The sequence below is a fragment of the Serinus canaria genome, chromosome 11 (genome assembly GCF_022539315.1).
Source record: "Serinus canaria isolate serCan28SL12 chromosome 11, serCan2020, whole genome shotgun sequence".
Taxonomy (NCBI): domain Eukaryota; kingdom Metazoa; phylum Chordata; class Aves; order Passeriformes; family Fringillidae; genus Serinus; species Serinus canaria.
The window spans coordinates 10,557,995-10,630,083 of NC_066325.1; the positions used below are offsets into that span (position 1 = coordinate 10,557,995).

Below are 72,089 nucleotides of genomic sequence, written 5' to 3' on the forward strand. Positions count from 1 at the left end.
CCACTATTCTTTTTTACAAATACTATGATTACATGTCCTGTGACGTTCCTCTTGGCTGTTCTGGGAAATTATCATTCTCAGCTCTCCCAACCCCAGGTCACTTATTCCCCTTTTTTCCTTGACATGAAGGATAATTGCTCTATACTTTGGGTGTTTGCATGCAGCCTTCAGTACACATTTATCAATTAGATGGCAGCCTTCTTTTCCTAGCTGGGCTGTGGACTTTTAGCTCCTGTCATAGAGTATGTTCTTCATTCCCCTGAACTTCCTACTTTTCTTTTTTCTAGTCCTGTTTCAGTCTGTATTTGCATTAATTCTGATGCCCTGGGTGGAGAGATCCATACCCAATTCTCCAGGCCACGTGGTACAGAGACTTGGTCCATTTTTCCAGGTCTGACATGCCTTGACTCATATTCTAGGGTTTTGTTTTGCTTTTTATGGCCACATCAGCAAGCTTGCCCAGGTTGCTGTCAGCTGAAATGTTTGCACTTCACTGCAAAGTTTTTACTTGTCCCTAAAAGCATTCACTTTTTACGCTGTTGGGTTTTTTACCACTATTTCTACATCTCTAGTTCATCCCTTTGTTTTTGTGGAAGTTGTCTGGCCTTCCCTGGGTGCTGATAAAGCCTCCCTTGGGCTGAAGCAGAGTTCCACTCTCACCTTTGCAGTCTGCATTTTGAAGAATTGATTCATTACCTCCAGTGACTGTGGTCTGCAGTGGGACAGCAAATGTGTAGCCAGAGGATGTTCCAAGATCTCTGTAACTGGTCATGGGCATGAAGACTGGTGCTTCCATCTCCTTGTGGCCATTTCCCAGCAGCAGGTTGTAGCTAATACACTCTCACAGTGGCTGTAAAAGACTCCTGTGCCCTGGACTAAGCTATCTGATGGAACAGGATGAGTTTCAACTGCTAAACCCTCCCTCCTGAGGCCAAATGCTTTAAAGATCTGATGCAGATCCTTATCCTAGGACTGTCAATTATGTTTTCAGAGCACATCACCTCTTTTTCCTTTCAAATGTAGTTTATTAATTTACTGATCTTTCTGAGTCAGATAGCAGTTAATATATACCATTGTGTGAATTGGGTGGAGTTGATTTAATTAATAAATAGTACCATGTTTAGTTTAAAATTTATATTAGTATTGCCAGTAACAGCATGCAAGTCATAACTAGGATCCCTCCTCTCCATACAAACACACTAAAATGAAGAATTTAGTTACAAACATCCCAAAAATTAAAGCTGCAATTCTTTTCTGTGTGTCTTCCAGCTCTGAAGATTTAATGTTTCAGGCTTTTCTCCACTACTGTGATGCCTAACAGCAACTCCCTTTATGGAAATGTTTTTATTTAAGATCACTTAGCTCCAGGTCTTGAAACATTTCAACAAAGTTGAACCAACAAAATCCAAGATGTAGTGAAAACCATTAAATATTTCTTCTCCCTCCACCAAAAAAAAAAAAAAAAAATTAAAAAAAAAAGGTCTTTGCATAGGCAGATCCAGAAATATTTATCTCTTTGGTCATAGCAAGAAATAAAGCTATTTCCCCAGGTGGTGATGCCTCTGAGAAATATGTGGAGTGCTGCTCAGTAAGAAGTTGACCTGCTTGGCTCCAAACCTTTGAAAGGAGGGTTCAGTGTGCAAAGGGAGCCATGCACATGGGCACTACCACGAGCACTCAGCTGAGACTCCAGGGCTGGCTTCAATAAAGAAGATGTGGCCTGCCTTGTGGCAGGACTGTGGTTTCCATCTTTCAGAATCACAGGCTTTTTCATTCCTTATTGTATTTATGAAAATTATTTGATGCTGTGAATAATTCAGGAAATTTCAAGATTATTGTGCTGCCTTTTTAATCTTGTGTTTTGTTTTGCTTTTAAACACATTCGTTTTCAAACTTGTGGTTTCCAAATGGCTACAACTGTCATTTCTCTCAGGCATAACTCAATTAAGGAAAATCTCATGACACTTCATATTTTTTGGTTTATAAGTAGAAATTCCCTGTCAAGAATAATAACATTTTCTAGTTGTGAGTTCTTGGGTTTGCAATCTTGGAATGTGTTTTCTATGGGTCCTCATAATTTTTCATGTTAGGGTGAACATTCCTGGTTTGCACTTTGAATATTTGATAAAACAAATATACAAAAAAAATGTGAAAAGTTAATAAGCATAAAAATGGGAATTAATTTTACAAGGAATTTCTGAGTATTTGTGCAGCCCTGGCTCTTGCACATCTTTTGCCTGAAGAATTGGACTTCCTTTAAACATTCACATTTAAGCAGCTGGATTCATTATTGAACCAACTATCAACAGCCAAGGGATATGGCCTTTATCAAATTTAATAAACCTTTGAGGACTGCAGAAAGAATACACTTGTCTTTAAAGATCAGCCTGTCCAAATGAAAACTAAACAGAAACTCAGATCAAATTCTTGCTCATGGATGCATTGTGAAAGCCAGCTGTTCAGTGTTTTGCAATAGAAATTAGTAATTTTAACTAAGCATTATACTTCTTTTGATGGCTTATAATGTTTATTCTCTGTCTTGTTTTTTATTTTTCTCTTTTTTTTTTTTTATTCTGCTTTGACATGGAGATCAGAATCTGGCCTATGTGTTGTAATGTGCTAAAAGAAGTATACAAACATAAGCGTGTCTAAATATGTGAATACAAGTTAGGCTATTAATTCAAAGTGCCTTGCCATGTTTATTAATGTTCTGTGTTATGAGATTAAAGCTATAATTTAGAGTTACAGGAATTATAAACAACTCTTTAGCAAGTCATATACTAACCATAATAACTTTTAAAGGGTGGAGTGTAATTTATTCAACATTGTAAGGAAAAATAAGGTAAATGAGTTAGCTTAGGGGTGGGGCAGCAGCAAACTGCTTGTGGAGACTCTTACTCCCTGAGGTGATAGAGGTTAAATGCATTACAGAGCTTATAGGCTGGCTCCCTAGAGAGAAAGGGGCCAGACGTTTCTAGCTGACATGTCAAGGACACCACACATTTGCCCTTCTGACTAATGGCACGATACTGAGCTGATAGCAAGGCTGCAGCAGCAATTTTCAGAGAGAAAAATGGAACACAATAGGTGGCTCCTAATTAGAGAGGAGGGCAAGATGCTGGCACAATCTTAGTGTTTAAGAGGTCCACTAACTGAAGGCACAGTGAGCCTGAGACCACTAATACAAATTTGGAATATTATTAAAGTTTTATTGGCTGGGAAGGCAGTTTAGGTGAAGTGTCCACAAAGAAGCTTTCTCCAGTATAACTTTTGTAAGGAAAGTCTGGGCATTAAACTTAGGCCAGGTCCTAAAAATAGTCTTCTGCTTCAACTGGTTGTTTAAATGGGTTGTCTCTCAAGTTTCCACTCTAATTCACTAATTTTACTTCAGAGCAGCAGGACAGATACATAGAAACAGGAGGGAGGGATGCACTACAGTGATGGAGGGGGGATGTGTCAGTGGATATGCACATGAAAGAAGATGCCTGGGGAGTGGCAGGATTACTGTGTGAAGGAGAGAAAGTTGTAAGGAGATTATAGAAGAGAGTAAAGGGAAGACTTGGAGTAGGCAGGTGGAAGTGCAAGGAGGGAAGGAAAATGAGAAAGGAGGAGCCCTAGTTGATTTCTGTGTCACAACTCAAACCAAAAGCTATTTCACATTAAATTTGGGAGCTCCTGACTCTTTAAAAAAACACCCAAACCACCCAACAACACCACTGGTGTTGCAGAGATCTTTTAGCTAGCAGATGGTGTATAGTAACATATTAATAAGGCTTGGACCTGGAGAAACACAGCAAGCCAAAGCTGTGATTCCTACTTGCAAAGTTACTTTACTGCAGCTTTAAATCTCTAAATCTTTAACTTTAAATGGTTTAAATCTCATCAGAAAGTTATTTGTTTCTTTTAATGTCCTTTTAACATCACTTTTCATGAAAGACCCAAATACAGAGGGGACTACATAGGTAAGCAGATAGTCTTGAATGTGGAACCATGTGTTAGAAGTGCTAAATGAAAAATCTAGATTTTTGCTGCTAGGTGAAAAATCTCTTCAGAAGTCTTAGACATTGTCCTAAAGAGGTTGATGAGAAAATGAGAGCAACCTGAGAAAAAGGACTTAAAGAAGACCATAAACATTCCAGTATTTTCTGCTGCAGAGTCAGACCTTTTGACAGAGGAAATGAGAAACTGAAGGTGTAGGTTTTACATGTTGGTTAGAGTGGGTTTTGAGCTTAGCTTCTTGGTAGCAGAGATGTGCAAATGTTGCAATAGATCACATGGAAAGGTAGGTGGAAGGAAATGTTCCATTGATTAAGGTACATGGCATACAGAGAGCAACAAAAAGCACATATCTACTGCTCCTCTGCCAGGCTCTTGCCTTTCCAGCAACCTCTCTTGCCCAACAAGCCTCAAGAATGCACACTCCCTTAATCCTCTGCTGGGAGTTTTGGGGCTTGGTGGAAGAAAGGACCTTCAGCAGCAGGAGGGAGGGTTGTTTGGAGAATGAAATTCAATAAACTCCAACCTCCAAGTGAACCTGCTGGGGCTGATTTGCTGCCAGCCCCTGGGAACAAAACTGCAGCACTCAGTTCCTGAATCCCATCAGCTCCCACAGCCCGGAGGGTTCACACTGCTCTATCTGGCATCTCTTCCCATGTCAGAACAAGGCATTGTGTGTGTGATTTCAACATGCTTCTGGTTTTGTTCTAACTGCCAAGAAACACTAGTTGCATTATTATGAAATGATTGAGGAGTATTTGCTCATACAAATTATTTGTTTTAAGAGTTTAGTAATTAAATGTCAACACAAAGTGTTGGTGTCTGAAAAGCTCTTGTGTGAAAGCCCTGCTCTAACTTGAAACTACAATACACTGTTTCTCTTCTCTCAAAACAGATTTGTTTGAAACACACTATTTGGTAGAGTGCATCTTGCTGTAACACGCATGGTCTTTGGCCTTCAAAGACACCCTTGTGCAAAGGGCGTGTTGCATTAATTTGTTCAGCCAATTTAGGGTGTGTGGCATTAATTTGTTTGGCCAATTTGTTTAGAATCTGGCAGGGCATAGGCACCCAGTGCAATGTCTGTGCATAATGCCTGTGTCATCTCTACAGCAGATCTCAGGAGCAGGAGATTTACTGCGTGATGCCGGCCACACCTTGAGCTGCTGCCCAGGGGAACAAAGGCAGAAGCGAAGCAACACGGCGCTTGCTGGGGGCGAGTATGGAAATGCATTTCATACTTTGAACAGCTGGTTTCCACACACAGTGCCTGAGCTGCAGGAGTAAGTGCTGGTATGATTTCACTGCCAGCACTGGCTATGCTCACCTGGGGCACAGAGGGTGATAATCACACCCACAGTAAGCCCCACTTCACCTCACGTACAATTCAGTATGAAATGAGTACACTTTGGTGCAGTAGTGTGTAGCTCACTGTAGAATGCTAATGCTAAAGCCCATCAAGCTTTTGACTTGCATAGAAATAATGTATTTTAATCCTTTATAATTTTATAAGATACTTTTCTCTCATTCCTATTTTCTGCCATGGTCAAGATGAATGATAATTTGCTTTCCAAAATATTTCTTTATAAGGACCAGCTAGTAATAACTAAAAATTGCAAAAGTGACCAAAGTCAAATTTAAAAGTAAACAGCTGTTGTTCAAAATGTGAACTCTAATTAACTTCAAAAGCATTAGGCTTTACATTGAATTGTTGATAAAAATTCTTGTCTTGTTTTTTTTTTTTTTTTTTTTTTTTTTTGTCTTACCAGGCAGCAAGATCTGGGATTAGAGCTGATGGAAAAGACTGTAACACTTTCTATTTTCCACATCTATATTCTGAGAAAGGCATTGAGGTTGGTGACATCATGGAAGAGCTTTTGCTTCACTTAAGTCAGATTTTTTCACCCTAGGTGCCAACACTATTGAATTTAACAGAGTAGATAAATGCAAGAAAGGGTACCAGGCCTTGTGTATATATAGACATATACACACACACACATCTATATATATATATATTTAGACGTGTATACATCTAGAATTTCTTATACACATTTATATTGTGAACGGCTGTCAAAGGATAGAGTAGGCTGAGAATTTTGTGCCATTTATAAAAGTGTCCTTACAAAGTGGTTTAAAAACACATGTACAAAGTAACCAGGCTCATTCACTGGGCACCTGGGAGTGAGGTGTCACTGAGATGCTGAAGGCTGGAACTTGTGCTTTCCACATCACGTATGAAATGCCAAAAAAATCAGGAGTGCAGAAATGCTCCCATTTCCCAGAATAAGACTGTACATTTCAGAGTGTGTTAAGGATACTAATGGATGACCTACAGTGAGCTAAACACTGTGCAATCTAAAGCCAGGGGCTTTATGTCAGGCTTAGAGATTTTTGAATGGTAACACACTTTTCAAAGAGCCTAAAAGTAATTAGCCTTTCACTCCAAGTTGACACACTTATACTTTTAATATCAGGAATAAGGAAAAAGACTAAGGCTTCTAACCTGAAATCTATAGCAGCTTAGGCACTTTCACCTCGCTGGTTTTGTTATGACAGCTCTTTGTTTGGCTGATAGTGAGTGGTGTTTTGAATAGAAGTGCTTTTGCTGTTGCTTTGCCACTTTCCGGTAATAAGGGAGGACTTGGAGGTTATGCAGCAAGGTGCTAATTGACATTAACACTCAAGACAGGAAATGCTGACACAATTTAAAATTAACATCCTGTCAATATACTGCTGACCTGTGTTAAACATGCACTTTGTCAAACTTTCAGAATTAGATTTTAATACAGAAACAGTGTAATGATGGGAGTATTGCTGGTCTTGAGAAAAGTGAATTTAATACAGTGAGAAATCACTCAACTGTTTCCCATTTTAGCTTACCTTTTCTCAAACAAGGAAAGGTAAATTTTGCCCCAAGGGGTCAAATATATGTATAAAGCCATCTAAGCTAAAAATTGTACCATATTTGTTCATTTTCAATTACTAAAATAAACTATTCTTCTGTTCGTAGTTTATTTTAGATGTTCCATTATCAATGACAATAATTCCCAGATATGAATTTTGCAAAATACTGTGACATATATGGCATAATGTACCAAACCAAGCTAGTTGAGTAACTTACCTATAAGTTAAAACAAAAAAAGAATGTTGACAGAAAAAAAATATACAGCAACAGATCACAGAAGTGACTTACTTGCCAGTGTGTTATTCATTCCTTAACTACAGAGCAATGAGGATATTTCCACTTATAAGTGACTCCGGGTGTAATGGGAGGAGAAAAAATGGTATCATGGCACTAGTTCTCAAAGAAATAGTATTTGGTATTTATGATGGTATTTATCAGTAGTTATGAAAAGGTACCCAAAACCCTTAAAGGACAGTGCAGCTCTGGGTTGATGCTGTACTTTTCCTTTGGTTTAGAGATGGCAGTAGCTAATTTTGTGTAAAACTGTCCCATTGGCTGCTGGCATGCAAAGCCCTGGTGGCACTTGCACAGTGGCAGACTCACAAACTGTTATGCAGCTTTGAAGAAACAAAGGGTGCTGTTCACTGTTGAGTAAGTCAGAGCCTCCTCTTTGGAAAGGTGGAAGGCACGAGACAGGATGATGCCCATAAGAGAAGCAGAGCCTGCTGGGAGGCAGGAGGCTGGTCTGGTCTGTGGAGGAGGCTGTTTGCTGAACATTAATCAGAGGTTGTCCCAGGCGTAGGAACAGTGCAAGGAGAGGCACGGAGCCAGGAAAAGGTGATGGGGAAAAAGGAAGCAATTGGAGGAGAAGATTGGGCAGTGTGGAAGGAGGAGGAGCAGGGCAGTTTGAAATGGGAGGTGCTGGTAGGAGCAGACCTGTGCAGGCTCAGGGAGTGTGGAAACGTTTCAGGAAGGTGGTGCAAGCTGCATATCACTCCTGGCAAACTTTCTCTAAGAAAACAGTAAGTGGGTGGCCTGTTGCTGTATGCTGCTTCCCACTGACAGTTCCTGGGAGTGGGCCAATATTGTGTGTTGCAGTTAAGGTTACAGTGAGACTGGAAAAATATTGGCTGTAGCCCTGGTTCTGCAAATTATTTGCGCAGGGCACCTATTTCCATTAATGACAGAGTGCTCTGAAAGGCGACCATCTCAGTTTGAGTGTGTGAAAGGGGGGAAGGTGCTCCCACAGGGAGACACTGGTTTAGTGGAAAGTGATTCCTTAGAGCAGCTGCCACATTGTGGAAAATCTCTAAAGCAACATCTACTGGGTGATCTTATCCTCTGTTACAAGGTACTAGTCAAGCATGTAGGAAAGCTGCTCTGATCTGGGGAGAAAAAAAATGAAAATTGTAAATGGAACACACATTGGAGACTTGGACATTTTTCTCTGAAATTATTTGGCAAACGACTCTCAGAGCAAAATAGTCGCCATCAAATGGTCTGTTTTACTCTGTTTTAGTTCATTCCCCAAAAAATTCTTATTTGCCATTTTTCTGTTTCTGGCTTTCTGTACAAAAGCCAGAGCAATTTCTCTGTAAGGAGCTCAACTATCATGGCCACACTGTGCTCTTGAGGAGAAAAAAAATTGCCTTCCACTACAAAATGTTTACATTGGCTGCCGAGGTTTCTCCTGGTTTCCTCTGTTGGGAATGAATAATTAGGAAGTGAACTGGGAGGTGAAAAAGGCCTCTATGTGTTTAAGTCTAATGTCACAGCTTTCCAAGGACAAAGCTTTTAATACATAGAAAGGTTTCTCTGTCAAGCAGATGAATTCAATAGCTAAGCAAGACAGCAAGAAGAGGAGTCAAACAAAGCAGAGAATTCCCAGTAGGCAGCTTTGAGTATGCACTTATGACAGGTTCTGCATGAAATGGATGCAGAGCACACATATGTGGGACACACAGGCAACACACATAAGGTGTTAATAGTCTTAGCTGATGCCAAGGAAGAAAAAGAGCAGACAGGGTCAGCTACTGTTTCCTGAGCTAAATGTTCTTTTTCTTATGGTGGTCAGAGCCAGGGGTAGTTTTACAATGTGCAAAACATGCACTTGTAATTAAAGTGAAACTCACACTGACAGAGAAAGGGGATGGTGAATGTTGACCTCACATGCTGCATCTGTAGAGCATTTGGGGACACATTCTTTCAGCAGAAGTGATGTTGGCTTCTGAAATTCTTTTTTAATAAAAGGTGAACAGGAATAAAGTTCTATGTTAATTTGTATGCATGGCAAGAAGCCATTTCTCAGGAGAAGTCAGTGCTGATGGTACTTTAGAATAGAGAGCTACTCCTTTATATTTTTTTAATTCTCCATTCTTCTATTTGAAAACAGGGTTTTCACCATTGCTTATAAGCAGTGAAAGTTAAAATAGTAAATAGGAGAAAGGATAAGTAAACCCTATTTTTCCTTCTGTTTTCTGCTGTTAAGATGTTCACTGCTATGTTCACATAGCTATTTAGGCAGGTAAATCTCCAGTGTACCTTAGTAACACATCTACCCAAGCCTGGTTTGTAAATTTCTTTGGACATCTACCGTTTTAGAAGAGGCTTGGAATAGGAGCCACTGAAAACTTTTGTCCATTTTCAGACACATTTTGGCTGATATAGGTGGGCCTACAGAGAGAAAAGTATGGAATTTCTGTCAGAACCAGTATGCTGCTGACCCTGAGGTGGAAAGACAATCCATATGGAAACAGAGGCTCAGATCGTCAACTGTTGAGTCATGGCTTGAGCTGCTCTTTTCTGCTTGCCTGGGGGAAGATCTCTCCCCTGGTGTTTTGAATTGGAGATTGCTGGGGTAGACATGAAAATCTGCCCCCTGCTCTAGCCCTCCTAGACTTTTTAATCTCATGCACTAACCAAAGAATCAACAAGTATATCATCTTCCTTCCAGAGAGATAAGAGCCTCTAAGAAGCAGAGCACTCTGCCTTCCAACAAACTCATGCATAAAAGGTTAATTTAGAGGGTGAGATATCTGTGTATGTTGGACAAATGGGGAGCTGAAGGGATTCTTTTTATTCCTCCCATTCTCCTAGCCTTGGCCAGTGAGTGCAGATTGAATGTATGACTTTACATTATGGAGCACCTCTCCATCACCCAAGCCTTTGTCAATGCACCAAATGTGACAATTATAGCATTTCAGAGATGAGACTTTCTAATCCTATTACTCATTCATCAACCTGCGGATGATAGCAGGAGCCAGATCGAACAGTGCCAAAAGAGCAGTGAGGAGCCTTCTCCAGTGCTGTGAAACTAGGCTTAGCTCAGGCACAATAGGTGTGTAATTTAAGGTTTTGTTGAGCTGAAATCCAATCACATACTTGACTGGTAGATCACAGAAAGACACAGACAAAAAGAATGAGATAATTCTACCTCACACAAACACTTGAAACAGGCTTTGACTTAATAACAAGTGTGTGATCAACCTTACACTGTTTCTTTCTTTTTAATTTTTTTAATTTTTATTTGAGCCTAGAAATGGGATGTCGCTGAAATACTTTGCCTACTTGGGTGTCAGCCAATAATATGAAGAAAAAAGTCTACCAGAAGGAAATAGAGGTACTTGTTTAGATAGATAAATCTAAAAAGTACAGATGCTCATTATATGAAACATAAACAGAAAATTTAGCTTCCAGGCTTTGCTCAGTGCTATCTTCTCAGCATCTGGTACCTGTTGCTTTTCAAAGATGGGGAGGATGTAACAGAAATACGAGGACTACAAAGCTAAAAAAACACACCCAACCTTGACTATAGGAAGAAAAACTGTACTGTGAACATAATGGCCCTCTCTCTCTTGCTACTAAAATACTCTTTTGCATTGTCCTGTTTCAGACATGGGAGCTCCTGTGTGTGGGCAGGTGCTGCAGCCCTGTGTCACTGCTGGTCACGTAAGCACACACGGGACTGGGAGTGTGGAGGAGAGAACCACTGCCTTTCATGGAAACACAAAAGTGAGTTCATTCTCTTCTGTGGTTAAAGGTGTAGCTTCTCATCAGATAGTGTGTTATTCATACTGGGTTTTGTAAAGGATAGTCTTCAATACAGGTTACTCTAGGAGTGGCCTTAAATAGTCACAAAATTAAGTGTAAGGCATGTCAGTTAAAAGCTTTGGGAAGGAAGCTTCTTGGAATAGGAACCTCCACGTTTACGTCCATCATCAGTGCTTCCATACAGTGTAGCAGTCAGCTTCTCTGGCCAAGTCTTCTTTCAAAACCAAACTTAAAAAAACACATTTCCATAGTTTTTTTGGGGGCATCTCAAGGTCTTTGAACAAATTCAGTGGGATTAACTGTACATGGAATTTTGTGCTAGCTTGCAGGTGTCATGACACTCAGACATGTATAAACCCCAAACTAGAGGAGACATTAAAAACCTGAGAACAAGCCCACAGCTAGAAAAAAGGCAAAGTGTTTTAGCAACTCTGGCCTGGCAGGGGAACAAGCCCTTTAGTGTAGTGGTGGAGAAAATATGGGGTTTTAAAGTCTGCAAATCAAGAAATTCTTTCAGGCCACATTACTTGAGTGGATATGTAAGACTCCAAATGCCTTAGACCAAATTACATGGCCAGGGGATCTCTGAGGTGCAACCAGCTCATGAACATGGGCAGGGTGAAACTCCCATGGAGGGCAGCTGACAGAGCTCCTCTGCAGCCACAGGTAACACCTGCACTGAGCCTGTGCCAAAGCTAAACAGCCAGTCCCTGGTGTCAGTAATGCAATGGGTAGGGCAAAAGCCCAAGAAGCTCAGAGACACAAAAAGAAAGGGAAATCTTGGGTGTTAAAGGGTTAAATTAAAGTATGAATGTTGGCATTAGTTATGAAATACCAAAATTTAAGCAATGTTTTGCTAATGAAAAAGTAAATAAATTACCAGTTTGCAGGATATCACACTCAGAAGCATGCAGAAATAGCATCAATTGAAAGATTTTTTCATTTTTAATAAGTGAATTAGTGGAGAAAAACCCTACAGTGATGAAGCTCATATTTAAACATGACAGAGGGAGATATTTTCAATGGCTCATAGGAATACAAGGAGATTGAGATATGTTCCAAACACAGGGAAAACATAGATATCCACAACACAGTATAATCTGAGAAACTCAAATGGGGTTTAATGTGGTTCCCAAACTGCAGAGATCTCATAAACATAGTGATTTCCTTTAGCAGTATAAAACTCTGACATTTGACCAGACAATTGCCTTGGGGACATTAGCTAAAATAGCCTCAGCTTTAAAATTGAAATATGAACTTCTAAAGGCTTTGGTAGTTGCTTTCCAGTGACACTGAGACAGCTAACATGACTAGTGGCTGCTGCTGGATATATCACCATCCCTAATTTAGAAATAGGCTGGAGATTTTGGCTGTTGAGCTGCAGACACCCTCTGATCTGGAAATGTTCTTTCCCTTTGCTTTGCACATGTGGGTAGCTCAGCTGCCTTTCACCAACAAGAAGACAGGTATAGTTTTCACCATCCTTTTTGCCTGTCAGGAAGCCAAACATGATTGTCAGTGGTGTGTAGCAGAGTTGGTGTGCTGGAGTGGTGCTGCAGCTCCTCGGGTGTGTGTTCACAAGGATCCCACAGAGGATGGACCCTTACATGGCCTGGGGAGAGCCCCTGCAGGGCACTACAGAGGCTGCTGTTGCCCTCCATGTTTTGGGGAGGAGCATCAAGCATTGATGCTCTTAGCTGGCAGGTTTATTATTCCTTTTGCTGGTAGGACACAGTTTGGGCTCCTTTGTGCTGCAGCCTCAGCTCCTGAGGGGCAGCCCACTGGGGAGCATACCCTGAGGGGGAGCAGCAGTTGCCAGGACAAATGCAATTGTTGGTGGTCTCAGGGGGCTGCAAGTGCTCTCTGTGGGAGCTGTTTGATGTTGTTGACCCCAAACTGAATCAGGAGGGGAAGGAGGAAACTGCATTCAGCATTCTCTGTATAAGTACATCTGCTAATGACCTGTGCCTGGTAAGGTGTAAATGTATGCACACAGTCAGCACTTTGGCTGTGCCCTCTCCTTACAGACATGCTTGCACACTGTACTGTATTTTCATTCAGCATACTCATTTATTGTGTTATATTGCTGCAAAATGTTACCCAGATTAACAAAGAGAAAATAAATGCTTTTTGTTGCTGCTGGCTTTTCAATATCCAGGAGCAACTAGAATGCTTTAGGCTGTGCAGGTGAGCATTTGCTCACCTGTGTGGGTCCCTGACCCATCTCTCCTTTAGCAACCAAATCAGCTGTGGGGATAACTATGTGATTTTCCTGCTTTTATCTAATTTAACAAAGACAACAAGGTAAACCAGCTTATGGGCCGTGCTGTCTTCCAGCCACTGAGTATTTTGTATTGTGTGCTCTCAGTAGAAAAAGTAAGGAAGGACTTCTTTGGTGGTATGGTCCCTTCAGCTCCATGGGTTCATTCTCTGCACACCAGCCCTGAATACACCTGGGTGTCTGTGGTCTTCTTCAGGACAGCATGTGGTAAGGAGAGTTAGGGACAAATTTGATCTTCTAACTTCTCAAATCGAAACGACCAGGACAAACATCACTTCTTCCCCCTTGCTCTCTTCCACCCAGCCTTTGTCTTGCCCCCTATGGCTTTGCAAACCTGTGGGAGCTGTGGGAGCCCTGGCTGCCTCACTAAAATCCTGCTCTCTGCTGTAGCCTTTAAAAGGTCAACCTCCATGGGCCAGTGGTGGGTGTGTTCACATCTCTCTTTTCTTTTTGCCTTCATACTCTTTCCCTTGGTTCCTTGTCAAACCCTAAGAAAAGCTCTCAAGAGCCACAGAACAGGGGCAGCTTTGGCCCCAAAGAAATTTAAGTAGCATGTTTCTGTCTGTGCAGACCCCAGACTGTTGCTGTCTGCTGCTGTAAAGTGTCAGACTCCATTGCTTGGTGACTAACAGCAGCAACACTTAACAAAGTTGAGTGAGGATGATGGTTAAGCATTTCTCATCCTAAGGAGCTGCTATGGCAGCTGCAGAAGGCTCCTACAGTCTGGCTGTGCTCTGAATAACCTCTCTCACTATGGTTCACATTAAAAATTTTGATTATCTGTCAGGCTGCTGCTCCCCTTCTCTTCAGCTATCAGAGTTGCAACACTCTGTAGAAGTCATTTACTTGCCAGTGGTACCGTTAGCCCTTTGTGAACAATTAAGCCCAGGTCGGAGGTTGTAATATATCAAATTTGCCGACCATATTAAATTTTATTTTTACTGAAAGGAACTTTTTGTCTCTTTTATCAGGAGGAAAATTAAGCTGTGAACTGGAATTCCATCAGGCTGTCTACTGTAAAGCTCCGTGGCTTTAGAAAAGGGGCAGTAGTGGTCAGAAATGACACTCAAAAGGTAAATTTATTTCTTTTTTATTAAAAAGGATAAGTTATGACCTGTACAGTATATCTTAAAGAAGTAGGGATGTTAACACGATGAACTGCATTTTTCCATTTCTTTTAAAAATCTGATTTTGCCAGGCCAGAGAAGTTCTGGATGGGAGGGAAGAGGATGCTGAGCCACCACTGAAGCTGCAATGTATGCACTGCTCAGCCTCTATGTCTACCCCACCACAGAAATTTCTACTTTTGGTTTTTGGAAGAAATGTAGAAGGTTCTCTTCTGCTCTGAAAACAGCATGGAATTGTGAGCTAAATATTCTACCTATCCAATTATAAATGAACAAGCAGCTCAGGATAGGTTTTTGGAAAAGTTTTCCTGTTTGATTCTGGACCTGGAAGTTTCTTGAGGTAAAGTTTTTAAAACCTTTGCAAACACCCTCAGTCTGGGCCTTTTCTCTCACCAAACCCACCAGAAGTTTTGCCCCTTAGAGATTACTTTCCAAAGTTTTGTTCAAACTTACTGTCTGTGAATTTTTGCCATTCTAAATAATTATCATTCAATAAATGGAAACAGTCTAGTTATAAAACCAAAGTACAGTCAAACCCTGTGTGATTCACTTGTTTCCAGAGAACAGATATTTTGGGATACCTGGTCATCACCCAGCCAGGCTGATGCTGCTTTTCACCTCTCTGGGGCTGTACTCTATAAATTAGATTGTTTAGATTTTCTTCTGAACCTACACATGCAAGTGTGTGCTTGTTCTCTTCCTACAAGATAACCCTTCCTGTCCTGCACATAAATCAAAGCCCATGTGTGAGGCTGAGGAGCCTGAGCTGATCTTGTCACTCCTTACACAACTGGCTCCCTCTGCACAGTTTTGGCACCTCTGGGTTACACACAGACATGGTTGATTTTGTGCACAGTGCCTGATGATATCAAATTAGGCAGCAAACACCCAAGAACCTTCTGTTTTTCTGTGGGATGAAAGGATTGCCCTGCTATATTTGCCCTGGGTTTCTCCTCCCCTCTGTGCTGCACAGTGTTGTGTTCCACTCATCCATATCTCCTGTGTTTCTACTCTGAAGAAGGCAGAATTTCAACAGCAAGAAAATGGATTCTATTGTGCTCTGCATAATTTGAAAAACACCCTGTGGGATGAATTGTGCAATTTTAATATTCATTATCTCAAATGCAGACAATAGAATAGAACTTAGTAGGAAAGACTGATTAGCAGATCAACTTGGCACATTATGTGATGATAAGTGGCTAAAACAGTTTCTCAGGACCTGAGTTTTTTGTATGAAAAAATTAAATGTAATGGCTGTGTGGGAACCATTCTTCAGTAAAGATACATGGGAGCTCACAAGCCATGCACAGGTAGAACTGTCTTTGTAACTCTTGAGCCTTACTGGTTCAGCAGCTGAGACCAAGGGATTTCTGTTGCTCCCTCCAACTCTAAATAAAAGACTGGAGAAGGGGAGCATGAAATCAGTCCATAAACTAAATGGTAATGTTTTAATTACAATTCTATTGTTATTCTTCTTATTTGTCTATTTGTAATTGTATGGTTTGCATATTCATTCCTTTCTTTCTCGAAAAGGTTTTGTTGTTGTGGTGTGGTTTGTTTTGTTTGGCAAAAGTTTGAGTCCAAAAATAGGGTAAACTTGTCATTAAAAGGCTATAAGGGAAAGAAGTAAATAAAAGAGGGCTGGTTTTCCTACATTCAAAGATTTCTGTAGGATAAGGATACAAGGTGGATTTAGTTTTGTAAAAATGGAGACACTAAGACTTTTGTAGACAAGAGCAAATGAAATTATGTTTGGCAGCATGATGAAGGAGTGTGATAAAATTTAGCCAAACAAAGAACTCTTGTAACCATCACCCACATGCATTTAAAGCAACCTGCTAATTTTTATAAAGGTTGTAGTACTTGACAGTTCCTTTCTTCAAGTGACGCCTTCTGGGGTATTCATTCTGTTAAAAACTTCAGTGAAATGCAGCACTACATGCTGGCTTAGGTCCTTTCCCATAGAAGACAATATTCAACAACATTTTTTTGTTTCTTTCTTTTTAGCAAATGACATGTAATTAATAGAATTCTGTGAAAGAGAGAAGATGCTTTTACTTCACCCAGCCATCTGAGGAAGTAAGTTCATCTCCTTGTAGAAACACTGTCACAGCTACAACCTTCTGGACCAATTCTTTACATTCTTCTGTCAAACATTATTCTTACTACATGGACACTTGTCAAGGTTTTGTGTCAGAATGCCTCAGACTCGTAAGAGCCTGCTGAGACAGTGCACAAAGCTGTAATTTCCATGGCTGCTTTGACAGGAACTGGGGCTCTGCCTCTTGTTCTGAGGTCAGGATGGACAGTGCTAGAGAGTTTCTTCAAGCCTAAGCCAACCTCAGGTGTGGAGGTGCACAGGAGCTGAGCAGACTGGGGTGATGCCTGAGTAGAGACCAGGCCTTGGGAAAGATTGACTGAGGAACGTTTTCTTTCATGGTAAAGTTAAAGTAGCAGTCAGTTCAAGCAGCAGCCTCTGATGCCTGCCTACAGTTGCAGTGTTCTGTGCACCTACCACACAAGACCAGGGAGCAGGGGGACTCCAGTGCAGCCTTCACCCATGTAAGCTGTCTGCAGCTGTCCCTGGAAATGCTGGAAAGCAAGTCCCCATCACAGGTATTTCCTGGTGCCGTCAGATGATGAGTAGTGACTGCCAAGGCTGAGAAAAGAACAGGCTACAACAGACAATATTTAATAAGTGCATCCTGAGATTTTTCAGTTGTTTCCATACTTACACATAATATATTTTAAAATAGCTGTGCTTGCCTATCTACTTTTTTTTCCTAGTTTAAGCTGTCTCTGGGCCTGAGAACTTTGTCTTTCCATTGCGTGCTGTCTCACAGACATAGCATAATGAAAAACCAATCCCCTTGCTTCTAGTTAATGAACAGTCTCTAGTTTTTTGGGCTTTTTTTTCAGGCAAGAATGTTAAATAAAGCCTAGCTTTCAGCTATTAAAAATATTCAATGACATTTATGACAGATTTTCCACTTCTTCTTTCCTGCTGCACATAATCTTCAAGATCATTAAAGGGAAATTCTGAGATTTTCCATGCTCTGTGCTAATGTAGCACTTGTTTCATAATGAAGCTTGAAATGGTGGGTTTTTTCTGCACATGATTAATGCTAAAGTCCACATCCCTATCTGATAGAAAACACCAAGAACTCCACTGGAGTAAATGAAGTTAGGATAATTTGCATCAGTTGAGAATGTCTGGCTGACATTATCCTGCCTGCTACCATACAGACACCAGCTGGGGTGCTGTTGTTTCACTCCTGCGTGGCATAGGAAGGGTCTCAGTGGGGGACCATGAAAGTGGAGAATGGTCGTTGCTAGCACAAGTTAGGAATAAGCTGTCTGAAGTATGGGACCATTGAAATAAAAAGGGAAACTCACCACGACACAGTGAGGCACAACTGAAATGACCTGAACCTTGTGAGGTTGCTCTGCTTTGTGTTGCTCCAGAGGGATCAGCGCTCAGAGGAATTCCCCCAGCCCAGCTCTGTGATGAGGGATGGGCAATTTCTCCCAGGCCCTGGGGTTTTCAGGTTAAACTAAACTGCTTAGGGGCTGTACTCAAAGCCATCTGGAGGCTCTAACTACTACTGTGCAAAATGCCCTGTTCCTCAGGTGGAGCTGGCAGGAACCAGTTCTTCAGCTGCAACGTTGGCTTTCTATTTGCATTTGGATGGAAACCAAGAGGTTGTTTTTTTTTCTCTCTGACTTTGAATAGAACTCTCTCTCCTCCTTTAAGCTGCCCTACTTCTTGAGCAGTGATGCTGCCTGCAGTGCTGTAGCTACCTGGGCTTTTGTTTCAGAACACTTGTGCCATAACATTCCCCTCTGGAGTTGTCTTGCTAGAGGCACTGTCTCCCCTCCAGTCCTGAGGAGAACATGTCATGTCTCTGAGGCACAATGGAAACTTCTGGGGTTGTCATTCTGTCCAGCATGACTGAAATAGCTGTAAAATATGATGTGCATTTTTAGTAGGTTACAACCGAGTTCCATGAGCTGAAGGAAGAGAGCGTATGTGGCAAAATAGGTGAAGTTTTTTCACTCAGTTTTTTACCCCAAATCAATTTTTGCAGTAGTTTTTCACAAGTAATCTTCAATTAAACAAAACTCTATAAATATTCGATCCAGGCATTGTTTAAATCAGAACAGCTCTCCTGTTGAATTGAAGGAAGTCAGACTGGGGCTCCAAGTGAAAGCCAATACAGTTTTTAGTTCCTTTCTCCTTCTTGCCCGATGCAGCACTTACACATAAGAAAGCTGGCCAGCTGTGAGCTGGTGATTCAAGAAGGATGGGTATGCCTCAGAAACCATTGCTCCAGCTGTCTCAGGCTGTTCTGGTGAGCCAGAGGTTTGAGCTCTTCAGCCCAGGGATTGAGAATTACAAATGTGTGCTGAAATAGAAGCCAGAGTTCAGGGTGAGGACACAGTGGAACAAAGACCATTGCTGTGGGAGAATTATAATAAATGGCATGAAACAATGCATGATCATTTCAAATTCTTGCCAAATGTGACTTGTGATTGTCACTTTTCTTGGGAATATGGTCTGCTACAAAAACCAAAACAAACCAAAACAGACTCCAAAAAAGAACCCAAACAAAAAATCCAAACCAAACAGCAGAAACAAAGCCCACCCCAAAAAAAAAACCACCAAGCCAAAAAATTCCGAAAAACAAAGATTAAAAAAGAGAGAAGCTGGTGATTCTTTGGAATTAAAGGTTTAGGATATGACATGGGGAATTAGACATGGGCCTCCTGTTAGCAAGAATGTTGACCTCCATGCATAGTTCTTAAAATAAACCCAATCTCCAGCTCAGCTGGATTTTTTTCTTCCACTGAAGAACAAGCATAGATGTCACCAGGGAAGAGAGCAGATCTCATGATTGGAAACTTCGATGTCATTTTCAAATGCAGTTGTAAACTCGAGTGTTGACACGTAGATGTCCGCACCCATGATATTTACAAACCAAGATGTGTGTGTGCCTAGTTTTTATGGTGGCAATAAAATATTGCCAAACTTACCATTTTTGCAAAATTTACCATTATTGCAAAATTTACCATTCATGGGAAATTTTTAGGTCTTATCAATTATTGCTAAAAAGAGGGGTAAAAAGGCAACTTTAGGAGAATTTAGACTGTAATGCATTAAAAAAGCCTGGTTTTTACCATGGATTTAGAGTCAAAAAACTGTTCTGTAAAATTCTGGACCCTCTAACAATCTTTATCATAAGCATGTACTTTTGGCAAGTGGCTTCACTGAAGTCTGGGCAAGTGATGATGACACTCTGAGGTCCATAGGAGGGTAAGGTGGCAGTAAAACCTAGTGTGCAGAATACTAAACTGGGACACTCAAGTCCCACTGCAGCAACTGGCTGTGATTTGGATTCTCTCAGCCTCAGTTTCCTCCTGTGTGAACAGCAATGATCTCTTTTGTGAAGTTCTTTGAGGTCTGCAGAAGAGAAGTACTGTAAAAAGCCTTGCTTGCTATTATGCATATCTTCAAAACAAAGCTTAATGCTTCAGCTCTTTGCTGGGCTGGGTGAGTGTGCTTAGCACTTTGTGTGATCAAGCTGTAGATTACATAGGCAGTGGTTTGTAATAAGAGCCTTATCAGTAACAAAAACCCTTCTGTCATTATCAGACAAGCAACAACCGCATTTTAAAATGGTTGCCAAATGTGTTTATTTGAAGAGGGTTGTTTCTACCGTGGCTCAAACCATTGTGTGGCAAGTGTTCAATTGCTTCCCACTAAAGCCAACCTTTATAGCTTGGAAAACTCTGTTAGATAAATGTCAGTTTCTGCCATAATTTGTGGAATCAATACAAACTGAGTCAAAGAATCACAAACAGTAATGTGAAAATAAAATGATCTGTGTTATGGTTTTTAAGTAAATGATGATAAACTAATAAATGCCATTAGCTGCTGCCATTACTTTGTTGAATTTAGCTGATGTTACTGTGTTGACTTTAAAAGCTATCAGCTTAACTATATAAATCCATTTGACATGTCTTTATTCAGATAAAACTTTAATACTGCAAGTGTAGCAAATTAGATGCAAATGCTCTTTTTATTTTAAGTATATTTAAAGCTGCCTTTTCAATGCAAATTTTACAGGAAATCTCAACAAGCTAGGACAGACATCTTAGCTGTCAGCGTGCAGCACTTTCATTTCGGTCTCAGGCATGGGAGCTGCGTTTTTTCCCTGCAGACTGAGATAATTAAAACTACAGAGAGATGGTTTTAAATATACATGATACACAGTTACTTAAATTGTGGGATAATGCATAAATGCAGCCCTTAACATTTTTTGATAGCACAACACTGACCAGATAACATAGCAGAGTGGGATTCTAGAAAAAAAAATCCTTGTGTAAACAGTTTAATGTTTTGGGGTTTTTTTTTCTTTTTTTTTTTTTTTTTTTTTTTTTTTTTTCCTTTCTTTTCACTTGAATTATTGTGAAGGCACAGAAATACCAATTCAAAATCTGGTCTGTGAATGCCCTCATTAAAAAGATACTGATACTATGAACTTTTTTTTCCTTTTTTTAATTATGCTTTAACTTCTTTGTTTTTGAGCAGTCCATAACCTCCTTGGAATACATATCTATTTCAGCTTTCATTTGCTGAACCCCCTGAATGAGTTTATCCAAACAATGTGAATTTACTCAGATCTTTTTAAAATCCCACATCTCTTGTGGTTGATAAAGCTGACTTTAGCTAAGAAGAGTTGGATCAGGGTGATTTAAATTTCACAGTGAAAATGATAAGGGCTTTACTAGAAATAATAAGCACATTCAAATACTGTCATGGGCAAACAGTGGAATGTGCAGTGAGAAATTTGGCAAGGCTAGTCTTTTTCAGTGTTGATTTAATGAAGTAATGGATAGTAAAATAGAAAAAAAGAGGCTTGCATTCAGAGGTAAACTTATGTTAATTCCCTATCAGTAGTTTTATAAAGCTTTATTCATTAAAAAGCAGCATTAATGCTCTAATAACTTTTAAAATGTCACGCTGTTTAAAAACAACAAAAACCCCAAACCAACCCACCAGCCAGGGAAGAAGAGTCGTGTCTTTTGGCAGCTCTCTACAAAGCGGCTGAGTGATACCCTATTATTGTCAGGAACCACACTGTCAGTTTTTGAGCCTGAGGATGACTTGTGTTTCAGGGGTAAAAAAAAAGGAAAAAAATATAAAAGCTCATATCCATTTAAGCTCCAGGGCAAACAATAATTGTCCCCAGTTTAAAATAGTTTTGAACATTTGCTTCTCGACTTAAAGAACACAGAGCCTCACCTTTCTCATTCAGATGGTGCCCCGGATCTGCACAGCCCCAGTTGCAGAGGAAGGCTTGCCTGGTGATCTCACATTTGCAGGACCAAAGGATCTATGAATCTAGAGGTGCTTTTGAGTGATGACGGTTGTTTTGGCCATGGCTGTGCAATAGGGTAGGGAGAAGGGCAGGAGAGGGGCAGGAGCAGCCAGGAGAAGACAAAGTTATTTTAGGTACTCTTTCAGATGCCTTATTCCCTTCATTAACAGGGTTTGTGTACGGCAGGGAACTGGCATGCAGAATTAGTGTGGTCTGATGAGTGAGGCATCTGGAAAAAAAAAAAAAAAGCAAATCGCTTTCAAGAGGCAAGGGAGAAGAAAAGGGAAGAAGCATCACTGTTGCCAAAGGGCTGAGGTTAAGAATCCCTCTGTGCAATTTAACAGTTTTTAATTCCTACATTTTAATGCCTCGCAGGCCATTGTGTCAGCCTACTTTAGCTCCTTCAAGGAGCCATCTCAGCGCTGCCAAGTGGATTAGCTCCCGGAGGGGCGGCCGGCTCCCCCCGCCCGGGATCGCATCCGCCTCCATCCCCGCGGGCTCGCTGCCCCGAGCCCGCCCCGCTCCGCTCCGGCCTTCGGGCTCCCAAGCCGCCCGCACCGGGGAGCTGCCTGCCGGTCTCTACGTGGGGTACGCTTTGTATTTCACAGGTGCCCCTATGATCTTTTTTTTTTTTTTTTTTTTTTTTTTTTTTTTTTTTTTCCACTTGAGGAAAGTGGTGAAAATCTAATAGAAGGCTTCCTTCCATCAGCACGGCGGAGAAGTGGTCATTAGCAGACACGGAGAAATCAATATTCCTGCCCAGCCTTCCTGGTTGCAGTTCCAGTCAGTAATTATATAGCTGTTATAACCCACGAATATCGTGTATAAGGAAAAACTAATCTCCTCAAAACAGCTTATTTCCATAGTTAATGACCGGAGAACTACAACTGACTTTAGTCACTGACAACTTCTTCATGTTTGCTACACAGACTTTGTAGGAATAAAATTATTCTAAGGTTAAAAACAAGAACAAAACAAACAAATAAAACCAACCAAAACCTTATGAGGTAAAATTCTCCCATCCACCATCACGCACATATTTCCTGCATTTGGCTCATTACTGGACAAGTATGTCCTTTAAGACCCAGAGATTAATGAGCCATTTTACGAGACTAATACATTTTAAATTTTAACACTGGAGTTTGCATATATAATTGTACAATTATACGTTCGTTTAGATTTTTTAAAGATAACTAATCACAGGTGACTAGAACTGTGTGAAAAGGCAGAATTTATGTTTCTCCTGCTGTAGGAGTACTAAATCATGCAGGAATTGAAATTGTTTTCCATATGACAGATAGCTCAGGCAAGATTAGTCAGTCACTGTTTCAGATGTAATGCTTTTTTTATTATGCATACTTGATGTGGGACTATTATATTTGTAACATATATTTCTGCATGCAGCAAATTAACTATTATGTAATGCAAGGACCAAGAAAGAATATCATTAGTTCTTGCTATCCCGCAGGTTTGAGCAGCTGGTGAAATATATACCAGTCATCCAACAGCTAGCTTCGTGTTAACATGTATAACAAAGCCTGAACGATTCCTGTTTGACAGAACTTTACCATGTAGTAATAAATAAGGCTGAATTATTGATGGTGAATAACTGCTAATATTATTATGACCTCAATTAAGTGCTTTTTTTCAGACACATTAGCAACAAAAGGTCTTCTCTTTGCTCATTGCTGGTTTTTTCAAGTTCCATTTTGCATTAAAATCGAATTGATCAAACCTATTTGCCATTTCGCTGTAAGTGGGTAACCATAATGGGTAATCTATCAGCATGGTGCTCCCCTTAAAGCTATTAACACCTTTTGTTGTTTTACTCAAGTTTCTAAACGTGCTGAGAGGTTCAAAAAGGCAAACCCTACAATCTGTTAGGATTGCACAGAGCTGTGACTTGTGGCACTCTTTTAATTACCATACTTTTTTAACTCTACGGTTAAATACTGATATATCTGACACTAAGTAAGTCTTTATTTACTTATGAAGCTGTGAGACAGCTAAATTAAAGCTGATTAGCAAGATGGCAGCTCTGCTGCTTGCAGCTGAGGTGAGGATAGCTGCAGCATGGCATCTCCCCTCAGCTCACTGCTTGACTCTTAGTCACTGGGGCTGAGATCACTCAGCAGCAAGACAAATAAAGGGAGCTTAGAGGTTTTTACCCTTTGGCAAATTGGCAAATTGTGTTAGTTACATGGATATATGTGTACAGTGTGGAGCGGTCGGTTTGCAGGGGAGCTTTATAAAAGGCAGAAGGAGTTTATTTCTGGGGACAGGCTGTGTCATGTGCGTGCTTGGGGAGTTGTGGGATTACACTCCTTAAAAAAGTGAAGAGCTAATGAAATCATCAGAGGAAGACTGAATAAACTGGAGAATACAAATATGGACCAGCTGTCTCAGCAAGATTGTTCAGACTCCTTCCACTTGAGTCTGTTGAAGCTGGCTGCCCTTCTGTAACCATTCCTCAAGTTTGAACATCTAGATTTTGGAGTTGCCTTACTAACGTTTGTATGGAGCTGAGTGGCAAAACCTGGAGGGAGTTCCTCATTTACCTGCTCAAGTCAAGTCTAGGCTAAGAGCCCTGGTGGTATAAGGCTAATGCAATGGCCAAGTCAAAGTATGTGGTGCCTGTGTTCATCAGCACAAAACCCTGGCAAGACTCCTGGTGAAATTCTCAATACAAAAGCCTGGACAGACCAAGCAGGGGAATCCTTTATTCCTGCACATACTATTTTTATTTATTTATTTTACTTTTTTGTTTGTTTTTGTGTATGTGTGTGTGAAGGTGATGGTATTGTAGTTTGCTCTTGTTTTTGCTTTGTTTTTAATCTTTTCTGTTCGGTTGCACCTCTAGTACCTTTAATGAGTGTGTCCTACACTTGGAGAAGCCCAGCTGGAGATGTGCTCCCTCAATGAGTTGTGTAATGGGAAGGAGCTGCTGTCAGCCCAGAGCAGAGGCTCCTGTTCCACTGGGGGTTCAGGAGAAGTGGGAGCACCTCGGTGGAAACCTTTGTACAGGGTTTGTACACTGCATGTGTGTTTGGTGGGAGAGCACAGTCGGTGCTCTGTAGGAGGCAGGGGAGAATGTCCCTGCCTAGCAATCAAAATGCAGCCTGGGGACCATGCAAGCCTGGTGCCTGTGACACGCCATGAAAGAGTAAGTGTCTCTTGAGTTCATTCATAGCTATTCTTACATCAAATTCTCTTAATTGCAGTGCCATGAGTGAAGGCAGAGATCCAGTTCATTGCTGGCACAAGAAGAGTCAATGGCACTGATTTAAGCCAGGTTACACCTTTTACAACTTTCATGTCAGCAGTGGTTTGGGCCCTTTTGCTTCTACTTAGAGTGAGTCAAAAGCAGGGTGAAATGTAGGAATATTTGTGTTGGCTTCAAAACACGATTGAAGATAAATTGCTGTTAAGCTCCATTTCTGTCTAGCTGTTGATACATGTAATATGGCAAATTAATTAAGAGCTTATACTCACAATATATGGGGATTTCAATTGTTTTAAAGTGGTTGTTAGTCTTTCAGCAGCTAGAGGATACACACGCCTGAGTTATTCTAGTAGATCAGTGCTTCCAGAAGCATATGTTTGGTTTACCACACTTGCAGTTTCTTCCTGTCAATCACCTTTTGTGCATTTTTAATGTGCGTTGAACTAACCAAAACTGTCCTTTGCCCATTTTATGAGTGTCATGCAAAGCAGGGAATGAAGTGGGTTGATGACAGCTCATCCATCTCACTGTTTTTGAAAGGGATTCTCCTACTGGACATCATGCAGAGCAGTGCTTTTTTGAAGCCCACCCACCTAGTACTAGTCCCCCTTCAGACATGATTGTATTTCCCTAAGGTACATCTTGGAGTGGTGAATGTGCATCATCAAACTGAAGATTTTTTAATGGTATATAGTGATGTTGACTTTCCTGATGCTTCAGTTGCTGTAGTCTTAATGTAGGCTGTCGCTCGTATGTCAGCTGAAAACAAAAATCAATAAGCATTGAGAATGGGAGTGAAGGGGAAAGAAAGAAACAAAATGATGAACAAGAATTCGGTATCTTCCCTCATAAACTTTATTCAGCTAGTGTGTTTTACAATTTCACAGGATCTGCAGATAATCCCCACATCTCTCAGAGTCTCAGAACTCTTCTCATTTCATGAAGAAGGAAACTAAGGCAAAGTGGGCAAAAACTGCTCCAGCTCCTCAGATTTACCTCTAAAAAGCTGAAACAATTTGTTCAAGGGCACTCAGAATCTGGGTAATTATTCATGTCAACCAATTCATTGTTCCCAAACCATCTGTACCCAGGCTTCCCAGGCCTATGTGTTTTTGAGGCTGTGATATGACACACATCTATTATGAGGGTATAATATGACTCACATATTTAGTCAGCCGGCAATTTTAAAGAAAGAAACGTTATTATTTTAGAAAAATATTAGAGGTGTCTAGCAGGTCTGGATCCTGTCTGCTCACATCGTTTGCCCCTGTCTAGATGTGGGCAGGTGGGCAGTGTCTGGTTCTCCGGCAGTGGCCGAGCCTCAGTGTTTCGGGCATCCACACCCGCCCGGAGCATCCACACCCTCCCGGAGCATCCTCACCGCCGGGCGGGAGGCACGGGGAGCGGCTGGCAATGACCGGCAGCGCCGAAAGGCCGCTCGGACGGTGCAGACGGGGAGGGAGATGCTTAGAGAAAGCATCGAGGCGGCCACAGATGTGATTGAGCGCTCGGCCCTTCAGTCCCTGCTGCTGCGGTCACCGCTCCGTCATGCGGTATTGTTTACTCACAATTAAACTCTTTACCGTTAATTTCACTCTCTGACGCTGAATTGGTCACATGGCCCGGCAGGCAGAGCGCAGGCAGATGTGCTCTGCACACTTGTGTGGGCAGGGCTGGGGCAGGCAGCCGCTCCCGGCCCCGCTCCCGGCCCCGCCCGGCTGCCAGCGCGGAGCTGCGGCGTGGGAAGCGCTGATTCTTGTCAGCCTAAATTTCACACCGGAGATAACAAACGCTTGGAAGCCAGGCACTGCTCGGAGGAGATAAACACATTTTCCCCCATTAATTAAAACGTATCTGTAAATTTAAGGGGAGATGGTGGCTATAATAAGTTTTGAAGTGGTGACAAATGTCAGCAGCAAAAGGCCTGAGATAAGACCGTGTCAGGTCCCCGTGCGACAATATGTGTGTGCCTTCACCCCTAGCAAGCTGTAGCATCACACGGGTCAGAGGGTGTGGCTGACACCAGGCAGTTCAAGTAACCTGTAACAGAGGTTCTGGGGAAGGGGAGAAAGCCCTACTACAAGTGTGGTTTGTGCCCAGCTCATAGGAAAGTTGGGGGCTTTCAGTGATTTTGAATATTTGGTATTTCCCTAAACTTCTCTCTTGATTCTTCGGCCTCGAAGAAAGTACTTCAATGTAGAAGCTGTGTATATTGGTATGTCCAACATACCTGTTCCAAAACTGAAGTGATGTCAGCCTCTAGAAGATGCATGGATTTCTTTACAAAGTTCCTCAGCCCTTTGGTAGGCAATTATTCAAAGTATCCCTAATCTATTCAGTGTGCCATGTAATTATTTCTGGTACAATGTGTGGATGTCTTTTATGTTAAACACAAGAATGTTAAAGACAATTGGGAAGAAAACAGTGGCAGTGGGATTCCATTCCTTGCTGGAGGTGGATGCCAGAAATGGTTAGAAGTGCCTGGTCTTGACTCAGTCAACACTGGAATTGTCTTGTAGTTTTCATTCCCATTCTCTTCATCAAAGTATGTGATATATTATTTGGGTCCAGTTTTGCTAACTGGATTGCAGGTGGGGGATTCTGGGTGGAAGCTGTTCCTGGCCCAGCTGTCCCTGTAGCTCTAATGCTGCAATATTTTCTCTTTGCAGAGAGCAAAAGCAGAAACAGGGACATGCCTAGGAATACACATCCAGCTTCTCCTCAGGAATAAAAAAAAATAAGGTATCTTTCCTTCTTCCTTTATCATCCCTACTTGAACTTGCTAGAAATGTTTACCAAGGATGTAGATTTGTGTCTTCTTTCATGATAGAGACCATCTCATTCAGCTAAGTGCTGAGGATTTAAAGACTTTCGGACACTCCTGACTTTTTCTTTGTTTAAAGCTGTGACTGAAACGGGCAGGTCTGCAGGTCCCCATTTGGATCTGTGGCCACCCATTCTGTATTACAGAGAGAGGGTTTACTTTGAATTTCTGAGTATTGGTGTACCCAAACAGGAACTCCATCTCTAGCTCTTTGGCTTAAGGGTCTGTGACCAGGTCTTTAGGACAATCTAGTTGGTTATTAGGTATGAAGTCTTACTTTGTTGGTTGGGTTTGTTTTTTTTTTTGTTTGTTTGTTTGGGGCTTTTTTGGTAATATTTATATGCATGTGACTATAGGAGCTACTCAAGAGAACAAATTCTGTAAGCCTTTTCTGATGGGGTCAGTGTGGTTTTGTGAGGCATCAGTACAAATGATGGCAAAAAAAAATTAAAATAGTATACATTTAGAATCCCTAAATTCCCGTAGGCATTGGTGGGAATCAAGTGGTCATTCTTAACATCTGATTTATTTTACTTTTTTTTTCTTATATTAGATTAGCTCCTGTTACATAGTAATTATCTAAAATATTATTACATAATTTGATACTATTTTCAACTCAAAACATTAATGAAGTTCATATTTCAATTATTTAAATCTAACTGCATTAATAATTCAAAGTGAACAAGTTACTTGATCAAGTTCCTTATTTCTGTAATTGCAGTATATACACAACCATGGTCAAACGTCTTTAAATTTATTACTAGACAAATACATTGTGCATATTTTTCTCACAGAATTGATCATAATGTTGAAACTTTTATCTGGAACATAGGTGGTTTATTTCAGACTGTCTAAATAAATCAAAATATATTGTGCCTTTTCTTGTAAGGCAAGTCTTATAAATACTGTACAAATTTAAAATCTGGTTCCAATAAGTGGCTGTGGTGTACTGATTTGCCTTTTAAATTCACCTTTGGTGAAAAACAGTAAACAACTACTTATTTTTGCACTAACTTGCAATTGGTTTCAGTTTTTCAAAAATGTGTAAAGATCACATGAAAGGAGTAAGGTGCTTGCCTTGCTGTAACTTTGTGTCATGTGTAACTTCTGCTTTGCAAGTTCTTTTCCTTCACTTCCAAATCAGAGACAGGGAATGAGACGCAGTGCAGGCACCACCTATGATGTGTCAGTTCACCAAACCCCAGGCTGTGGTTTACAGTAAGCAAGGTATTCACTAATTGTAGTTTCTGTAGAGCTCCTAGGATGATCACTGGCCTAGTGTAGATTCTTAGGGGCTGTATCCGATGTGAAAATAACTCCTCTCTCTTCCTAAGTGTATTCCACTGAGAGAGCAGGTAGTTATAGACCTCCTGCCCATCAGCTCCTGTCTCTCAACATCATATCCATGACGTCTCACATTTTCATAAGTTTATGATCAGTCACCTAAAAAAGTGATACCACCAACTCTCCCTGCCTGGGAAAGTTGTCTCTTGTCCCTTTCCCTGCCTGGGAAAGTTGTCCCTTGTCCCCACATTTGTCCCTCCGTGGTGTATTCAGCAGTGATAACTACTTTTTTAAGACTATCTGTGTGATTTAGTATCCCAGGTGACATTTCCTAAAGTGACCTTAGAAGGAGACATTCGGTGAGAGGCACCACCCCAAAGGCCAGAGCTCCTGGGCAGCTGCTGCCAGCTGTGCCCGCTCCGGGCACTGCCATGGAATGCCAGGATCTGCCCTGATGGGACACGGGCAGCAAAGCCACCGCTGTGTCAGCCCCTCTGTGCTGCGGGACAGTCACGGGACATTAATTCTTTTGAAATGCCCTTGCTAATTCTTGCAGTTTTGTTCCTGTGAGCTCCGAGTCTCTCCTCCCTCGAAGCCTACACATTTTATTAGGTATTGTAAGTGACTACACCTGCAGTTTTAAGTGACTAACAAATGTTATAATAGTGACCATCAGTCAAAGAAAAAGTTCAGAGTTCAAAGGTCGGTCTTTTGTAACTGTCGAGGAAGAGCTAGTGGATAATAGCTTGTTAATGTTATTTACCTCATTCAGCTGAAAAACTTTCTGTTGTGTAAAGACATTTACGTGGGCTATTCTGGGCATTGTCATTTGAATAGGGGTTAAATTATTCTGTTTTGTCATTAAGTGATCCTTGATTGGCAATCCATTACACAATGGGTGATCATTAAGGAAAGGCCATAAAACTGTTACACCATTTAAGAATGAATGGTGAATGAAGCCAGATATCTCCAAGACCCTTCGTTCCCCCAGCCCCCAGACTACAGCTGCTGGAAAAGCAATTTAAAGCAGAAAGGACTTGGAACAATTGGAACAGTCACTTATTCCCTAATTTTGTTTTGAAAATATTTACACTGAGGTGAACAGTAGATAAGCCTGCTTATGGCTACCTAGAGTGTGGTTAGTATTGTTAGGTCTCCTGATTTTATTGTATCAGTGTAAGCATGAGCAAGGTTGCTCTGTTTAAAACAGTCTGGGTACTGAGACTGTATCAGAACATTAGAGCTACAAATGAAAACAAACCGTGGTGTATTAATTTCAGAGAAATTATCAAAATGAGGCAGAAACCCAAATCAAAGAACTCGAGAACTGGCTGACACAGAAGGAAGTGCAACTTGCTTGGTGAAATTGCCTCCAAATCCAGATGTTAATGGTGCTATAGGCCTGAGCCATGGCTTTGTGGGCCCTAGGCTGATGGCTGCTAATCAGACCCAGATGTTTTCAATCCTAAGTTTTCTGTCAAGGGACAGACATGACAAGCTTTTCAGTCTACTGTAAATCACTTCAATTGCTGAGATGTTTAAGGTAGGCCAGAGCCAAGATTGTTCAGTGCATTCTTTCTAGGCACTGGCTCTGCTGTGGTTGGACCTGTGCAAGTAGAGCTCCTGCGCTCCTCTGTCCCCAGTATGGCCCTGGCTCCCGTCCAGCCTCCCCTGATCTATTTCACCCCACCCGAGGAGCAGGGAGGCACAGGGTAGGAACATGTGGCTCAGACAGGACAACTCTCTGGTCTTGCATCAAGTTAAATTGTCATAGGATCAACACGAGGAAGTTCTCATGCTGTAGCCAAGTGATGGCTTCCAGCCAGTTTTACCTGACTTTGCCATCCCCAGCCTTTGCAGTTACAATGCCCTAGGTCACCCCTGGGGACTGGGTTTTCCAGCAGCTGTCCAGATAGTTTCACCCATGCTCTTGGGAATGGTAATTTTTCCATGACTCAAAAGCCAGTGTAGCATTTAACTAAAACTGCAGAGTTAATTAACTGCCTTGGTTCTTTAAATTCCAATTACAATTGCGGCTCAACCCATTTGAGAAAGAGCCTCTTACATGGCCTGCAAAGAGACTTATTTTTTCATCTACAGTTAAAGACAGGATTCTTTCCCAGTAATTAAAGATGTGCTGCTGCAAGCTGTGAAAGCAGGCTATAAACAGCCCACTGTGTGCTGGGAAAACTGTGAGCTGAGGCAGGCTCTGCCTGAGCTTTTCAAAGCCCCAGATGCAGAGTTAGACACCCAGTCTGCTGACACTCACTCCTTTGCTTGGCTTGGAAGGATCCATTGTCTTCAGGGCCTTTGGAGAGTATCATGGTGACAAGTGTATGAGATCAGATGTTAGGCTGTAAATCTGCCTTTAAAAGGGAAAAAAAGAAAGGAAAGAGGAAAACATCCATGTTTTTACATTGAAGTTCCAGTCTAGCAGTAGTCAAAGATGTTTTGAATAGCAACAGACAAAGCTGTTTTAACACATTCTGTGTATTTTCCAACATCTGAATTTCTCTTTAAGCTTGTACTAGGTAAATGTTACTCAGTTGCCCTTTTAGAAAACAACAATTTGACTTTTTTCCCCTCTTTGTATTCTGACAAATATTGGTCTTGATGAGTGTTAAGGGAGTAAAAACGCTAAACATCAAAGTGCTCATTATCAACCAGGCAGCTGCACTCACCCCTGCACCTCCTCATCACACACAAACCTGATCTTTTCTGTGGGGACCATCTCCCCCAGAGACACAGAACAAGTTCTTCTCTGTGCTAACAGTGCACAACATTGTCAAATGATGTGTAATGATTTTATAATGTGAACTAATGCCACTAGGGACTGAACTGAGACTTCTGATTTCATTACACTCAGTGCTGAGACTGGTTTGGAATATGAATTTGGGGCAAAGATAAAAGGCTATGTTGGTGTCCTTTACCTATCAACCCTCTGCCAGTATTACTTGACATGGATCCAGACAAGGATCCCACCTCATATATCTCAGGGAAAAATATTTGTGATTGACATGTGTTTCTATCAAACACCATGAGTGCTAAAAAGTACCTTTTACATCTTCGTGCCATGATTGAAATCTTAGCATAAGTCAGAAGAAACTTCATCTCTGTGTCAGAATTAGCCCCTGGCTGGCCAAGATGATGTTCCTAAGAGCTGCTGTTGGCTAGTGTTGGTCTGCAGTTTTTGTGTTATAACACTTAAACATGAGATTTTGCTCTTTCAGTTTGTTTGTAATTAAAATAGATTTATTAGTTAACTGCTAATTTATGGGTAGCTCCAGAAGCATAAAGGCAATACACTGTGCACTAGAATTATGATCTGTTTTGTTGAACTGAATAAAACCTTTTTATACAGTGACAGAAACATAACTAGAGTAGCAAATGGTGCTCCTTTATCTATTATTATCATCTGTGTTACTGTGAAGCCTAGGATACCTGTCTGATTTAAGTTATTTCATCTTTCTGTGTCCTAGGAGACTGTGAAAAATAGAAAAAATGCCATAACATTTTTCTCCAGAATGGATAATATGGGAGTTAGCTTCCTTTTTCATTCTGATGTAAGGAAAAAAAAAAACAACCCAGGCTTTCAGTCAAATTCTCATCTACTGTAAGTATGTCTGGTTCTATTGTTTTCAAGATAGTTTATCCCATTTGTACCAGCAGAAAATGTAGGCCATGCTAGTGACAGCAGGGAGATGAACACCCTGAGTCTCCAGCTAATTTTCAAATGTAATCTACCTGCTAATGTGTGATATGGGAACTAAGTGTCCTTTATATACTCTTAAAGCACTTCTGATGCAAGAGGGATAGAAACTAATCCACCTTCAAAGGTAATTATATTGGGAATTACACTACTCCATGCAGTAAACTGTATTCAGTACCCTGCCCTTTTTTCCCAGCTCTACACCATTGCCCCTATTTTAGATATGAGAAAGAGTTAATCGTAAGTCAATTAAATTCAATATGTGAAATGGAAAAGCATCCCAAATATAAGTGGTGATTAAGCTTGTTTCCTCTTGTGCTTATTCATACCGGACAAATGATTTGCTTTCATCATCTAATATATTTAAGCTATCTTGGTTGTAGGGGTCACAGGCACTGTGAGATGGGAGGAAAGACAATACTAATCAAAAGTAAACCTTGCCACTTTTTTCTCTAGTGCCGCTAATCTTAATTGAATCAATCTCGTGGCATATGTTGACAGTGAAAGATTACTCGAACCTGGGAGGCCAAGCTGGACAGAGCTTCCAGAATAAATAAATAAAAAAAAATCTTCCTTAATCATCAATTTGTTCATTCACTCCCATTTGCTTCCATTCTTCAATGTCTTAGAAGATGTACCCCATGCAACCTTCCTCTTTAGCAATCATTTCCAAGTGTTCCTCCCAATAAGCTCATGTGCTTTTGAAGAAACTAATTTGCCTGAGATGAATACAGCAGAGGTTTTTTTTTTTAAAGAGAAATGTAGTTGGGTTTTATAGAATTGAGCATTTTGTGGAAAAGGATAGTATTTCTAATGAATTGCAACAAAACTGAGTTAATTTTGGAACTGAAATATGTCTTGTTAGAGAATATTAGGTAAACCCTACTTGGCCTAGGATGGAGTTGAGGAGTCGTTTATAACCTATTCATGGATTCACAATAGCCCTAGTCCTATGAAAATAAGGCAGAGAGGTGAAAATCTTTTGAAGTTCATGGAAAAACTAGAGAACTTTGTGCAGGCATGCTAAGGATTCCACAAAGCTATATTCATAGCAACCAATAAATTGTAATATTCTATCAGATTAATTTTTCCTCCAGGATTTTACTGAATTTGGTACTGCTTGAATGCCACTGTTGACTGTTTCTTTAATTTTATTAATTTTTTTTTTTGCTACTGAACAAGAAGACTACCTGCATGTTTGTGCCTCTTTCCCCAGTTACCCAGCATTATAGATATACTGCATTATAGGTTCATCAATTTTGCAAAGTCACCTAAATAAATTGGTTAATTCATAAAATTGAGGAAGATACATAGTGGATGAGTTAGGATTTCTGATCAGGCCTTCATATTCACAAATGTCTGTGCTTGCAGAATTATGAATGTGAAAATCTTAAGAACCTAAGACCTGGAAATGAAGTCTGAAAGAATAAAAGTATCATTGCAGAATCAGGACCTTAAATTCTGTCTAGAGATAAGACTAGATTAAATCTATTCCTTCTAACAAATAGTTTTAATTAAATAATGTTGATAGGTGTGAAGTTAAGTTTTTGATGAACAACAATGTTCATATTTTGTGTAATCCATTATGAGCCCATATAATTTAAAACATTGCTATATTGTCCATTAATAAGACTCGTATGCAGTTAGATAGAATTTGATGATGAAAAGCTGATTTACTGGTGAGGTGCAATAAAATCTCTAACATAATAGCAAAACCTTGCTAGAGATCTAATGGTTTGTGCTGAGTATATACTGTCTACACAAAATTTAAATATAAGAGAGTGTAAATAGCATCCACTTATTTTCCCAATACATTTATTCTGTTATAAAGTAACTCCATTTTATTATTCCATTGGATTTGGGTATGTGCAAGAATTGGTCCCTTAAGAGACACAGACATTTAGGTCATTGCACCTTGTAACTTCTTCCCAAAGCAAAGTCACTTTTACCTTCTTATTCTGGTATTGAAAAGACCAGATCAAATATATTTCTCAAAAAATGAAAAATTCTTTGTGTTTTAGTAGCCTAAGTCAATGTCACTTACAAAACTACCCAAGAAATTAAATAGGAAAACCCAAACCTTTCAAATGACAAATAATTTCATCCATATTTAAAATCAAGAGAGTGTATTTGGTAAAGTTCCTGCCTCAAGCTTATCCTCTTTAAAAGCACAATCTTGTTTTATTTTAATGTAGATCTTTAAAGCAGAATAATTAGCATTTTACAAATCAGTGATGGTGAAGTTGTTCACATTATTGTGAGGGCAATAAATCCACATGCACATAGTTTTGTATTATAAAGATCATTTAAGTGAGTGTAATTTTAACATTTTGATGACAGTTTTAGGATCCTACCAAGCAGTGATAAAGCTCACAGTTATACTATGTGATAATTCTGCTTTTCATTATGATGCAGTTTCTCCATACTAAATCAGGCCAAGATGCAAGCTATTACCCCTGGGCAAAATTCATTCATTATGCATGTGCGTTATTCCTGAAATTATTGATAACACCTTTCATAATAGTTATTTTTCATTAATTAACTTTTGCAGCTCTATTAGTATTTACGATATGTTTATTAGTTATGAGATTTCCTTGAATAATAAATACAATCTCAGAGCCCCTTATAGTTTCTTAAAGTTGAAAGCTCTTGTCAGTTTTGATGCTGAAGGCCGCAGTGCAGTTGTGAAGCACTGAATTAAGCTGTGTGGAGGGAAGCATTAGAAAGAGGGTAACTAATGTCCTGTGCACCACTGCAGTTAAAGACACAGCCCAGAAAGCTTTGTTTGCCATAAGGAAAGTAAGAAATGGAGCTGCTGAAGCTGATTACATTTCATGAGTGTAATGAGTACATTTCATGACCAGGTTTGTCATCTTCCCTTATGCAAAGTGTGCAGATATTGGGTGATCAAAGAGAGGAGTCAGGGCTGGAGCCCTCATCAGCTGGGAATTTCAGCAAGGCACAAACTGGGCTCTGCTGCCAGACATGCTCATTTGCAACGCAGGAATTTAAGGCCCAGGTTATACTTTTAATGGTGCCTTAGTTCTGAGAACATAAGGAGAAGAGTGAATATTTATCAGTAATATATTTTCTCACCTGCTCTTTTACTGCCTTACTCTGGAGATCATTGTGGTCTATAAGATTAGCTGTATTGGAAACCAGCAGTTTTCAGGTGGATCTAACTACCTTTCTCTTCGACAGACATTAAGAGATATAAGATGATGCCATTTGGCCTTGTGTGGCCTGGCTACAAGAGAGGCAGCTCAATAGTATAAGAGGCAGTGCGGCATAGGAGGAGGTTTCTGCATTAGTGGGTCTGGACAGAGTCCAGGATACATCCTGTATGTTGACAATTGCTTCTGTGGTGTGTGAAGCCAGAGCTGAGGACAGGGAGGTGCAGTGCAGCAGCTCGTGGGACTAAGGGAGTTACACATCACCTTTATTCTCCTGGGACCAGTGGCCATCCCATCTCCAAATTCTGTATGTCCTACAAGACACCTTTATCCTACAGGATGCCTTTATCCGTTCCCAGCATGCCATATTTTGCCCTGGATTTATTTTCACTGGATTTCAAGGACTTTCTATGACTATAGAGACAGTCTAAAGCAAACAAGTTCACCATGTAGGGAGCTAGCTGAGAGTGTGCATCTGAGCTCTTTCCTTAGTCCGCTTTCTTTCCTCTTGGTCAGGGATGTGTTTGAATCGAGACAAAGGTGGGAAAAGAGCTGGCAGGGTGGTAAGAGGAGACATTTCCTCTCACTAGCTGAATGGCTTTTATACCTCCTTCACGTTCAAGGAAAAGTGTAAATATGAGTGGAAGTGAAAGTGATCCCTCAGCAGGTCCCTGTATTTCCTACATCTCATGTCTATTTTTAACAAGACACAAAACAGCTGATGTAAGATCAAGCAGAAATAGTCAGTGTTACCCCAGATAATCAAATAAAACCAAGAAAAGGTCTAGTATTCATTAGACATTTTGTTATCTTCCAACTGTATGAAGTGCTTTCTTTGGGGAATAACTTCAGAGACTTGGATTTTCATGGTTCACTAACTGTAATAAATAAATCTGAATAAATCCAAACTTCAATGCCAAGGACTGAATCAAACCCACTTATTTTTATAGTGAAAGTATCCTGGCATTAAAAGGCTTAGCATGTTGGGCTGTTCTGTTTAACAATGAGATGAAAAAACGGTGCAGATGGCTGTAATGGTAACTGAAAAATACTAGAACTCTTCTTTAGGTTTTCTTAAGGAGATGAAGTTGCATGGTCAGACTTTTTCCTCACATGACTAATCCACTCTCCTGTGACCTATCTTTAGTTTGATATTGAATCAGGAACAAGAACTGGAGCTTCAGCTGACCCCAAACATTTAGTTACATTAATCACAGGGCATTTTTGGACTCTGAGCATACTGAATGAAAGACACTTTCTTTGCAAGACATTGATCAAACAGTCTACAGGTATCACTGCATCAAGGCACATTAATCATCTGGTGCATTATCAGTTCCACCAGGAGAATATGTAAATGTGATTCCTGTCAATGATAAGGGAAAGCAGAATTTATTTTTAAAAGTGGTCCTTCTGGAGCTGTTGATATAATCTTACCTAAGACAATAGGTTGCAAAGATACATTTCAGCAGGGCTGCCAATGAACATAAAGAACAAGCAAATTAAAGCCACCCAAAAAAAAAAAAAAAAAAAAAGAAAAAGGAAAAAGATAGTGGCTACACTTGATTCACTTTCAGGAATTGCTGTTCCACAACGTTGTCGAGGAGACTTTTTCTGCTTAATAAAATAAGGCAGTTTTCTGAAAACTCTTATAATTGTTTTGTAACCACAAAAAGCTTTATTTAAGAGTGATGCTATTCTATTCTATGCTCCAGTGCTCTTGCCCTAGAATACACCTGTGACATACTTGCCTTGTGGCTGAGGATGTGATGCTCATACTGACTGTGAAACTCTGAGGCAATGCCTCACCTTCACAGATGGCTCACCTTCACTCATATTAATGGGGCTGCCTGGCTGAGGGTTGCAGTGAGCACCTTGCTGAAAGCATTTTTGCATAGATCTCCTTATATAATTGATCATTTTACTCTAATTTTTCTCAAGAAAGAAAGAGGTTTTACTTTTTTTCTTTCTTCCTTACTTTTAAATCCATGCCAAATTAGCACATAGAAATATGCATTCTGTCAGTGTTGGGGGTGTGAGGACACATTTCAGGCAGAAGTATTTTTTGAAGTCTTATCTGAGAGAATTAGAGACCTAGGGCAGGAAAATTAGTAGAGATTGAATGTAGAAAATGGTCATATAATTTCTACTTCTTGTCTCTTTAGTGTTCTTTTCTACTTTCCCAGCATCTTTGGACTACAAAAGTAGAACAAGGAGGCCTTTGGGAAGACGAGAGGACTTGTCTGTAAAGGGAATGGCTTTCACTGGCTTTTGGTCCCTGAAGGCTGGAAGAAATGGAAGAAATGCAGTGTAATCTGTGTGCAAAGGCTGAGGACAGAGTTTGCCTTGGGTCTAATTTTGACTCTGTCCAAGTCAGGAGGAAGATCTGCAACAGTGCAGGGTCACAAAAGATTTTAGGAACTTTTAAACAGTTTGAAGGGAAAATGGGTTAAATTCTGAAGGTTTGGGGGAATAGAAAGTATTTTTGAGGGATTAGGGTTATAAAGCCATGTAATTAATTCCTCCTCATCTTGTAACTGAGACAAGATCCATGGGGTTTTGGTTTTGTCTCCTTACAGTTCAGCATTTGGCTCTCTCTAATGGTCAGGATTATTGTTGTCATTTAAATGTGGAAGAGTTAGGAAAAGTTGAATGCGATTGCAATATGGCTGTATAAACACAGGCATGATTAACTGCATATGCACAATGCTGCCTTCAGATGGGCTGGGTGTTGTAGAGCCTGAGGTCTAGGGCTAACACTAGCCTTGGACATCCATGGAGACTTCAGAAATTCCTGTAGGTGGTGATGAGCCAACTTCACTTCTGAGACCACTTCTGCTTGCTTTTCCCTTGGCTGATGCCTTGTCAATAATACTCACTGTATCACAAGAGGTTCATACTGTGACCTGACCCAGAGGAAACTTTCCTAAGAGGAAGAAATTGTCTGCTTTTCTGCTTCAGACTGACCAGGTCTTTGTAGACACTGTGTTCTGGTCTCTGCTCTTAGAATAAATTTTGTCATTGATAGAGGTAAATTCAGTTTATTCCACACCAGGATCTTCTCTTTTAAAGCAAAAATTTCATTTGGGCATAACAGAGTGGTGTGTAGTATCTGGGATGTGTTCAAGGTCCAGAGAATGCAAATGAAATTTAGTAGATTAAATATATATTGTTAGAAAAATAATTTTATTAATGTAAAAATAATGAGAGAGATGAAATGTAAAAGGCATACATTTTGTGTCATATATATAAATATAAAATTTTAACACTCTTACTAACTTTTTGAAGTTGTTTTAGTGAAGAGGCTGGGTTTATATTATGTCCCTTCCTTTGGGGTCACTGCAATGGAACTATGTTCAATATTGGCATAATATTTTCTTTTTTCTCCCTGTCTTCCTTTCCTTTTAAATGAAGTTTCAAATGAAGAGTGTTCAACTTTGAGAATATGAGCAGGCTCGTTTATTGCAACATAATTACTTATAAGCTTACAGATGAGAAATTAGAGAAAGGCAGGCAAGGATTGCCTTCTTTTCAATATGTCTAAATAAGAGGTGAACTGCTTGAAATTTTAGTGATGTCCATATCCTCTCAGGTCTGGGTATGTTCCTTTTGTTTTAACAATTGCAGACAGGCTAGTATTTGAGTTATTTCCCTGGGATTTTAATTTTTTTTTCCTCATTTATGCTTCAATCAGTCCTGGCAATATTTTAGATGTTCTTTTGACATTTCTAAATAGAAGTTCTCTAATCTCAATGTATGTATTTCTCTGCATTTATGTTCTTCTAGAATGTTGCCTTTTTTTTCTGCACTGCTGTAGGTAATTTTTAAATTTTCTTTATCATTCTGCTATATTTTATTTTTTTTTTCTGGGAAAGGTGGCTTTTAAAAAACAGCTAGTTGTTCAAAAACCTCCATTTACCATACCTGAATTGTTCTGGTTCAGGGAGAGCAAGTACTAGAGAAATGTTGTTTACTTGAAATTTTCAAAGATGTACCAAAGGCAGCCTCCTGACAATATTAAAAAGGGAGGGCTGAGGTATTTATGAAGAGTACTGTGGTGGCTTTCTCCATCAGGATTATCCTCAGAGACATTGTTTATAAATGGATTATGAGCTTCAATCGTTTTATTAGGGTTTTTATTTCTGCAGGTTAAAGCCAGGTGCATTAGAGCTGACCCACACTTGCTGCAATTGCTGAGCAAGTCTGATCCCCAGATACCCAAGGAGAGTTTCACAGTGTGTTTGGTAACTGTGTCACTTGGGAATGTGAATTCACCTTCAATTTTATGTTTGTCTTTTCTTTTAAATAGTGGAACACTTCTAGGAGTAGGGCCATACATAGGAAATTCTAACCCTGATTTTCTGATGCTCCTTTGTTGGCTGTTGCAGAACTGAGCTCTTCACTGCTTCTCTGTCTGTCCACCTTGCTGGAAGGGGTAATGTCTGTAGACATGAAGTGAGAACAGATTGCTGATGAGCTGCCTTGTGCCCTTTAGATTTCAGTTTTCTGTGGATTTAACTTGTCTGGACTGGATACAGTTGTTTGTGTGCAGACAAGATGGTTTCGTGCAAATTCCCCATTAGACTTCAATCAAAAAACCCTTTGAGGAGGCCAGAGTAGGTATTCCACAGGCTTACTGGTCTGAAAATGAGTGTTTGTCTGTGAGTCTGTGGCCTGTGTGCACAGTGGCTGTCCATGGATTACCCACTCCCTGCTGCCTTACAGCACAGCCTGACAAATCACGTGCTACCACGCTAAACCCTTGCTTTGCTCACACGCTCCTTGGGCTGCAGTCTGGAGACACAAGTCAGAAGACATTTCATTGGTTGAATGTATGTGGAATGAAAACTATTGCCATTTGAGAGCAACATCTCACAGGGGGAGGGAGGAGGGAGGGCACGGGAGGAGTGTGTTGATTGGGACTGACATGAGCCTTAAGATCTGATGTGGCTTTCACACTTGGAAATATTCAGGACTCCATATGTTCCAAAAACCCCACTGAACAGTGCATATAACATTGCCTTTATCATTCTTTAATCTCAGTTTAATTGCTGTGGTCAAATTACCCCACACTTAATAACCCACAGCTTGGTATATTATTTAATATGGTTGACACATACTTTGTTTTAAATGTCAGTGCTGGTAAAGCCCTGGAGTTGGCAATGCTGTGCATGATAGATGGCAGAGGAGATGGATCATCTGTTCTTTGTCTGTGCTGTTGGTATGTTGGCTGCAACTTTTTCAACTGTGACACTAGACTCATGCCAAACCCAAAGCTACTGAATGGGTAATATTATCCCTTGTATCTGATGTTTTGTAGCTGATCATTCTCAATTTCTCTGGCTTTTTTTTTACAAGAATGTGTAATATTATATCACCCAAGTCGAAGTGGTGAACTAGTGTTGTTTCAAACGGGTTGATTTAATTATTTCAGCACCCAGTGGCACCTTTGTTATTAAAGGATTTTCACAAAGCAGTACATAGTCTAATTACGAATTTACACAAGAGACCATAACAGCATCTGCTGGGTAAATAATATACATTTGTAAAATGCTCTAGCTACTAATTTACACAGCCGACCACTGAGACACTGAAAGGCTGTGGCATTCTGTCATGTCAGCTCTCAAACACTTCCAACATTCCTGCTTCTCCTTACAACTGTTAACAAAACAGAGAAAATCAAGTAACTAAAACTCTCTTCTAGAAAAAAACAGGACTGTTTGGCGTTGGTGGATTTAGCTGCCATTTCATTCAGAATTTTTTTCCTTGTCCCCAGCTGGTAGCAGAGCATGGGAAGTGCTATCACACATATTTTGGGGCCCACATCTCTATCAGCACAAGCATGCAGGTTCAGAAGGAGGTGCACATTTTCATTCTGGATTGCTGGCTCTGCTCTCTTGATGCAAATATGTCCTCAAACCTCTGCAGATTAACATCTCCAAAGACTTTCTGCCTGCATAGGAGAGCCCAGGGTAGGAAATGCATGTCTCTGTAACTCCTGTGTCACATCCCTACGACAATGCTCAGACTTCAGCCAGGACATGCTTATCTGAAACACCTTTGCCTGCAGTCTTGGTTCCTTGAAGCTATGAAAGTTTGGTGCCAGTTGCAGCAAGTCAGGGGCTGCCCTGACTTGTTCTGTGAAGACTGGTTGGTCTGAGATCTGCAGATGTAAATGCAGTTCACTCATTCACACTTTGGCCTCTTTTTTTTTTTTTTTTTGGCACCTGGGTGTTGATACAGAGGCACAAATTACCCACTCCTGAGAGCAGCTATGATGGATTCATGCAGCTCCTGGGTAACAGGACGATGACAGCTGGGGAGTAAACCACTGCTGTAAGGTAAAATTTTTGCTGGATCAGTGAGACTGACATTCCTAGTCTGGAACCCATTAGTGATTAGTGAGAATGAGATTTAAGATTTCTCAAACCCTCAGCTAAGTGCAGCCTTGCAAACTTGAAAGTAGAGCTTTAGCCATAGCTTAGTGCTAAGAAAAGAAGAGCTCAATGTTAGGAAATACCTCAAGTATCTTAACTATCCGTGGATTTGCAGTTGTCTACCAAAAAAAACCAAACCAAACTGAAAAAGTCTAAGGAGAAAGAAATATGAAGCAGCATCCACTGTGGGATCCTATCTCTTCCTGTGTTTCTGGAAGGAGAACATAGTGGTTTCATTGCCATCTGTGCAGTAGGATGCCCATCAACTTGAACTCTTACCTTTTGCAGGCAGAAAACTGGACAAGCTCTCCCATAGCAAATCCCTCTTTATTTCCTCACAGCTGTCTCACCTATGTAAGCTGCAGAGCCTTTTCCAGCAACGCTGAGAAAAGATTTATGTCTGCAGTACAGGAGAAAGTCTCCTTCCCTGTTTAAGTCTGAATTCTACATCAGCAGGCTGCATCTGGGGAAGGGAATTCAGACTGGTTTTCCCAAGTGCTCTATTTTCCATTTAAACATCATGCTTAGGAAATGATCACAACAAAGCTTGTGTTTCACATTAAAAGCACATCCGTGCAGCACTGTTTATTCAGAAAAGAAAACCAGTATAGCTATTTTCCTTGATTCCTTGAGTATAGTATGAGACAAAGACGGGAGAAAAGAATGGGAAAAGGTAGAATTAGAGACTCTGCTTCCTTGAGAGGAGTGATAATTCTCATCAGTTGTGCCTTCTGCTCCTTCATCTGTGGTGTAATTACTCTCAAAATTATAGGAGAGTGATATTGGAGAAGAGAATTACTATTGCTCTAAAACAAAAAGACCCCTTTGAAATTACATATGAGACTGTCAAGCTGTTGGACCTAAATACCTGATTTGTTTGCACATAAGATCCTTTTAGCAGTTACATATTTTACGCACTGGCTTGAAATGTTTAGTGAGTGAGCAGCAATCTGTAAAGGATCCAGTTTTCACATTGACCAGGCAGAAAACACCCTCTGATAAAGGAGAAATATTTGTTGATTATGCATATTGTCTCTTTTGCCTCACATTGCCTTCATATCAAAGGCAGCATGGCAGTTTGCTGAAAGAAAAGAAATATCATTTTGCTTTGTTACAGGCAGCAAAGGATCTTTACAAAGCTTTTGGCTCTTGTTCAAATGTATCACACCATTTGTGATGGCTTTATAAACTAAGCATGGTTTAAGACAGTCAAGGATGAGTCAGACTGAAAGAAAACATACAATTAATACTTTACTATAAACTTGGGATTAAGATTATCCATGAAAATCAGAACTATGACAAGGCTGTGCATCATGAATGGTGTTTCAGGGAGTAAGTGGGAAGTTAAGAAAAACTGTGTTTAAGATGAAAGCTGCTTTCATTGAAGACAGGATCATAGCAAAAATGTAACAGGAGAAGTGAAATATAATTAGGAACGTGACATTAATACTGGATTTGCAGAATGTTGTCCAACAGGTGGGTGGAGTTTATTTGACTTTGTTTCAGCTGGAGTACAGAACCACGCAGATGCAGCCTTTAAAAATTAATCTAGACTGTGAGAAAAAAGGTAACAAGAATGTTCAAATTCATGGGCTCACACCACCAGCATGAATCCTTGCTCTTTCTCTTCTAGCTGTAATAATCACTTCCCAGTTAAGATTGTTCTTGCTCTTCCTCTGTCATTCCTTGTTTCTGCAGCTCCGCACTGGAAAGCAGAGGGGATATTGGGTTTCCTTTCATCACAGTGACAAGTCAGGGAAACATCTGTTTTAAACAAAATGTGCAAAAGGTTTGAAAAACAATTAAGGTGGGTTTTCTGGCATTTTTTGTTTATGCCTGTTAGGCACCGATTTTTATTAAAATAAAATTTATGAGTATAATATGAAGAGAAGTCATTTAAAAGATTGAATTTGGAGTATTCAGAGAGGAAATCTGTGAAAGGCAAAATGTCCACCAGAATGGACAGCACAAGTCGCTTTCTGGACTCCAGGATGGAAACATCAATAGAGATTGAACATTTGTTTCAGTTTATGAACTTTTTTGCAATCCAGCTAAAAATATCAGCACCACCTGTGATACAAGAATCAGATTTATTATCAGCTTCTCGGGAATTGCAAAACAGCCTAACTCCACCCCACTGTTAATAAATCAGGTGCTGAAAGCACTTCAAATGAGAACTTTGCTGAAGAGACAAGTACTCATGAGGATCAAAGGCTCAAGTCAGTTAAACTGGCCATTTGCCCTTTTGGCATAATCAGAATGTATTTTCAAAAAAAGAAGGAATGAGAAAAATAAATGACATGATGCTTTTATCAGAGGAAGACAAATATTAAAGTGGGCATGGGCATCTGTAAGTCAGTCGCTCTAATTCTGCAAAACTGAATTTTCTAACAGTGCTGAATTAGTAAAGCTCATGGATTTGGTCCAAAGCCCACTGAAGTCAATATAAAAAGAGTGTTTCTTGAGATTCCAGTGGTTTGGATCTGGCTGTTGGAAGCTCCCTGCTTTGGACAAAAAGAATCCACTCTCCCATGAAGCTGACTTGTCTCTTCACTGTGTTCTCCTGACATCCACACATGCAGAAAATAAACTGACATCCAGGCTTCCAATGAAAGAAATTGCCTGAAAAATATTGCAATATGCAGCTTCCTGGATTAATTAATAAAATTACTTGCTCTTCAACATAGATTACATGCTGAGCATTTAGCTGCTGTGCTCTGGGAAAGGGGTGAAAAAAAGGTTCAGTGGAGATGTAGGGAAGTGAGAGGAGGACACTGGTGAAGAAATGCCATGAATATTGATTCATGATGGAGGAATATTTTTTTAAACACTGCATAGCTCTGATTTGCATGAACAATATTTGCCTAATTCAGAATCACAGAATATTCTGTGTTGGAAAGGACCCACAAGGATCATTAAATCCCGCTCTTGAATGAATGGCCCATAGAGGCATCAAACCTGCAATCTTGGCATTATCAGTACCCTGCTGTACCAACTGAGCTCATCTCAGGATCCTAAACTGAAGCTGTCAGCAACATCAACACTGGCAGCTTTACAGGATTCTTTTTGCCCTTGCACTGGGTATTGACTATAGGGATTGTATTTTTCAGTGTCAACCAGTCTCCACTTTTGTTTGTTTCCTCTTTCCTGGGTCCTCTTACTGATGGTCTGTTGAAGAAGACAGGTCGTTGTTATGAGCTGGTTTTCCTTTTTCTGGATAACCATTCAAGTCATAAAGAGAATTTCTGGATGATGGTGTTGCTGTGTAGCAGTCTAGAAGTGGTCAGGGAGGGGATGATCTTCATGGGTGCCTGCATTCATTGCAGATGATGGATTGACCTTGTGGGTAGCAGGAAGGAACACAGGAGGAGCACAGGCAGGGCCCAGGCACTTCTCCCACACTTGGTAGTAAAGCAAATGTGATTCACAAACAGCAGGATGGGTGGAAATGGTGTTCTGCAAGAACTGAAAGCAGAAACCCATGCTTTCAGGCTCCCAGCTGTAATGCTGAGAGATAAAGGTTTTCTTTTTCTTGGGTACTGAGGTGCAGTGCTGCTGGTCTGAGCAGACTTAGTCTGGTTTTAAGTAGTGCAGGAGGGAAGCCAGTCCTGTTCCTGTGGCAGTGTTGTACGCCTGAAAGCAGTGCAGAAATGATGACTCACAGGTCAGTGTGTGACACTCTGGAGTTTACTGTTTGCACATGTGGTTGGTTCTGTGCAAGAAACTGAAGAGCAACCTGGTTTCTACTGGGTTGAGTGTGTGAGGAAATCTCTGGAGTGGCTGAGAACTGTGCATTTTCAACTGGGCAAACATCAGACAAGAAAAGAGCATGTTTGCTGTCCCTCTTGGCTTGGCTTTTGCAGGATGCCTGACGTTAGGAGAGCATGGTCATTCCCACAGTGACAGACCCATTCACACCCAGCACCGGCTCTGACAAGAGCCATTTAAGCTTTGGAGTGATGCCTCCAAGCACAGCGGGGCTCCACCCTCACCTTTACTAAGAATTCACAGAAGTGCAGGTCCTGATGTTTGCTGAGTAAATCTTCACCAGTCAGGCTGTGGTGCACAAAATGAGAGCTGCTGCTGATGCAGCCCAAAGACTTGTTTTCAGAGAGTTCATTCGAATTCTGCTTTATTACTGGCAATTGGAAGATTATTTTCAGTCCTATGCTTTAAAATGAGCCTTGAGCAACACACCTGTTTTGTTTAGGGCTTGCTTCTCTGTTCACTGGATTGGCAGCAGTGTTGATGCTGGCAGCAGAAAGGTCAATATTTCTGTCTTAGGTCTTCTTTGGAGTATTAAAGATACTTGAGTATAACAATTCTCAGTGTGGGATGCCCTTCTTCTTAATTAATTTTCAAGGTAGCATATTGCAGCTGGGGATGCCCTTCCCACAAAGGGTGAGCTGTGCTGGCTCAGTGGGCACATCCTTCCCCCATGAAACAACACATACCCCCAGAGTGTAAGCTTCCAGCTCTGCAAAATGACAACCACCACCTCAGCTTTCCCAAGATTAATCAATCTGTTGCTTTTTAAAATTATGGATGCCTATGGGATTATCTAGTGGATGCTTTTTGATCTGTGTAGATACCAGCAAATTTTAGATTTGTTCCACTGTGTGTATTAGGGCAAATTAAAAGCTGGAGTCAGGAAATTGCATTTCCTGTGGCTGAGACTGGGCTGCACTGTACTTTTGATACAGAAATTTTAGGAACATTGATGTTTGAAGCAGACACATCTGCTGTTTGTAGTGATTCTGTCAACAGCCCTCATGGTATACAGCCAGCCTAATAATCACAAGTGCTTCTTTCTGTTTAAATCCCAGAAAAGGAACTGACATCTTTTATCAGAAAGACAGACAATCTGTATCCCGTGACAATTCCAGATTATGGATCCCAAGAGACTTTCCTTACATTCTTATTTTATCATGGAAATCACAGTTACTGCTGTTTACTTCCTATACCTCCACTCAGTTTTCAAGGTGTTGCCAGCAGGACCTGTGCTGATACTGACATGTGTTGTTGTCACATTGCAAGATCTGATAGAACACCCTTATATATATAAATATCAGTGTTTTCTTGGATCTTCCTTTGCTTTCAGTGGCTTTGGAAATCGTGGCACTAGTTAATTCACATCCTTTGTCTATTTTGTAGGCTTTTTTCCTACTTCTAAGGAAAGACTTGTTCCTAGTAGACTGGTTTGGAGTATGACTCTCTCTTGCTGCTATTTTTATGGTAGGGAGCTATGTATATGTCATTTTCTAGCTGTTACTACAGAGTAGGATAAGAATAAATGTCTGGGGAGGAAAGAGAAACACTGGTTATTTAGAAAAATAAGTGACTTATGCCTGATATTTTTTTCTTTGCAATATTCCTGTCATGCTGCTTTGAAGTTCACAGCCCAGACCCACATCAGAAAGTGGGGGGGAATGGACAGCAGAGCTGCTAAGGAAATGCAGAGCTCCAGCCACACAGCCACACTCCAAAAAGCTGTTCACTGTCCTCTGCTGTGATATAAAAGCTGAAATGCCACTCAAGCTCCTTCCCTCTAGACTTTCCTCACCCTGGGGATCAGTAGTACATGAGAATGACCCATCCCTGGTGTACTGCCATCCACAAACTCATGATTTGTCATGGTTGAAGTTCCTTGAAACAGAACTTTGGGTCTGTGAGAACAACAGGTTCTTCGTGCTGATCCCCTGTGATTTGATCTGCTTTGCCTGGCAGACTGTCAACCTTCTCTGAAGTTATAATCATCTGTTTGAGGCTTGGAGCACATTTTCACTAAAATACTTGCTCCTGAGCTTACCTACAACTTGTTCATTTTGTAAACAACAAACAAACAAACAAACATTAATATGTATTCATATCCTTTTTACCCACTTCAAAAAGCCATCTTAAAGACCAGTTCAATAGTCCAGCTGTCAGTGGATCCTACAGCAGCCAAGTACACTGTATGGTTCTTTTTTCTTACCAAAATAGAACTAGGTTTTTTGCCACTGCAGAAGACAAGGAATCTGGGCTTTTGTTCCTGAAGCCCACACAGTGCATTAGGTCAATCCAGCAGATGCACCTCAGGAAGGAGCTACGTTCCTCTTACTTTTATTTGGACTTGAGATACCAAACGATGCTAAAGCCTTGAGTTTTCATGTCATGACACCTCATTTAGTTTACTCCTACACAAAATGATATGTTATCTAACCCAAGGGCTTTGCATCATGTGTCCACAAAGCAGGGCAGGAATCAACACATAAATCCAAAGCTTATTTCACTCCTTTCTTTTCTCTACACCCCATATAAGGTGTCCAGCTGGTTTGTGGCAATGGAATAGTAATGACAGCAGGATGGTAATTTCATCTTGAGTTTTACAAGCAAGAGGAGGTGCCAAGAAGGAAACCAGGTATGAAGGTTGCCAAATATATCTTCCATTTATCATCCCAGCTAACAGCAGGTAAATTATTTCTGAGTGGCACTTTGAGAAGGGAGGGGAGAAGAGAAGCACACACTACTATGTGCTGCAGAGGTGTCTCTGAGGAGTGGCTGGTGTGGCAAGCTAAAGTATAGTCCTTCCTGCAGGAGGAGTACAGTGTGTTACTCATGCAGGAATTCTGGTCACGCTGCTGGAGCTGAAGTACCTGGACACATACCCAGATGGTCCAGTGGTAATACAGAAAGATTGATTTTTTTATAGGAGCTGGAAATGAAGAGAATATTTTTGTCCAAACAGCGTGCTCTCACTTGGGGCCCCAGCAATGTTTCAGTCCTGGACAGCATTTCCCATGCTATTTTTGCAAAGTAAAGAGACTTCTAGAAATGTAAGTTTTTGTATGAGATACCCTCAGAATTTAGCAAGAAGAAAGGGGATCTTCCTCTTTTGCTTTGCCATTTTTACCTAGTTTCGAAGAGGGGTAATTCTTGCTTTAGACTGTGATAAGGAATGGGGCTGTGCTGCTATAACCAGTTCAGGATGTGGCTCATTGTGTGCGCCCTGTGAAGGTGCCACAGTGCTGTTCTGAAAAGAGTTACAAGCAGACAAAGCATCTGGGGAATGGAAAACAACCTGCTTGAGTAATTTCTACTTGACTGTTATTTAATATGATATTTCTCAGGTGCAGACTCACATTTACTTGTCTAACCATTGCTATTATTATTATTATATAGTAATTATAATTTACTTGTACAAATTAGAGGAAGGATTAAATGACATATAAAAAGCATACTGACCGGAACTAAATAGAAAATTCCAAGGAGGAGTCCTTAAAATAAAGCAATTGTATAATACTTAATTGTATAATATAAACTGTAATTTCCCAAAAGACATTGTATTAATCTTACAGTGGTTAGCTATTCCATTTGGTCCATTTATAATCACTTTGAGCTACTTAAATACAAATTTTAAAAAGGATCAAACTTGTTTCCCACTAATATGCCTAGTGCTTTCCCCATAGCTTATTCATCTTCAAAGCTCTTCACCAACATTAGCTAATTATATTTTTTTTCTAATTAGTAGAAATTGACTATGGTCAAAAGGGCCATTCAGCAAATTAGCATGTCCCTACCTTCAAATCTCAGAGCTTCTGACCCAGGGCTTTCAAATGGCTGATGAAGATATCATGCAGTGGTTATGCTGAGCCCATATTCAAGGCAGCCAACTGGAGAAAAAGAAAGAAAGATAGAAATTAAAAAAAAAAAATTACACCTCAGGGAAGTGTATCAAATCTCCTCATTCACAGCTTTCCCTGGAGGCAGCAGCATGGAGAATGCAGGGCTGGACCCAGCCTCCTCCTGCTCTGAGCACAGCTGCCTCAGACAGGGGCCAGGGGGAACCTTGCCCTTATTCTGAAGACTTAAAGGCATGTGGGGTTAGTGGTGGCCACCTGCTCAGAGACAGCTTCTGCTCTTGGGTGCTGGAGGTGGCATAGGTCACTTGGTGTCACTTGGTTGGTGTCCCTGTCCGTGGAAAAGCAATCCTAAGCTCTGCCCAAGTGTCAGCTTTGCTCTGGGTGTGTGTTCTGTCCATTTTGAACTGTAAGAGGGCAACACAACAAGATGGGCTTAAAAAGTGGTTTGGAGTTTTTTCAGCCCTGTTTGTATTAAAATTGTCCTTTCAAAAGAGTATTTCTTCTGAGTCCTATGTATAGCCATGCCACTTGCCAAGAGCTGCATTTCTCACTTTATAGGAGTTCATATGCATCTGTGACTTGATAGCTGTTACCCAAAGGTACCAGAAAAGTCTCTGGAAATATGAACAAGTTCACCCTCCTTTGTATTCTGAATTTCTTTACTTGTTCTTCAAAAAGGAAGCAAAGTGACAAATCCTCACTGAGCAGCAGCTCTGTTTGGCTCTTGGAGAACAGCTGTGAGTGTGAGACTTGCTTATGTTTCAGAAACTGTGAATGTTTTAACCCTGAACAACAGTGTGTGCTCCAGGAGATTAATATCTGCATTACATGGACTTGCTGAGAATAAATTAACTCTTGATGACACGATTACTGTCTTAGCAGTGTTCACCACATACAATTGCATGGTGTCAAAGATATTAATGTGTTTTTGTGAAGAATTTAGGAAACAATTTATTTATATGACTGTGCTTCATTCCATATCACACCAGGACATCAATTAGCTACTATCGCCTGTAAAAGAAATGTAAATCATGTGTCTCATTGCTTATGAGGATAATAGTGGGCCAATAATTCACAAAGAATAATTCATTCTATGAATTGTGCCTCATTCTGTGCTCATGAATTGTTCAGAAACAGATACAACTTTTTCAAGTTTTCATTTTTCAAATTATTATAATGGATTCTTCTTGGTTACAGTTCACTCAAGCAGGTTTTGAATATTAAGGATTTGAAGTCTGGGCTGATTTTGTTTGGTCACAAGGTACAATATGTTTCTTTTCTGACTGAATCAGTACAATTTTTGGAATCAGGTGATGTTGTGAAGATTTGTGAGACAATGCAAACAAACTTCAAAAATTTTTTGTAAAATAGGGTGCCAGGAAAAGAATTTCTTTCGACACCGCTCAGAAATACATAAAAATGTGAACCTTCAGAATGGTGAAAAGCTGAGTAAGCTTTAAAAAGGATTTATGTTGAGATTTGAAGGAAAACATACTCTGGGAAATAATATGTAAAAATAAAATCTCTCTCCCCCTAGTGCAGTTTCTAGAATTAGGGAGTAAAAATTATTACCTTAGGAAAACAATTAACTCTTTCTTTAAAAACAAAATTAGTGTAAGGAAAAAAAAGAAACAAAAAAGAACAAAACCCCCAAATCCCAAACCTCAAGAAGAGTGTGGATTTCAGTTCCTATTTATTTCTACATAATATTTGGCTTTAATAGAAGAAAAAGTTTTGAAAATTTTAGCATTTGCATTATTAGACGGACTTGTGTTTGTATTAGCAGCATGAGAACAAGGAGGAAAAGGTAAATTTTCTCTACATGCAATCAAAATAGAAAATATGATAAAAAATTAGGCATTATTTAAATTTTCAACATAGAACCTAAAATAATGTTCCTGACTCAAATTTATCTTTTTTTCCTGTAGATGCTGGCATAAACTAGGGACGATTTCACCCATGGCAATTTTTGAGCCCTCAGTACAGCACATGTGTTGGAAGTGAGGTAGCTGGTTTTCCATGATACTTTATGCATGTTGAATATTGCATGGAAGGGTTGAACCTTGTTTTCCTCCCTTTTTGTGAAATTAGATAAGATGGAAAATTTACAAATGTTTCTTTTTTTTTTTTTTGGTGTTTGATTCACACAGATACCCAAAGACTTTTTTCTCTGAACAGCCTACTGAGAATTTGAAATCCATCCTCTCCCTTCGTATTGCCAGGCATGCCTTTCCCATGCTAATACGTTAAGTAACTTTTATTGCACTGAAGAGCACATAAAGTTCACTGCTTTGCCGTGACCTTTTCTCCTTTAAATTGTTTCATCATTGTGACCAATAATGGACCAAAGAGAAGACGTAAAAATGTTAGGGACGTTTATTTCTGAGGAGGTTAAGCAACTTTTGCTATGCCCTTTTTACATTCTTCCAGACCTTCTAAAAAGGGACCGTAACATGACAGCGATGCCCCCCTTAATTACATTTTGTTGTCAGAGGAAGCATGCTTTAAAAGAACAGTAACCCAACACTCCTAGAGCTGAGGATTTCAATAATCTCAACCAGGTTCACAACATTTGGAAAACCCCAAACCTTCTGTCAACCGACTGAAGCAAATTTTACGCATGCAAGAAATAAAGTCATCTGGCACAAGGTTCTGTGTAATGGGGTTCGGGCAAAGGGATCTTGTTTCACTTTGCAGATCTTCCTGAGCAGTTGGAAAGATTTCATGATGGCAATGGCTAATCAAAAATCCAAAACCTAAAGAACGATGTACTCCTGCTGTGCTTGTTTTCAGTAATTTTTATCTCCATCAGGTACTGAATATTGCCAGTCTAGTATTGAAATATTCGAGGGACCACAGATTCTTGTTGCACCACAGCAAGGGAGGCTTCAGACAGGTTTGTTTTTTCTTTGTGAGATGTGGGCCCTAGATAGACACCAAAGCATTTCCTCACTGCAGGCTCTTTGCAGACATTTCCAAGCTGAGCATTTCCATCTGAGGCTCTTTGTTTGGGGTCTGTAGTCCTGGGGCTCCTTCAGTAAATCTGGGCTAAGAGAAAGAGCTCTGACTCCCTGAACTCTGCTTTAGTCGGGGTTATTCAGGTTGAGAACCTGGCCTTGCCCACCACTTCAACATTCTGTTTCTTCAGCATGTGCCTCTTACTATTCTTTTCTCCACATTCCTGCCGAGGGAATTTGTTCTTATCACGTGATCCAAGTGCAATGTTTTACTAGATAACACAGAGGAAGGTGTCCCTTTTACAGCTGTGGAATTCTTCTATCCTGAGATATCTAAGATTCTCCTTAGAGGATTCAGATCCTATGCACCTCACAAGCATGATTTTTGCACTTGAAAAAATTATTATATCTCTGACTATATTTTACACTTGAAAAATTTGTTTAGAAGGGATTTTATTAGTGATGAGACATTTCTTTAATCTTGGATTTGCAAATGCTCAGACTTTAGCAGCGTGGAAAAGTGTTTGGGAGGAATATTTTATTGTAAATCTCTTTGCCACAATGTCTCATTTTCATCTCTTCTGTATTAGGTACTGTAGGGAGCAGAAGCTAAAATGGACAAGTAAGTAAAATTTTGAGGTCTGACTGGTTGGGTGAGACAGTCACATTCTTGGAGCAATAAATAGCTCCTTCCTGATCATGATGTGCTAGCACTATTGAGGAAGCAATAACATGGGACTGGCCCAAGTTAATGATATATATTAAAGGAGATTATGCAGATATCAAGGACATGTTTAGTAAAGCATCAATTGTCTGCATCTATCACCACAACATTCTGGCAAGTGTTGGGAAACATGGAAAGCGTGAAGTAGGAGGAGAAAAATGCAATCTGCATTTGTTGACTGCTTGTTGACAGCAACTAAGACATTTGCTGAATGCTTTAAAATTTTTGTAATTAATTGTGGGGATTGTTTATGCACCACCTATAAAACCCATTCTAATCCAGTTTCTGGCTGCCAGAGTGGGGAAGAATTTCACAGGGAAAGGATGTGAATCTTCAAGTGAGTGTGTATATGAAGGTGCTTAGCACTAAAGCCTAGTCCTGAAGTAATTTAGGCTGCAGAATGATCTTCACAAAGGAAGCAGAGATTGACTTTTGGTGGTGGCAGAGCAAAGCAGCTATCTTGGAATGAGGAGCTGTGTTACCATGAGCTAGGCTGGAAATCTGTGTCCCAATGGACACATGTCACCCACTGTGAGTGAGTACCCACAGCTCAGCTGGGTACCTGACAAAGGCCAAAGCGCTGTGGCAGATGGGGTGTCTTCAGTTCTGTCTGATTCAAACTTTGCTAAAGTTTGTGGAATGAAGCCAATCAGCCATGGATAAAGGGCTTTAATGACTATTTATTTTTCTAACATTTATATTGTAATTAAGCTGCCAATTCTCAAATACAAAATCTCCTCCCATCCCCCAAATTGCCATCAATCCTTCCAACAGGAGCATGCTGCAGTTTTATGTAAATTGGGACAAGGAGTGGGTGTGGAGCCATGCCAACACAAATGATCATTTTTACAAGCAGAGTCCTGATTGGGGGATGGAGCAGCTTTGTAAGTTCTGTGTTCTCTGTTGCTGCTGTGTTAAGTTTTGTGCAGTTTTAGTTGTCCTGTCACTTTGTCTCTTTCTTGCAAATCAAATGGACTGTTTTGCTGTTGGTGTGTTGAGTACTAGAACAAGCACAAACAAGAGCTCCTCTACTGCTTTTCAAACTGCATTTCAGTGCTGAAAAGGTGGCAGTTGTATCATGATTTACAGCTCCTATTTGGTGTTTTTAATTGGGAATTTACACGACAATTTGTGGCTACATGATTATGTTAAGATTATCTTATAAAAGATCTAGGACAGTTGTTTGTGAAACCCTGGGGGCACATACCAACCTCCTTAGTTATCTAACCAACTGTTGTGCTCCTTGGTTAAAAGAGTGGGGCCTTAAGAAGTGGTTTGATCTTCCTCTGAGAGGTTAAAGGTCGAATGACTCATAAATGAAGAAAGAGTGATTTAATCGAAGGAACCTGTGCTGTTATTGTAAAACAATATTCACCAGTGATGGTACACTGCTGTATAAATGACAAACTGCACAGCGATGGAACTTGTTATTACATCATTGGAAACTTCACCTGCACTACATTTATGGCTCCATAAACATAGGTTTATTTAACAGCTGTGGGAACACCTATGGCCACTTTGTGTTAAAGGTCAGGAGTCCTAAATTTCAGTTTGCATGTTAGTGTTCATGGGTGAGGTTCATAAAATATGATGACTAGCAGTGAGTGATCAGAACATAACCAAAAAGTAATGTTGAGACAAACGTGCTAACACAACCATTTATGCTATTCTGTGTTCCCTTGAAGTGCTTGGGAGGATTGTTTGTTTGCTCAGTTTTGCTCTGAAAACAGATCTATATCACTTGGTCACAGCTCTGTCTTCCTCTCAATGGGAGCCGTAATTGTACCTGCCACCAAAGTCAGACTCCAACAGAGGTCTGCCTTCTAGGATATTTTTGAAGGGGGGCAGTCAAATCCAGCCTATTTCAGGATATGAATTGAAGGCAGTCATAAATACAGCAGCTGCTCCTCAGTTCCTTTGCCAAACTGGATGATTAAAAATATTAATATTTATTCTTGAAGTTGCCATGTTAAACACTGGAGCAACTGGCTGACTGAGCTGCAAGCTATGAATTGCCAAGTGCACCAAATAAAGAAAAATGAAAGGGAAAATAATGTGTACTAATGTAAATACTTTTCACATGAGAGTGTGGTTTTATGCAGGTGGTGTCTCGTTGCAGTAGGTCCTTCATGGGAGCACATGGCCACTCTGTAAAGGATAAAAAATAACTGCTGAGTGAATAATTCTTTTTTGTACTCTTGAAGCATTTGAAAAGTTAAACTGGTCTCCATTTGGAGATTAAATTGCATACATGCTGTGGGAGAACAGGAATCTCTCTCTGGTTTATGCAACATTGTTCTTTCTCAGCTCTTTTCCTGTGGCCTTGTCTAACTCATGCCACACATGAATATCAGAGTGCTGCTTAACATTCCCCACCCATGTTATTGCTTCAGGTGTTGTACGGTTGCTCAGTGAATGGTAGCAGATTTTTAACAAATTTGCAACAGCAATCTGGACTACTGAAAGGATTATGACTAAACCAATAAATTATTATTGTCTGCTTTCATCACACGACAGATTCCCATAACCCAGTCCAGTGTGGCTGAAGATTTCATGCTGATAAAGTTTACTGGGTTTACTCACATTTCATTTTATTGTTCCAATAGATTCACAAATAATTGTTAGTCAAAGATCAAACAGAGATAATTACTGGTTTTTTGCACTTTTGGAACATTGATGAGATGATTAGAAAAATCCAAAAAGATATGAAGCAACAGTGAAGCTTCTCTTAAGCAATGTCAAACATATCTTTCTTGTTCAACAGCATTTTGTATCTCCATCAATAATCTCGCCAATGGTCATATAATTAACTATGCTAATAATGCTTCTTTTAGTCTTTTTATTACTATTATTGCTGTGAACCTACTTAGGAGCAATCCACTGTAATTAGTAATTAATCTGATGGTTGTGTTGCCCTATGCAAACGTGAGATGGAGCATGTTGATTTAACCACAACAGCCTCAGTCTCTGCTGCACATGTTGCTTCTGCTCTGTGCCCAAGCTCAGCCTGCAGCTCCTGCTGCCCCTGCACTGCCTGGGGGTGAGGGCTGCAGGCTCCCAGCTGCCATCCTGGGGACAGGGACTGGGGACAGAGCTGCCCCTGTGTCACCTCATCAATCTTGCTTGGCCGCCGTCAGCTTCTGTGCCTTTAGAGCTCTTCCTGGTGCCAGGCCAGAGTAAAGAGGGAAGTGCAAGACTGGCTGGCTTGGGCAGCAAGCACTCCTGTGAAATGCCTTGTTGAGTGTTTAATATGGAAGTGTTTCCACTCAGGTTTGGTGTTTCACATGGAAGCCATTTCTTTCTCACTTTCTAAACATTGCATTTGATTCTCTTGTCTTTAAATCTCCCAATTATCCTCATCTAGTCACTCTTGTTTGCTCTGGCAATCTTTTAGTGCTGGCATTTGCCGACATCCCGCTTTTTTTTCCTCAAGTTTAGAATAGGAAACAAGTGTGATAATATTAGTGTGCAAGTAGTGACGTTCTTGTGGCAATTGTGCTGAACACTAACAGCAAGGGAGAGGTGAAGAGAATTCCCACTTGAATTTTTTCCTTTTTTTAATTGTTGCTCATGGCCCTTAAGTATTAGAATTGCCACCATGGCTTTTTTTGTAGAGAGTACATGGTAATGAAAATAAAAATATCTTTTAAAGAGATCTTGCAAGACATGGCTTAAGCACCTGAACCTTGGAAATCCAGTCTTGCCTTTGCTTCATCTCCTTATTGTCATTCCCTGTTGCAAAAATACAGCGGGTAAGTACTGATCTCTCCTTCTCAGTGCACATTGTAATTACCTTCCCTGTTTTATACCACAGCTGAAGGTTTCTGAAATTCACTACTAGAAAATGATGTGTTTGTGTGTCCCTATCATAGCCCTCATCCTTCTCTAAACAAGAGTTAGACCAGAGCATTCAGCAGGCAGACACAGACACTGCCAAGAGCCTGCTGGACTGTGAGGTGGCTCTAAGCCACTAGAAGGAAGGAAAGTGATATTAAGCCAGTGAGTGGAAAAATTAATTTTAAATGTTTTGTAATCACATATAAGTGTAAAAGCTGAATGCACAAATCATGTTTAGGCTAGACAGTGCTATTCAGAGCTAAAATTCATAGAAAAAGCCAAAAATATATTTTTCGATCCAGTACTTGCAACATGAAGCCTAAACCTGCCTAATCCTGGCTCCACATAATCACTAAAATACCTGTCAATAGTCTATCTATGCAGAGGTATTTGACACTTTGTAAGTGTCCCTGAATTATCTGTCTTAGCAACATACACCTCTGCTGAGCTGTGCAAATACAGCAAAAGGTAGGGTTCTGGTGAAACCAGTATTTACACACTATCTCAGTGTTGGAAGTAATTAATCTTCAACTGTATGAGGCTCTTTGTGATGTAAAGCAAGTGCTGACACTTTTGTGTAAACATGAAGATTAGCATATTTACAAACTGGTAGATGTTACTTTGATCAGTGGCTGCTTGCACTGGGAAGGCATGCTGGCATGTGGGTTTGCTCTTCATGTGACAAAGACGTCTAATCCTTTTACACTATTCTCAGATCCATATTTAGAATTCTGACTTGTGTTTTCTCTATCCACTTGAGCTCACTGTTTGGTTTGTTTAGCAGTGTTCATCCACTCTTTATACTCACCAGTGACTCATTCCAGTTTGTTTTCTTTGCAAAGCAAGCAGTAAAATTCCAAAGTAGTAAATGACCTGGGTGAAAAAAACCCGTAAACTCCTTTCAATTTAATTACTAAAGCAAATTGGAAACACTTGCAGTCAGGCTTTTTGATGGCCTGTATAAAGATCTTCACTGTTTTCTTTTTGGCTTTTAAGTAAGTTAGTGTGAAAATTAGTCAACCAAGCTCCAGTCTACTTCTAATGCTGTTATATCAAGACATTTGTTTCTGTGTGCATTTAAACTCATCTGGAAGACTTTGAAAGAGGCATCCTAAACGCTTGTTTTTGTTCATTGTAATTTAATGGTAAACTGTAAACAATACATAATTCATTTTAGTGCAAATTATAGCTTTACATACTCTAAACTGGTTAGTGACAGGACATCTTGTGGTAACAAGATAATGACCTGAGCAGGTTAGAACAGGCTGGGTCTTATCTTTTAAGAAGGATGAAATAATGTTATGACATTGTCAGCATATTGTCTAACATGCTGGGATGCTAGCAGCTCATTACTTATGTGCAACTCATCTGTCTGAGTAAAGGATTGCAAGGCTGGCCCTCCTTGGTGTACCTGTGCTGGCGAGCCCGAGCACGCCGCGGAGCAGCAGGAGGTGTGTGGCTCAGGTGGGCCCACACACGCTTGCACAGGAAAGGTGAGACTGCAGCTGAGGGCTGGGTGGGGTTCTGCTGCTGTTCTCAGAGCCACAGCCTCCCTTTGAACACTGAAGGCAAATTTGCTCAGCCTACCCACAGTCACTGGAGATGGTAGATAGATCTGCTTGGTCTTGGAAGCTTTCCTGCTTTCCTCTGGCAAACTGGAGCTTTGCCTCCATCCTCAGGCATACCTGTTAACCTGTCAAAGATGAGGAAACTCCTTCTCACCAATCCGTCTGTGTTCTAGATTGGTTCTTCTCACCAATCCACACCTTCTAGAAGGTGTCACGTTGATCCTGATCCTTTAGCCATTTGACCTGGCTCCTATCCACACACTAAAACCTCAGAGCTGCTTTTAGGGCTTTGACTCAGTTTCCATTTGCCAACAGCTCACAGTGTTGAATGAACCACTCAGAGACACAGCTGCCACCCTGCTGCTTGCCCTTATGGCACAACTGGAAGCACTAATCCAGCATTTTACCAGGTTTTAGCTAATATATTTGTTTGTAAAGTTGAGATACTGAGAGCGTCCCCTTCCACCCCACAGTACAGAGGTGCAACTGCTGTTGGAAGAGTGCAGCAGGGACCTGGTGGTGACAACAGCTTCAGAGAGATTGACTACAGCCCTCAGTGGCTGTTGTCCCCCTTGCCCAACCAGTGGGCTCTCCTTGCGAAATGAAAAGAACACAAAATCTCAGCCGTCTATGTGTCTTACTAATGGAGCCCACCAGCTTTCCAGCCAAGCAGGATATCTATGCTCACAAGGCTGGCCTGAGTCTCTCTGATGGGATGTTAGACTTTTTACGTTGTTAAGAAACAGCTGTGAATAACACATAGGAAAGACATATAATGATGTCTTTCATAGTACATTCATTTTTCCAGGGCCAGTGTCTCACATAGCATTTTCCCCTTGAAGTATTGTGGTCTGTAGGCTGCAGTCACACACATTTAGAGAAAGTTTAGTTGCATGGAGCTGTCCCATTTGTACCTAATGTATGAACAACAACAACAGGATGTGTTTCGATTGCTTCTTAAGCAAAGTAAGAAGGTGAAGTGCTCAGAAAGAAAACTGATATACTTTTCTCCCATTGCTTGCAGCGCATCACAGGTATGTTAGATCTATTACTGATTAAAATTCTTGTTAAACTGAGGATCAAAAAGAAATCTTGACACCTCATTTAGCTATTTTCATGGCTGGATTAGCCTAAATAGAACAACTTGTCTATATGGGAACAGGAGAGACAATTTTAAAGATATATTCCCATCTAGGAAGAGAAACTGTGAGTGGAGTCTTTAAATCAGGAGGAAGATATTTTGTTGCAGTCATGAAAATTATTGGGTGAAATCTTGACACCACCAAAGTCAATAAAAGTTTTTCTATGGTTTTCACTGAAGCCTAATGAATTTTCTATTGAAAAAGAATTTGGGGGGGGGGAAGCAACAACTTTTGCAGGTTATATTATTGCTTATTTAAAATGGAATAGCTAGTTGCATATTTATGAACTAATACTGTATTAACAGAAGATTTCTTAAGTATATATTAATCTCTGTGGTTTACTAAAAGCTTTCAATATGTCAGGATCACATTTAATTTAATAGATTAGAGGACAAGCAGTTAATGTGCTAAACGAAATGGAATTTTGTCTGTTTTCCTTTCAATGTCATTATTTGCTTCTTCATTTTTTCCCACATTGCAAGTGTTCAGCACTTTTGCAACTCAAATGAACGAGCAGACAGGGAACAGTCTGGAAAATAAGCCTGGATCCTTCAGGCTTTCAGTCTGAATACAGGTTTCTGAATACAGGCAGGGGAAGAGCCCCTCTCTGGGCTGCTGAGCCTGGGCTCTCTTGCAGACCCAAACAGATATTAGCATGATGACAAGCAAGGTAGGCTTGGACCCTTGGGATTACAGCCTGACTAGGGGCTGAGAGTGTGGAGGAAATGTCTACAAAGGCTGCAGAAAGGGAATAGAGTAGTCCCAGATCACAGGATTTGGGTCTGGCAAGCTGATTATTCAGCTCTGCAACACTCAGAGCCCAACCATGAACATCATATGAACTTTGATGTTTTTAATGTTGTCCATGGCTGGGCTGTAGTCAGCAGGACTGACCCTTTTATGCTCTCACAGGTCTTTTTTTCCTGACAGTTTTATGGGCATAAATAGATAAAAGTCTTCATCTTAGGAAAAGCATGTATTTAGGAATTTTGAGATACTAATTTCATGTTGCCCTTGAGCATTTTCTGCAAATGTTAGCATGCACATACTATTTCTGGTGATTAAAGCAGGGTATTTTGACTTTAAAGTGGCATCTTCTGAATAAATGTGTCTTCAAATGATTTATGCATGCCATTAGGATTTAGTGCTGGTAGTTGTCCTGGGAAGCCTGATCTGGTCTTTCAAGAGTTGTCTTAGTTTTATCAGTCCATTTACATGTGGTCATATTTCAACCTCCAGGAGCTTTAAAATGTTTAGTACACAGAACACAAATTTAAGCCTGTGTTTGTTTTTATTGGTGGAACCTCTTTCCTTTCTTCAACATTCTCAAATGTTCCCTGGTTTAAGTAGAGTTATCTAAGGTAATCCACTCTTGCCCTTACCAGGGATATTCCACTTTGTTCATAAGCACATAACATAACTCTAGTCCCCTGTGATTTCATTGTGAAATTAAAACCCAGACACTCATCCAGATGTCTTAGAAGATAAGGGCAGACCTAATCCGTGTGTCACAGAGGACTTGAGGAGCAGGAATTCACCTATACATCATCACTTTGTTATTAGCCTGGACCATGGCAAGCCCAACACAAACATTTTCCACAGGGCTTGCATTCAGGTTTGGCAGTGTTAAGAAAATACCCTCCAGCAATGTGTTATTTTAGGCTGAAACAAAAGTAGACATGAATGGCAAGAGGAACAGAGAAGTATTGTTTTTATTTTCAATGTGAACCCATAACTTGTGTTAAATGAAAATCTAACCAAGTAAGATGTAAATACCATCGTGTTCAAATGAGCTATCAAATATCAACACATTTATTTTGTGATGGAGCACTGATGCTTGTCTTAGGCACTGTGGGAAGGGCAATTTAGATAGTAGAAGCCAAAAGCTTTATCTGATTAAAACTGATATGATGATTGATTTTGACAGAGAGAAATCACTTCCATTGCAAAAAAAAAGGAGGCAACAAAAACATTGTGCATTTTTCATTAATATGAATGGTGGCACTGAAACTAGGAACAAAACGTGGGCTTCTGAAAGAGGCAAAACTTTGTCTCTGTCTTTTGCAGTTTGCCAGAGAAGTCACCCCAAAAGCTTCCAGAATTATTTTATAAAATCCTAGGGTAAGGGTGAGAACCCACAGCAGGTGACCTACCCTGCACAGCTCCCATTTCTGTCTGTTCCTGCCCTCACTTGCTGTTTCTCCATCTTGCCCTGGGAGCACTCCCAAAAGTGTGCAGAGGGATGCTACAGGATAGCAAGGAGCAGAGTTTGTGATCAAAGCAGTAAACTGGGAGTTAGCTGGTTTGGATTCATCCTGTGCTGAGAGCCAGTGAGAGGCTGGGATGGCATCTGATGCTGGGAGACAAACAGGGCTCACCCACTGTCTGGACATTTTACAAGCATATTTAGAAAACTCCAATGGCATGTAAGCTTTGTGGTGTCCTTCAGCCCAGGGCTGGACCTCTTGCTTGCATCAGTGCCTCAGTGCTCCCTCCTGCCAAGCAGGAAAACTGCAAGGATTTTCACTTCAACACTTGTGCAACACTCCTGTGATGTAAGGGACACTTCAGTGCATGTCTATTAGAGGGAGAGCCCACAGCTTTGAAGCGAGTTGCCCAGAATTTGTGGACTAATTAAATAGTTGGAGTCTCACAAGCGTGAAAAAGTGTCCTGGAAAAATCTTCAGAAAATAAAAATCTGTAATAACGAGTTCTGAGGGCTGTTACTGTGATGTTTTGGGGGTTTGTTTGTTTTAATACAAATATTAATGGTAAATTCATGCAAATGTACTAATGAAAATCAAGACTAGAAGAAAGGTCTTCAGGCAGGACAGACAAACACTTTCTAAAATGGAATGTGGCTTTGATTTTTTTTTTTTGTTTTGGGAAGTGATCCAGGTTACCCTAACAGAAAGCAGAGACACTTTGTGGCTGGGGTTCCTTTGTGCACAATGCAATGGCAAGGCAGTTCAAGACCAGTTCATCTGTGTGAAAATATGACCCTTATGAGTCTGGAGGTCAATGAAACCACTGTTGATCGACTTAGGGCATGCTGGTCACTGCTTTAGGGTCATTTTGATTTATGTGCTTGGATTTTCCACTTCCAGAAGAATAAAATGTGGCTAACTGTCTCTTAGTTAATGCTCATTTTTTGTTGGCAACATGCAATTTTTTCAGAAATGTGCATTATATGAAATAATCTAACAAATTAATGTAAGTATATAAAGTTGCATTTTTATGAAAGATGAATATATTCATAATTAGGAAAAAAAAAACCTTTAGAGCATAGCTTTTGATTTCTTTTCTTTTTTTGTTTCTTTTAAACAATATCCAAGCTTCCCTCTTCTCTGATATTTAAACGTTGTGGTTTAAGAGTTTGACAGTTTTTGTAGATTTACTTTAAAGATTCTCATGTGAAGGATGAAATTGATGATAACACCATTTAATGAATGGGATAGTTGAGACAGAGTCAGCTAAAAGAAATGTGTAGCAAACCAGAAAGTTAATAATTATTTACCTCCCTAACTCCTATCCAGCTTCCAAAGAAAAATGAATGGAGGTTTTAAATGTTCTTAGCACAAAAATGGCAACTGCTTCCCTGCTGAGATGTCTTGGAAGTGTTGCCATAGATGGCAACCACTCCACAGAGAATTTGATCTTTAGTACCTCTTGAGGTCTGCTGGGGCCTTACAGGCTCTCATGATGGCTCTGGGCACCAATGCTGAAATGTCCTGTGCATTTCACTGGCAGAAACTGGTACCAAAACCTCCCACTGTACAGCCTGGCACTCGGAGGGAAGTGGGGATGCAGGAGGAATCAGGGGACCCTGCACACCCTGCCTCTGGCACGAGGGACATGGGGCAAAATATCGCCTCAGCTGACACCAACATTTTTTACCTTGGTCACTTTGCATTATTAATTTCAGTGTGATTAACACAGGGGGCATCTGAGTCAATTTATCTGGATTTTCTTTTTCTGGTTTTCTGTCAGATATTTAATAGCTCTGGCTTCAGTGTCACTTGTTCCTCTGCTGTGTAAACAGTCTTCCCCTTACTAGTTGCCATCCTAAGTACTTCTATCAACTGCTATTCTAATACTTCTTCCATCAAACTCCTTAATTTGTCCTATAAAACCCTCTAATCCCTTGAAATTGTTTTAAAAAAACCTGTTAAGGTCTCTGCTTTGCATATGACTGCTGAGCTGGTTAGTAACAAAATTTGAACATGAGTAAACAAACAAGACATTCATGACTGTGCTGTAACCTCACCATTCTGTTTCTTGTCCCATTTGTTAGGGAGTTTTACATAACCCAAAGCACTGGCTTTTGTTCAGTCTATGAACCAAACATGGGGCTGGAGAATTATGAAATGTTCAATATGCTGCTCACTGCTTCTTCCTTGGAGTAACTGCTTCACAAGCCTTCTCCTTCAAGGCATCCTAAAGGCTGTTTAACACTCTCTTAGTTGTCATTTCTGTCAGCACTCAGCACTGTGAAGAGTTGCTGAACTAAACCATATTAGCAGGTCTTTACAATTATTTGTAAATGTTGGGATACTCAGAAGATTATTGCACTGGTACATTGCCTTTGGTGCCTGAGGGGAGCACAAATTATATCTTATCTGCAGGAATAGCACTGAGGAGCTGTCTTATGAGATGTTGTGGTGCTCAGCCCACTTCCAATCCCATCACTGGGATTGTCAGGGTACAATTTATATCAGTGAGCAGGACGGACACAGCCTCTAACATTAGAGTTTCACATGAATCTAATGCATGGGAAATGGATTTTTTTTTTCTCAAATGGATAAAAATATCTTCTCATCTGAAACCTTAAAATGATGACATTTCAGAATTCCATTTGGAGAGATGGGAAAGCAGATGATCTGTGGTTTTTAAAACTCATAGCTGGTGCTTCTTGTCTATAAAGTTTGTTGAAGTACTACTGAGACAAAGCACTTCAAACTCTTGCCCGTGTATCTGACTCTACAAAGGTTTGTCTCTAATTGTCTATATTTCAGGAAATACTATTACTATTTTCTGAAGCACAGGAGTTCAGGATTGTCAGGACTGGTACCTGGAAGTTACGCTCCTAAAATTGAAAGAAATGGTCCAGTTTTCAAAAGCACTGAGCAACCTCTGAGTGCCATGGAAATTGTCCAGGATTTAAAGCTCTGGGAAAAGGTCAGGCTGGTTGTTTTGTAACCTAAATTTAAGCTCCTATGTACTAAAAATGCCAAGGAAGAAATATCCCCTATCATAAGCCAGTTCTTTAAAAAGAGACATGCTTTTAACAACTGCTTAATTGAAAGCAAAACTTATTTCAGTACGATAGGAACATATTTATAGTTGTGTTTGTGCCATCTTGTAATTTGCAACTTGAAAGGAAGTCAATTGTTGTATAACTCCACAGGCCAGTGGGCCATTTCCCTTGGCTCCTTAAGAAGAAATTTAAATATGTTTTATTCTTTATAGTTATATATATATATGTTTATTTATTATCTGCTGCTGGGAGCTGCTGAGTTACCTGCTGGTGTGCCCTATGGATCTGGCTATGGGAAAGACTGACTTGTTAAACTCTCTTCCATACCAGGGCACTGAACCAGGAGGCTGTCAGGAGCTTCCATTGACCATAACACGAGACACTCTGATACTATGTGCATTGCCTGTGGTGGAGGCTGGCAATTTAGGGCATCACCTCACCAAAGAGTCACTGGTACAGGCTTCACTTGAGGCTGCAGCCCCTTCCTAATTCATTCTAAGAATGAAGAAGAGCTTCCATAATGGGAGTGAGATCCTGCCTTGCTTCTGCTCGGGCTTTTGCCATGACGTTGGGTGATGGCAGGTTTCATCCCTGGATGGTGGATCCTGACATGGGTGTGAGAGAGTGTGATGGGGCACAGAAACCAGGAGCAGGAAAGCAACCTGGAGGATACAGGTGTTGTAGAGAGAGAGGTACCTGAGTGGGAGTGAAGACAGGGACAATAATTTCCTCATGCAAATGCTGCCTAAAAAGGAGTCCCTTGAGTGGCAGTAGGGTTTTAATATGTGAGCTCCAATTTTCTGTCTATATTAGCCTGTGCTTAGGTCTGTTTATTTGTACTTTGTCAAGTGAAACATGGTAGAGAACGATGGTTTGTTCTCAGTCAGGGCAATGATGGTTACAGTGCAGAATCAGAGTGCAATTCACAATGGATCAGACCTTGCCAGAACTGCTTCTTTTGGAGCAGAAAGGGACGTCAATCCAAGTTGTTCAGAGCTTGGTCCAGTGGGGCCATGCATGCCTCCAGAGATGGGGATTTCACAGCCTCCTGAGGGACCCTGGCCCTGCCTGGATGGCCTTGGGAATTAGAAGCACATCCTGACAGGGTAAGCTGGTTGTGCTGGTCTCAGCCAGTGCTAATGCTCTCAGGTCTGTCTGCTTCTTCCCATCTGAGAGTGGCCTCTGTTCCATTACTGTCACATAAAGCCAAGTACTGACTGCATGACCATCCTCTTCAGAAAGAATGTATGACTTCTGAGTTTCTCTTTTCCTTTTACCCGGAAGAGATTTTCCCAAGTTTTCTGAACCAGAAGTAGATGGTCACCCCAAGGCCAGGACTGAAGAGCACCAGCCATCCAGTGACTGTGTGATTTGGCATGGCTGATCCCACTGGATCACTTCTTACCAGGTCCACAGGGTCTTTCCAGCCATGGTGGCATGGCTTTTGCGTCCTGTTTAATTTTTGTCTCTCAGAATTGTTAAGTTTGCCCATCCAAGCTTTCTATGTTTAATGTTTTCTATAAATTCCCCAGCTCCTAGAGTCATATGAGAAGCTTAGATATTAATAAATGTTTTCAGGCTTTGGAGGGGTAGAAAAATGCTTCTGAGCATGAATTTCAAATGTAAACTTCACAAACAAATACAATGAGCTTTTACATTCATTGAGCTTTAGCATCTCCTGGTTTTCTAGGACATCATTTCTGACTTGTGACTCCTGGAAGTTGGCAGCACTGCTGCTGACTCTCTGTGCATTGAGGCTGCATTTATGTCGCTTGGTTTGATACATTCCTAGGAGACTTATTTCTGCTCTCTGTGCATTTAGCTACAGCCTAGGCAAAGCAAGAGAATCTATTTTTTGTTTTATCATTCTTCTTTCCCCTTATTTTAGCTTCAAACTTTCTACCTTTTAGGATTATAATTTGGCTATTATTCTGAAACATACATTCACCGTTGAGTATAATTATTGGTGTTAAGTTGTGTAAATCTCTCAATAAGTGTATACAAATTGACACTGGATGAACTGGAGGGATATTTTGATAGAAGCATGTAAAGAATTACAAGGAATATCAGAACAGGTAATATTTTTGAATCTGCATGCAGTTGGGAATACTTGCTTGGGAAATCTTTTTTTATCTATTTTTTTTCTGGTGTCACACATATATTGCCTCCTCTTGAAAGTAGAGGAGGGATTTAAAGCTTACCGTGAATTTTAAAAACAAAGATGTTTTTACTTCTGTTGTGAAAGATCTTGGTTAGAGCTGTTATGGAAAGTAACAGGTGGCTGAGGTTAATATCCAGTCAGTGATGTCAAAACGAAGGAGATGGTTGTCAGTTTTGTCAGAGGACACAATTTTACTGACTTCTACTTAAATTTTTCATTTCTGATTAAATTTTTCATTTCTGAAAGTCAAATGACTTGATCATAGTCAAAGACTCTGAAGTCTTGTAAATTCTATTCTACAGGTTTTCTATAAGAGAAAAGACAAAAAACTCTTTTCTCCAACCAGGTAAATGTGTGACTATAATACCGGTAAAAGGATCTTTGAAGTGTTTTTCTTCACATGCACAGAAATCACTTAAGTAAAAGCCACTAAAGAGCCACACCTGGGAGATTTAAGGTGATTTTATTGTTTGTGATATGCTGGAATTTTTTTGTTTCAGGAGTGTTTGTTTTATAGCTCATGGTTGAAGTGACCCTCTTAAATCTACCATTAAAACGTGAAATGACACAGGCCTGAATCATGCAAGCAGAAGGGCATTACCTTGAATTTGTGTGCTTGAGTTTCTTGGCACAGGCAGAACACCCAGAAAATAGTTTCAGTCACTAGAAATGTTCACAAATATTACAAGTGTGTCATTGTAGACCACAGTCTGAACATGTCTTCTTTCCTACCCAACAGTAGACTCATATTGGAACAGGTCCAGTGCTTTAATGAATTACAAACCTGTAAAATATTTCTTTTCCTCTGCCTGTGGTAACTGCTCTTTAACCTGGCAGCAGGACTAGATACAAACAAGTGCTTGAGGCTGACTTGTGGGCAAATAGGCTGTGTGCATGGAAAGAGGGGCTGTGACACGGAGCCAGTCACCGTTCCTTGGCCACGTACTGAGACATGGTGCCAAAGGATGGGGAGCACCCTATGGCTGTGCTCCCACCAAACATGTGTGGGAGCTTCTTGCCAGAGCAGGTGGGCAAGAATAGCTCAGCTGGGAGCAGGTGAGAGGGCTCAGGCAGGGAAAGGCATTCCTGGCTCTCCTGGAGTTCCTCCTGTGCTGTGCAGGGAGAGCAGTGCCAAACAACACATGTGCTGTTGGCATCTCCAGTTACTTCTACTTCTGTAAATCAGGAATCATTCCTCTGAAGCCAATGGCACCTCATTAACATTAAACTGATGTGAATAAGAGGCAACTGGGACATATATGTTTCCATACCTTTATGCCGTTGGGTCTGATTCTACTTTTGTTCACACTGGCTTGATATTGATACAGCTCCTCTGGCTTTCATGACATGAATCTGTGTTTAACCTGGGTCAGCAAGATCTCAATCAGCTTCATTTACTTCAAAAAATATGTTCCCAGAGCTGTCGGGAAAGGATGGTCTGTAAGAGAATAGAAGATAGGAAGTAAAAATAGGAAAGGGATCAAGAAACAGCTCAAGGATGGAGATTCACATTTCTTGTGTTTGTCTACAGTGTGTTGCTTTTGTCAGTGAAAAATGGGAGAGATGAATGAAGGGAATATTTCTGGAGTTAGAGGTTGTCTTCGGGCTGAGCAAAGCCCTGAGGTAAAAGCATGTTAGTCCTCCCTCCTTTTTCAGCTTGTTTCAGCTGTTCTTTGTGTTGGGGAAAAAAAAAAAAAAAACACTTCTTTGTTTTTTTCCAATACAAAATAGGAAAGGACTACAAGGAAACAGAGCAGATTATTTTTTCCAGTTTGCCTTAGGGTTTCCTGGAATTTTTGCTACTGTACATTTATTTAAAGTAACCCTATCTGTTTAAATACATGCTGATCTTTGGCTGCTCTGAGATCAGAATCAGCCCCGAAGAATGTCTTTTGCTCTCAGTCATTCTTGTATTGTCAGTCCTTCCTCAGCGCCCCCCCCCGGCACGCTGACCTCCCGGGTATCAGGTGGCAGCAGGATAAACTGCAACACATGTGGGCAGGGCAGGCAGCGAGTTCTGATCTGAACCAACACAGAAATTGGGGTCTCTTGTCAGTCTCCTCAAAGATGACAAAATAATCTGCTTCCAAATGAAGGTAGATGTAAGATAAAATCTGTGCCTGCTATTCTGTTTTTTTGGCATTAGCCAAATGCTCTAAGTGTTTTGTGGCTTTGTCACCACCAATTATGAACTAAAATAACATCAAGTGCTGCAGAGTGCCATGATCCAAAACTCCTCTGTCTCTTCGCAGTGACATTGTGAATAAATAAAATCAGCTCCAATGATTCATTAATTCATGTTTAATAAGGCTTTGCAAAGTTATGTCAGACACTTGGAAAGGATGTCTGGAACTAAAAGCTCAATCCCTCAGTGTCTAACCCAGACGAGCTGACTCCTTAATTTTGCTGAAACAATATGTGCAGCGAAGGGTTTGTTGGAGCTCTGGAAAGTTTTCTGTTGTGTGCACTATTTAAAAATTCTGTGCAATTGTCATCATTATCTTCCCAAAATGAAAACAAGTCTTTTACAGTGAAACTTAGGACATTATGCAATAAACTAAAATTTATTGTTTAATTCTCCAACCAAGATTTTACATAACAAATGGAATAAATTAAAATTTTTTGTTTGCTGTCTCAATTTCACAATAATCGTATTTTTATTTGAGCAATGTGTGTATATCCTGAAAATACTTCAAGAAAAAATAAATTATTCAAATGGAACAGCTTTGCTGTAAATTATACAGCAATTTTTTTTCCTTGAATGTAATTTCTATAAGATTCGTTTGTTAGAATTAATAAGATGCTTAAAGCTTTTAAAAAAAGGTAAAATAATTTCCTTTTTATTGTCTAGACTCTATATAAGTCATTGCTAATTAATACTGCCCTTTCTGGTGACTTTGCAGCAGGCAAAGCAGGCAAACTCAAACAAAGCAATTATAAATGATTTTTCAATGTAAACTTTTAACAGGGTAGCCTAAGGGCTTGCTCAACATAAAAGTACAATTTAGAAAACATAAGTTTTAACTAAGGTCAGGATGTATCAGGCCATGATGGATGTACATGTAAAAACATCTGACTGTGGAATGACAACATTTTCTTCAAGACTAAGCAAAGCGTTGGTGGCAGTGATAAGTAATATGAAAAATAGCCTTGCATGAACTGACCAGAAGGTTTGAGTTTGGAATTTGGGTTGCTAGTTTGGGGTTTTTTCTCAAGTGTGTGTTGATTTTGGTTTCTTCAGAGTTTTGCAAATCTGACTTCCTGGGACGCTGCAAGCAGTACAGCTTGAGTTTTCGGCCTATACCCTACAGCAGGGCCAAGAGAAAGTCAAGCTTTTAAACACCATCTGCTGCCTTGGGTCCCAGGTAGGAATCACCCCATTCCCTCTGTCCCCAGCTGCTGGAGCAGAGCCCCTGTGCTGTGGGGGTGCCACACACCCTTCCACCTGATGCAGCACTGGCTGCTGACAGTGACACAGCTCCTCTGGCTTTGTTCCTCCAGCTACTGAGTGGAAAATGTCATGGCCCTGTGATGCAAAGCACTGTCTCAGTATATCCCACCACCACAGCTTTAAGCTTGTTCACCACTTTGGAAGAAAAAATTTGGGGAGAAGATCCCGGTTTGAATAGGTGGTGGTTGACTGCTCCACACTGTCTTTAAGGCTCTTCATCCTCATTGTCTGTCTTTCAACAGCCTGAGTGAAGCTGGCACAGGCTCACATCATGTGCTGTATCTAATTTGGTAGAAGCAGTCACATGCCCACAGTGTGATCTGTATCAGATTTATACGGCTGAGTCATCTGGTATCAATTCTTGTGCAGCGAAGGCTCCATAGCTGCAGCCCTCACATGTTCCTGTGGCTCCTGCTCCTGTCTTGTAACTCACTTACAAGGAGCCCTGCTCCTCTGCCCGTTTTCCAACTCACCCAACACCTCTTCCTTAGCTTGGGAATATCTTTTCCCAGACACACGTGCCACCTCATCCCAGGCTCAGCAGCCCAGGAAGTCACACAGACTTCCTACAAATATCACACAGATATTTGTAAAAGATCTCTGAACCTCTGACTCTTTGCTGTTGTCATTTCATCTCTCCTCCTTCAGGAAGATGGTTGCTTAACCTCCCTTCACTCATGGTGTCTCCATAACCTCTTGAAAAGAGAACATTGTTTCTTATCAAGCAACTTCCTTCTCTTTTCAACTGAAAACTTGTCCTGGTCATTAACACACCACCCTCCATGGGTGCTCCTGGCTCCTCCTCTCAGATTAACAAAAGACAGTCCAATGCATACCCATGGCTTCACAAAATGTGCATGGAAACCATACACTGGAGCTGGGTCGCCAGTTTTTCAGCCACGCTCTGACTGCAGGTTTGTCATTTTGTTGAACCAAAAACTGATTTTGTCAATGAAGTAAAGGCTCATTAATTTTATTTTTA

General features: G+C 40.5%; 1 long non-coding RNA gene across 1 annotated transcript; it reads left to right on the forward strand.

Moving 5' to 3' along the window:
• Positions 1-10,354: 10,354 nt before the first annotated feature.
• LOC127060048 (uncharacterized) lies at positions 10,355-48,788 on the forward strand. Its single transcript, XR_007778586.1, has 9 exons — positions 10,355-10,520; positions 10,794-10,912; positions 13,320-13,439; positions 14,204-14,305; positions 14,431-14,699; positions 16,367-16,438; positions 27,634-27,706; positions 32,552-32,685; positions 48,690-48,788. It is a non-coding gene; the product is annotated as an uncharacterized LOC127060048 (long non-coding RNA).
• The last annotated feature ends 23,301 nt before the right edge of the window (positions 48,789-72,089 follow it).